The sequence below is a fragment of the Panthera tigris genome, chromosome A1, assembly GCF_018350195.1.
Source record: "Panthera tigris isolate Pti1 chromosome A1, P.tigris_Pti1_mat1.1, whole genome shotgun sequence".
Taxonomy (NCBI): Eukaryota; Metazoa; Chordata; class Mammalia; order Carnivora; family Felidae; genus Panthera; species Panthera tigris.
Window position 1 is genome coordinate 80,741,872 of NC_056660.1, and position 60,948 is coordinate 80,802,819.

Sequence of the window (60,948 nt, forward strand, 5' to 3'; positions counted from 1 at the left end):
GCCAAGGTCAGCCTTTACCCCCAGAACTCCGAGGCCACTTGGAATGGGCCACAGAGCCTGCGATGACGGCCATGGGGGCAGACCTGGGTCCACCCGCACAGAAACAGGTTCCAGAGGGTTCTAGCAGGCCCCAGAGGCCCAGCTGGGCTTTGGTGGCTCGCTGGCCTGGGGCCCATGTGGCCCCAAGCCAGGTATCTGTCCCCCCATCAGACATGACTTCCTCCCAGCTCCTGCACCCTGATTGCTCACCCCCCGTCAGACAGGATGCGCCAGGGGGCAGCGCCGGACCTCAAAGCTGCTTGGTGCACAGCGTCCGTCCTTTTCTCACACACACTCCGTCCCGGGGGCCTAGAACCTGGAGAACATGGCCTGGGCGTCACCCCGAAGCAGGCTGGGGACCCTCAAGGCAGAAGGGCTTCCGTGGAGGGTCCTGGGAGGATGGGGCAGGGGCAGACCAGGCTTCCCCAGGCAGTACCAGTTTAGTGCCTTGACTTCAGGCTCCCGAGTGACGGTCTGTCATTTCTTCTGGAAACATCCACCGAGGCGACTCCACCAGCAGCTCTCCAGGCCACATGGGGAAATGTGGAGCCACCGCAGCCAAGGCCTCGCATGCAGTCAGGGCCCCAAACAGGTTCAGGAGGCTCGCGGCCCTCAGTGCCCTCTCACCTTCATCAAGGGACCCATTGAAGCCCCGAAGTTCCCTTATCACGTGGAGCCACAGCCACGGCCCCACAGCATCCCCTGCTCCAGATCTGCGGCCACAGGACCAGCAGAAGTCCCACGTCAGGGTTCTCTGCGCCCAGAGCCGGCCCCTCCCTGGGCTTCCCCACCTACGTCCCTGAGCCGGTCCCTCAGCCTCTGGAAGAGGACCCGGGAGAGGAGGTCCAGACGCGGCCACGTGTGTTGACACTCTGAGGACCACACCTGGGCCCCAGGCGTCCCCCGCCCTGTTCCAGTGCCCTGCCCAGCACCCCAAGCCGGGCCTGCGTCCACGCTGCGTAGCCCCAGCGCCTCCTCTCACGTCTGCCCGCGAGGCTTCGGGTCCCGGCACAGCCGCGTTCTGGGCACTCCACCCGCTGTGTTCTTCTGGCACCTTCCAGAGGGCGCCCACCCCAGACGGCGTGAACGCTTGTGACAGTCCCCCAACAGGGCGCACGGTCGTTCCCTAACTCGGTTCAGATTTCTCAAGGACGGCGCTCTTGGGCGGCCCCAGCCCGCGGCCTCCTGGGCCTGAGGTGTGTGGAGGATTATTTCACTCTTTTTAAAAATGGGACGAAAGCTACTTTTCATGGAAACCTTGGAGAGCATCCTCCACCATATTGGCGGCAGTGAAAAGACACACACACCAGAGCAGATGGCTCAGGCTGTATTTACACAACAGGAAAGGACGTTCTGTTACTTTAATGGGCTGTTTTCCCCAAATCCTTCATCTGGACAGCGCAGCATCCTGACTCAGGGCGAGCGCAGGCTGGATTCGGTCCACGGCAGGCCCCGAATGGCCCTGGTGCGGTGAGGGCGCCAAACACCAGCTCAGATCCCGCTCCCTCCCGCCCAGCCGGCCTCCTCCCCTCACGTCATCCTCCGGCTCTGTGGGCTTTTCTCCCCGAAAACGGTACTTTGAAGTGCAAGCTTCCCCAGAGCTGTTTCCTGCAGGCGTCCTCATAGGGAAGGGGACACAGCCACACTGAGGGCAGCACTGGACTGCGGGAGGCAGGGGGCTCCCGGGCTCAGTCTGCGCCAGGCAGGGGTGCAGAGGCCGGGGCCTCTGTCCAGGGTAGATGACAGGTGCAATGCCCGCCTCGCCTCCGGCGGGAGTGTGGGCCTGAACGGGGAGCCCACAGTGCGGATCACAGTGGAGAAGTCAGAAAATTGGAATCAGAGCAAATTGCCACAACATGTGACTAGAAAGTAAGAGCTCTCGACTGAAGGAGCGTCCAACGGCCAAATGTGGGACCACTTCAACCATAATAATAACAGATTGTGTCCCATGGGACATAATAAACACCCAAGGGCTTAGGCTGATACAGATAAATAGTTGATACATAAGGGGAAAGGGAAGCTCTTACCGCGGAATCTAACTAATAAATGTAGACTCGATGATGGAAATAGAAATCACACTTGGCAAGCGACACGGTGATAATTGTCGAAGCCAGAGCCATCAATGCCGGCAAAAACTGGTAGGTGAAAATATAACGAGGAATGGGCTATTTGCCTTGTCCCAAAATATCTTCCCATAAATACTTACTGGTTACCAAGAGGAAAAGCACAAGTTCACAGTGGAGACAACTGGCAGGCAGGGCCCTGAGCACCTGACGGAAGCAGCCTTCGCCACGGGAGGGACACCTGGGCACCGGGCACCCCTCAGGCCCCACTTGGGTGGACTTCTGGCCAAAGACGCAAACTCGGGCTTATTCATGAGGAAGCCCAGGCAAACCCCAACTGAGCCATGTTTTGGAAAATCACAGGCCATCCCTCTGCGAAACCGCCAAGGTCATTAAAGACAAACGTGTACGAAGGAATGGTCTCCGATGAGAGAAACACGCAGACATGGGGCCCGAGGCCAGCTCTCAGGACGGAAAAGGGACGTTTGTGGGGAGGGTGGCAACCTTTGAATCGGGTCCGTAGATTAACCAGCAAGAATGTACACCAGTACATTAACTGCCTGATGTTGATATCGAGCTGTGATTCTACGAGACGGTGACACTTGGGGAAGTTGAGTGAAGGGTAGGCGAGAACGCTTTAGTTTTGAAATTATTTTGTAAATCTGAGGTGATTTCTGAATGAAAAGTTACAGAATAAAGTAAGGCTGTTGACGAACGGGTGCTCCCGCGGTCTTCTCCCAGGACCTGCTTTGACCACGGGCACTGCCCACACCACACCACACCCCCCCCCACCAGTGTGGGGAGACTCAAGTCCCTGCCACTCAGCTGGTGGCCGTCCCCGTGGGGCCCAGGCCTCTGTGCTCCGGGAAGCTGGCAGGTGTCCACTGGGCCTCATCTCCGCTGTCACCCTGCGCACTCAGAGCCATCCAGGACCCGCCCCAAGCCTCCCGCTCTCCCCTTCGGACACTAGGACCCTGCCACCCACCCAGACAGGGACTTTCCTGGAGGACAATAAGGGCCAGGACTCCGAGTCGGCCGGCTTCTCACACCCCCTCCGTGTGGACGGGCCCGGCTGCCTACGGCACCTGGACAGGAGCTCCACACCCTCATTTCCAGGTCTTGCTTTCATTGTCCTGCAAAATGGTTCTAAGGATCACCGGGTCGAGCGTAAGGAAAGGGAGAGGCATTTTCTACAGACGCTGGTACTGTCGCCAACAAGGGTGACGCACTCATTGTTCCCTTGGCTGAGACGCACAGTGACGTGGTTTCAGGAGCAGCACAGCCCTGCAGGCCAAAACACCGGGAAGTGGATGGCACTCCTCTCTGGGTGGGCGCGAAGGAGCCATGTGGGCACAGACCTGGCACGGTGCCCGGGCCCAGAGGGCAGTCTGGGGTGGGGAGGGGGGGGACGTGGGGTCTGTGCACCACCCATGGGGGCACCGTGAGACCACCGGGTGACCCTGGGGGCAAAAGCATGCACAATGTCCGGCACAGCTAGGAGCAGGTGTGGGTGAGGAACACACAAGGAGGATGCAGTTTTGTGTCTCAGCCCCAGGGAGCAGCCCCCTCCTCACGGGACCACCGACACCTAGGCCTCGTGTTAGCGTGAACTTCACACACACACACACGTGAAGTCCACGTGCGCACACAGATGTATCTGTGAATAACACGTGCACGCTCACCTACGACAGGCACAGAGAGCAACGGCACACGAACACAGCACACGTAAGGTACGTGTGAGGTGTGCACGACACTCATGGAAAAAACCCACACCCGTGTTCTGTCATGCGTCTAAGAAGTACAACGTGCAAGCATAGCAGCGTCACGCATGAATGTCACAGACACAACACGTAACGCACACGTGCGGTACGCATAACCCGCGTGTGAGGAGCCCATGCAAAGATGTAGGTAATATCGCACACAACACACATCGCAGCGTGTGCGGACGGCACCTGTAACATATGTAGTGTAAATGTGTGACACGCTAGAACACACGTGTGTAAAATGACAGGCACCTGTGACAGCGCGTCTCCATGGCAGGTGTGGTGAACCCACAGAGCGCTAACACCTCCCCCCATTTTCTCACAGGAGGCCGCACACACCATCGTCACACTTCGTGAGTGAGGAAGTGGTTGGTTTGCTGAGTATCAGCTTTGGAAACATTGTCCCATTTGGGAAACCTGGCTGGTTCCGCTTTCCTGGACTCGCACGCAAGTGTGGGCGCCGGCATCAGGGCCCAGCCACCCTGCACGGCTCACTCGAACTCCCGAGCGGCGTCCAACCAGCTAGAAGCTTCCCTGGGTCATTGTCCCCGAGCCTCAGGCTTTTCCAAGAGCCCGCCCCACCCCGAGGGGCCCCTCCCACACACACCGGGCGCCTGGCCTCTCCTTCTGGAAGCCACAAAGCCTCCTGCGGGAGTGGGAGCCGCCGGAATGAATTGCCACAGTTAGCACTTGCAGCAAGGGTCCCGCATTGTGGCCAAGGAGCATAATAAGTGTGTCGTGAAAGGAAAATACTTTTAATTAAAGCTGCTAAGAACAGTGCCAAGAAAACCGAGGCTGGAACAGGACTGGGGCCGGGGGCTCGCCCCGCACCTGCCTCTGCTGCATAGGCGGGGCGGGGCGAGCAGAGCCGGGCCAGGCAGCCCCCCACCCCCACCCCGAGCAGGCCGGTCAGAGGGGCAGAGAGCGGGCGCCCTGGTGAGCAGGCCTGTGCTCCATCACGGCCAAGGTGGGCCCATCTTCTCCCCGTTCTCGTTTCTCGGAGCCTAGTGGGGACCCTGCTCTCGGCCGTCAGGCTCTCGCTGCTGAGCCCTCTGCTGAGCCGCCCACGGCCAGCGCGCCCGCCGTGAGCACACGCTGCTGCCCACAGGTCCTGCCCTGCTGCTGACGCTGGGGTCTCCCGGAGAGACACGTGCACCTCGGATGGCATCCGGGGCCACAGTGACCCCAGGGAAACTTCGAGAGGCTCTTCTTGCCCCTGTTACTCGGAGACACCCGTCAAACTGCAAGTAGACAGCCGGGCAAGCTGGTCGTGAGCGAGACAAGCTCAGGAGAAGGAATGGGGAGGGGTCTGTGGGGTGCTGTGAGGTCACGTTCACACCCTCCCCGACAGAACCCGGGAGACGTGAGGGCTGCTCGCTGTGGCCCTACGACTTTCGAAAGTCGGCCCCCCAAACCAGGGACGGACGTCGCAGGAAGGCGCTGGCCGGGCCGCCCCTTGGGCCACAGGTGTGCCGCGGGCACAGGGCAGTCAGCTCCTCACTCGGCTGCATTGAGACCCGTTCCTGGCATGACTTTTACCAAAAACTTCTGTCTGGCTCATCCGACTCCAGAACGCCTCTGGTGATTTTTAGTTGTTTTAATTTAATTAACTTTCCGAGACCCAGAGCATATTGGTAAAATACAGTCCCCGGTCACATCTACACGATTGCTAACAACCTACCCAATTACAGGAGGGGGTCCTGACCTCGCACCTGGTAATTAAAATTGCTAATCACTAGCAATTATCTGGCTCGGCTTTAGAGGCGAGGGAAACCGTGTGACCCTTCGCTCACAGCGGGAACAATGTTTGTGTCCATCCCGCGCTTAGCAAAGCCATCCTGGCCCCTGCCTCTTAAGTGCCACTAATAGGAGATCCCACAAAAGAGCTGTGACATCTGCAGGGACGTCCGGGTCCAGGTCTGCGCACACAGGTGCTGGCATAAGGCTGCCAAAGCGGGAGCCCCAAGCAGGAAAATGTACCAATAATGAAGCGCCTTCGCAGCCGGCCTCTCAGCCAGGACCCGGCCCCAGCCCTCGGGGAGCGGCGCACGACCAGGCCTATTGTCCTGCAGGCCCGCCTGGTCAAAAGCACTGGATGGGATTTCTTTTTTTTATCTTCTCTTTAATGAGTCTTCTCCGTGCTCCAGCAGAAGTGAAAGATGTTGCCTAGTCTTTTATTTTGCAGGGAGCCGGGGCTTTCTCCCCCCATCTCAGAGGGCGGAGGGTCTGTTTTCACTGTTGGGCTGAAGTGGTTCTTGGACAAGACCGGCTGTGACCGGCTGCTGGAAAGAGGCCCTCAACTAGTTTAGGCTCCCAAGAGGCGGCTTCACACAGCCCCGGGGCCCAGCGGGGGCTCCCAAGGCCCTGCCTCTCCATCCGGGGTCCCCTCCTGCAGGCGCAAATGCGCCTGCACTTTCCCCCTGGCCATCTGAGGAGGAGATGGCCGGGCTTGGACATACGAGGTCATCAACGCAACACGGGGACCTACGTGACCCGGACCTAGCCACCGGCAGACAGCAGGGGACACTCCCAGGGGACTTTCGTGCTGGCTGAGGACGGTGACGGGAAAGTCAGTGCAACACCCCCTTTGGCCCTTTATAAAAACATAAAGTAGAATTAAGTACCACGGATTTTAAAGTATGTCTTCTAAGGAAAAGATAAAAAGAAAACACATAAAATGAAATGCCTTCCCGTGTTTGGCTCCCCACTTAGCCCTCTCTCAGACCGTCTTTCCCTCTCCCTGGAACCCAGGGGTCTGCCCTAGGCTCTCCCCAGAGTGTGGCCATGGGACCCCGGGGTGTCCAGCACCTTCTGGGGGTCAGAAAGGTCGGAGTTGTTTTCCTGACAACGCTGAGATGCTCCCGGCCTTTTCACCGTGTGGACATCTGCACCGACGCCCCAAAGCAACAGCGGGTCAACTTCAGGGACCTCAGGGTGAACCAGGGCAGCGGCACCCAAGTGTCTGGTGTCGTCACTGTGCTGGCCACCATCACCCTCAGAGCAGGCCCAGAAAAATGCCAGTTGCACTTAACAATGTGCTTGATGAAGTCATTTTATGAAGTCTGGATGCACAAGAACGCGGGGCTGGCCTCCCAGGCGAGACACCCAAGCACCCCCGTGGCCTCGGTGCACAGAAGGGCCAGTGTGCGGCCGATGCTGTGCAGTCCCCATCTCAAAACTCCTCATTTGTCCTTAAACAAGAGCCCCGCACTGTCCTTTTGCACCCAGTCCAGAGTCCGGGTTTTCCACGAAGGCTCTTTGTAGGACATCGGCAGTGCCGTGCACGAGGCACACGTGTGCACACGGCACAAGAGAGCCGCGCTACCGCGAGGAAAAGGACACCGTGCCGCCGTCTGAGCTGCAAGCGAACTGGCCGCTCCCTCGTGGAACATCCCTCTTCCTTAAAAGACCCACCGGCAGCTCAACGTTCAGACCCGGCTGTGGGGCAGAGACATTGTCCCGGGGAAAGGGCAGTGCGTGCCTGGATCTTTAAGGAGAGAAGCTGGCAGTTACCATGTGGCCTTTCAAGCAAAAACCGAAGAAAACGGATCTGTGCCCCTGAGCCTGACACACTTGCTTCCTAACGGTGTCTCATCTTTTCTGGTGAGGTCAGTGGGGCTACCAAGGAAGGTGATCTTTTCTGATATCGCATGACGATGTGTGTCAACACCTGGAAAATCTACATCACCCTGTGCCAAACGGGCAAAAGATGTGCTCAGAGCCCAAGACAGAGCAACGGGCTCTAACGTGACAGCGTGGGAACAGCTCACTGCAAGGGTTTTAGACCCCGCCGCATAAACACCCTGGAGAAAGCCGCCACACGTCGCTGTTTAGTGCGGCCTCAACGAATATCCACATTCACCTGAAAAAGCTGTTGAGATGCCCTTCCTGTCTCCAACCCGGGGTTCCGTGTTGGGCTCTGACGACAGAAATACAAGAACTTATTTTCTGTTCTCTTAACACTAATGGCATTTCCCAAATGAATATCACTTTAAAATCCGGTGTTACTTTGGCAATAGAAAAATATGCTATGTTTTATTTTTAAAAGAATTAGTGCTCTCCTAGCTAATTGATCCAGAAGACTGACGAACTTGATACTATATTCCGAAGCTCTATAATGAGTTCTTGCTGAGACACGAGCGAGGGTCATTCCTGGAAGAAACCACCCTGGTTCTCAGAAGAGCGGCCCAGAGACGTGAAATCCCAGCTCCGAGCCCAGAGCCCTGGGAAACAAGCGTAACCAAAAAGCATTTCCTTCTTTATGAGAACCACAGTGCTTTCTTTTTAGAGTAATAGGTTATTTAATCCAATATATCCAAACTGTTACCAAGTCAAAATGTAACCAATACACAATTGCAAATGAGACATTATGCGTTACTGGCGACGAGTCCCCTGTCTCGGGGCAGCTTGCCCCCAAAGCCCCTCCCCATCAGACTCGTGGAGCACCATGGTCCGTGGCTGCTGTGCTCACATCACAGTTCTGGCCTCGGAAGCAGGCTGGCTGTCATCCGTGTGTGTCCCCACTGGGCCGTGGAAAGAGCTTCCCACGTGACCTGAAATTGGCCTGGGAGCCAGGGGGCGGGGGGCGAGGCTCTCCACTTAGCTCTGGCCAGCAGCAGAGGCCCCGCCTACACCTGCCTGGCTCTGCCTCAGGCCCCACAGGCTGTCCTCAGGACCTCCAGCAGGACCCTGTATGGAGCCCCCGCCCTGAACTGCACACGGTCTGCAGTCTAGGACAAGAAATATCCAGCCAAGCTTCCAGCCCCCTCCCCACCCAGGACATGGCTCCCCCAGAGGACAGCTTACACAGGGTGTCCAGATCACTCGCCCTCCGAGGACATCTGCCCTCCTCTGGCCTGATTTCTGGTCTGGGAGCCACAGAGCCATACCTACCCTTCCCCCTCTCAGTCTCCAAGTCAGTTTCTGAGGGTAGATTTCTTTTCCACTTTTTAAACCATTTCTCAGCAATCCTACGGCTTCTCCCCCATGGCCTCTCTCTGGATTTAGGCTGGCCTCCACCACCGGCCTCCCTGCCATCCATGCTCCATGCTACCACCCGGAACTCAGGGTCCGTCCACCCACGGCAGGGCGTGGGGGGCTGATGGGGCCTCCCTGACCGCTGACTCCCCTGCCAAGCAGCCAAATCCCCAGTGCCTTGGGGTCTGGGACCTTCGGGCTCAGTGACACTATCTCTACCCCAGTTTCTAGTCACTGAAGGTTCCCCTCCAGGAGGCTGGAGAGGCGGGACCCCAGGTCCTCAGCCACGCACCCCAAGATGCCCACAGCCTCAGATGGGTTTGCCTTGAAGAGGGCCACCCCTCGCTGCCGCTGTCAGCTCCGAAGGGAGGGGGCCAGCTGTGGGCGGTGACGACAACGGCTGCACGTGCCAGAGGCACCAGAGGAGCCCCGGGGCTGTGCGACACACAGCAGGATGGCCCTGCCAGCAGCGGGCCTTCTCCACCACGGCAGCGCCACCAACCTCAGGCAAGTCGCTTCACCTGTGAGATCCTTCAGTGGGACTGCAGTGGAAACTGGACACAGTAAGTGGGGCACCAACACCGCACCCGGCTCTCCAAATGTGATCAGTGAGCAGTGGAACCCCGTGTTATGTCAGTGCACCCAACCGCTCCCAGTCCAGTGAGCCCTCTGCTGCTACCAACCCGTGTGTGCACCTGTGTGTGCGTGTGCACATGTTACCAACCCGTGTGTGTGCACATGTGTGTGTCACCAACCTATGTGTGCACGTGTGTGTGCATGCACGTGTGTTACCAACCCATGTGCACGTGTGCGTGTGCATGTTACCAACCTGTGTGTGTGCGTGTGTGTCACCCTGTGTGTGCATATGTGCATGTGCGTGTTACCAACCTGTGTGTGCACTGTGTGTGCGTGTCACCAACCTGTGTGTGCACGTATGCGTGTGTGTGCCAGCGTGTGTTACCAACCCGTGTGTGCACATGTGCATGTGCATGCACGTGTTACCAACCCGTGTGTGTGCACGTGTGTGTGTGTCACCAACCTGTGTGTGCACGTGTGCGTGTGTGTGCACGTGTGTTACCAACCCGTGTGTGCACGTGTGCGTGTGCATGTTACCAACCTGTGTGTGCATGTGTGCATGTTACCAACCTGTGTGTGTGCGTGTGTGCGTATGTCACCAACCTGTGTGTGCACGTGTGCGTGCGCGTTACCAACCTGTGTGTGCACGTGTGTGTGCATGTCACCAACCTGTGTGTGCACGTGTGCATGTGTGTGCCCGCGTGTGTTACCAACCCGTGTGTGCATGCATGTGTGTGCACGTGTGCATGTGTGTGTTACCAACCCGTGTGTGCACGTGTGCACATGTGTGTTACCAACCCGTGTGTGTTACCAACCCGTGTGTGCACTGCGTGTGCATGTATTTGTGCATGTGTGCACATATGCATGTGTGCATGTGTGCGTGTGTTATCAGCCATGTGTGTGCATGTGTGCATGTGTGCCTGTACATGTGTGTGCATTCATGTATGCACGCATGCTTGTATGTGTGCACGCATGTGCACGTGTGTGCATGTTTGTGTGTACACACACGGGGGGGGGAGCAGATACAAATGAACAAGTAACAATATCTACACCTGTGATGATTGATTTTCTGTGTCAACTTGGCTGGGCTCAGAGGTGCCAGGATGGCTGATAAAATATTATTTCTGCTGAGTCTGTGAGGGCGCTTCCGGAAGAGCCCAGTGTCGGCAGTGCTGGGCTGAGTGGACACACCTTCACCCACACAGGCAGCCCCATCCAATCTGTGGAAGACCCGAAAAGAGCAAACGGGCAGAGGGAGGGCATCTTCGCTCTGCCTCTGCCGGGGCACCCGTCCTCCTGGCACCTCTAGTTCTCTGGCCCTCAGGTCTGGACAGGGATGCCCCCTCCGCACCCCAGCTGCCCTGCGCCTGCAGCTTGCAGACAGCAGGTGGTGGGCTGGGCCTCCATGACCACAGGAGCCCGGTCCCCTAACAATGCTCTCCCTGTCCATCTCTGTCTGTCCACTTGTCCTCCTTCTGGGAGAGCAGCTCACCTGAGCTCGTGGTTAAGAGAAGCAAATCTAGAAGATTCCTTTCTCCCACATGACATGCCATAGCTTCCTCTCTTGCTAAATGTGCATTTCTATTTCACACATCTTACTAAAATTTCTCTAGTTTAAGTTCCTGAAAGAGCAGGCCCTCTACTGCCATGAAACTGCCACAAAACATTCCTTTTTTTTTTTCTCTTTTCCCTTCCCTTCTCTTCCCTTCCCTTTCCTTTTATCTTTTCTTTTTTAGCTCCTCGGGTCTCCAAACTGCAAGCCAGGATGAGACCCCTCTCTTCATTTGGCCTGTAGGGACAAGACCCCTGAACTGGGTCTCATGAAGGACCCAACCATTTCTCCAGACGCCTGTCCCTCTGCTGTCCCCAGCAAAGGAGCGTGCACGTACGTGAAAGTCCATTTGTCAGGATCACATTAGGAAAGTCTCGGAGGACACCGTCTGCATGTGCCCGGGATTCTGATGCTAATTCAATTCTGCAGGGATGAGCAGCTAATGTGAAGGATGGGACCGCGCTGATACCCCTGTGACCCGAAGGAGAAGCTTCTGGGCCGCTGCAAGCTGCTGCAGGTGGGGCAGCCTCGCTTTACAATCTCCCAAAAGGTAATAAACCGATCTGTACAAGTACCACTGATGCCTCACATGACAGCTCTCCCAGGAGCTCAGTGGCCTTGCCTAATTAGCCACATAATAACTGGGAGCTTCTCCCCACAAACTGGACCTGGGTGCCGTGCCCTCCCCCATTCCCGCGTCACAGACACTCTGAGCAGCAGAAGTGGTCACAGGAAAAAGTCTAACATGCCTCCAACTTCTGGACGAAAAGACACGTGTGGAATCAGCCCTGCTGCCCAGGATGCACAGCCCTCGCGTCTCCAGACTTATGCTTTCCAACAGGCCCCCGACGCGGGCTTTTCCGTCCTGTGCGGAAGCTCCACACTTGCTGCTCAGGAGCACGGCAGACAACCAGCTCAATTTCCAACGGGGAACCTCCTGTGGCCACCCCCTGGGACCCGTGGGTTCTGCGGTTTTCTGGAGTCACCGTGATGACATCATGATCCCAGTCGTGTGAGTTGAAGACCACAGGGTCAGGGCATGCACGCACCATAAAGACCACCATCTCGGCACTTCTGAGCGTGCGGCACGCTGTCGTGGGCGGGATCTGCAGAACGTTTCCGTCCTGGGGAGCAGAGACCCCACCTACAGCCCTTGAACCACAACCCCTATCCCCTCCAGCCCCAGGCAGCCGTGCCAGGTGTCGGCTTCTGAAATTATCGAGGAGGATCTAATAAGAGAACATGGAAAGAAAGCAGGTAAGCAGTGTCCAGGAGGGAAGATCCCCGCCGTCCTGGGGTCTGGGCGTGAGCCCACACAGACCCAGGCAGAGTGCATCACCAGTGAGAGCTGCTTCCCTGGACCCGAGACCTTTTCCAGAAGGCTCATCCTTCAGACGGTTGTGGCTGGTCTCCTGCACAAAAGGTGAAAATACACATACAATCAAGCCTTCCATTAAGTCGAGTTGCCGTCTACCAGTAATTCTGGAACTTGCCAGAACTATTTGCTTTTGTGTGCTGGGTTACCTCTGTTCACTTACAGGCTTGAGGTGATATTTTAAACATTTGCCATTTGGATAACACAGGGTCACAGGCCCAGCACCCTGCCCGGATCCTGTTGCCGCGGCCATGCACTCAGTGTGAGCACACACACGTAGCCGAGACCGGTCTGGAGACACAGAAGGTGCCGGCACGTCCTGAACCCTACAGCACAGACCCGTCTCTACCCGGGTGTCGACACTGTGCTCTTCGCACACACAGGAGCTAAACAACCTCATTCACTATGTGGCTCTCATACAGCCCACAAGCTTTGCAAGACGTGTTCTAAGGCCACTGTTCCACGAGAACCGGCGGCGGCCAGGAGAGCGCTGTTGTCAGGGGGTGCTGTGGCCCTGAGCTCGAATCGGCTGTCCCCAGCAGGCCGGCAGGGATGAAGCCCCACACACAGGAACCTGGGAATCTTGACCCAGGAGAGCGCGTTTCCCGCCCACTTCCGTATGGACGGCCTGTAAATGAGATGCTGTCCCCACCAGGTTGAAATGCCCTGGTGGTGCTAGGACACCCAGGCTTTGCCACGACTGAGTCACCCGGCTGACACGTGGCCTCCCCAGGTCCCTCTGGGGACACTGAGGGACGCCGCCCTCCAGTGGCCGGGCCACCCTGTCATCACTCATCAGAGGCCTCAGAGAAATCACCTTGAACGCTGAGGCAGGAGAGAGAGGCAATCCCCTGTGATTGATAGCACTAAATACGAAACCGCATGTACCTTGTCCATGAAGCATGGAATCATGCGCATTGTCACCGGGGGAGATGAATGGAACTTGAGATAACCCTGGCAAATTAGGCGTATGTTAGCGTTAAGCTTTGTCAGTAAGCAGGCTATAAATTACAGACATATTGTAACTCCATAAACTCTTCTAATGAATTGAATGACGGCGGTAATTTAATGCGGAACATGCCAGCTTAACCCTTTTAAGAAATTAGCCCCAGGTCTCCACCACGCAACCAGCCAAAGTGCATTTTCAAGGTTGGTGCTTAGATCTCCCGAGAGAGCATATACAGCGGGCTGTAAGAACTTCTGAAATTTTCCTGGATATTAAAAACAAATGTCCAAGAGCCTCTGAGTAATTACATTATTTCATAGTTAATTCTTTCCTGAGCTTTTTCTCCCCCCACACATAATCTTCATTATAGTCCTTTTTTTTCCCCTAAAACGATCGCACTAAATATATGGAAGCCATAAGCCCCAGCGTGCAGTGCATTTCTGGGTGATTATTGAACCCATCGGGGGGTACCAGGAGCTCTGCGGCTGAAGGCGCAGAGACTTTAACCCGAAAGGGGGGCAGGAATCCCACATAAATGCACTACCTGCGGTGTCTTGTTGCAATAATGAAGCGGAATTTATAAATAAGAATCAGGTGCAAGGCAGAGCCTGTGCACTTTCCGGCCGTCACTGACAGAGGCAAGACACCCGTGACAGCTGAGTCGTGATGTGAAGCTGTTTCAGAATCTGCTGTATATTTTAGTGGAAGTTGCATGTAGAAATAACTGACAAATCAGTGTTGATCCAAAGAAAACTTTAAATTCAAATGGGAAAATTAAAGGTAATATGTCATTATTTAGAGTGTGTTGGCACAGTAAAAAGCATTCTTTAGCTCTTACTCAAATGGAAGGATGCAAAACAGCGCCAGTGGACGTAATTACTGCATAACAGGTACCACTCGGCTCCTAATGTTACAAAACTAGGAATTTTTAAAATAAATGACCCCTCTATGGGTGTGTTTTCTCTTTACAGAACACAATTATCTCTTGCTGGATGTGTTAAGCGTGGTCTGTCCTGCGTCACGGGGTGGCTGGTCTCATCACACACACACACACACACACACACACACACACACACACACGGCACAAAACTCCAGCCAGACCTCAGCGCCCCCTGGGTTTTACAGGGGTAGATCCACAATATGGTCTCCGGCTCCGGCAGGAGTGTCCACGGGGCACTTGTGTTGAGCTGGGCCACGGCCTTTATGCTGGTGGGAGGGACGAGTGACAATTACCCATGTGTCTTGGGTGTTACCACTGCACCCCTAGCTCTAGGGATCTTCCAGCACCTTGAAGAAAAATGTCAGAATATTGTCTGTTTCAGTAACTTCTGAAACACGATCACTGAAGAATCTGAATTCTTTACCTAAAAAGTGAAGTCCAGGAAAACAATCTGTGTGTCGCTTGCTACAAAGACAGAAGAAATAAACTCTGAAATCCCAAATTTCCTTCTGGGAGTCTGGATTCCTTCTTTTGTTAAATTGGACCCTAAAGGTCTAAGCTCCATAAATAGGCGTCATTCCAACCTCCTGACAGAAGAGCCTTGCAGACGTTTTCTGAGGTCATGGGTCCTGCTCTGCGCACCTGCGGGCTCTCTGCAAGGGGCCGTGGCTGAGAGGGTGCGCTCGCGGTGGAAAGAAGTGGGTGCTGCTGGGTCTCCGCCCTCCATGTGCTGGCACCACTTGTGGCCGTGAGGGCCTCCAGCGGACTCCAGGCTCTGCCAGCACAGTCACCGTTGACACCGCGACACCACGTTTCACGAATTTCTCAGCCCACAAGGGTGGCTGCAGGCCCTGATGGCTTATTCCCTCTGGCTGCAGAAGACTTAAAGTCACAGATTCCACCTGAAACCCCCTTTGGAGCCTCTCTCAGAAGACGCAGCCTCAGCTCCCTCCCCTGGGCCCTGGGTCTGGAATCGGCACCGCGGCCCAGCCACCTCGCTGGCCAGCCTTCCCTGCCCTGTCCCCACAGACCTGTCCCCAAACACCTAGCATAGGGGACACCATGCCGGCCCCGCGACAGCAATTCCCCTCTTTGTGCGTCTTGCCGAGTCTCATGTGAACACCGCGACTGTTAGCACCTTGTTCTTCAGCGTGAGGCCCGGGACCTGGGCATCACCTCTGCCGGGAGCTTGTGAGAACTGCCATCTCGGGCACCTGCTGGGCCCTGCACGTCCCGCATCTATTGGGATCCACAGGCCACCTGCGCACAGAGGTTTGAGGCACCGCCATCGGGCCTTAGGGAGCTGGGTCGGGGCTGATGACGCTCGGCTGTGCGCAGATGGCGGCGGGAGGGAGGAGGGGGGCACTGGCAACTCTGGGCCTGACTTTTAAGCCAACACACTAACCCCACACACGGCTGATGGGAGAGCGAGCCACGCCCAGGAGCAATTCTGGGGCGGTCAGGGGATCAAGGAAATCATGGCCCAAACACATCATCCTGGTTTTCAAATGGCCGCCATGCTGGAGGGTTGGGTCCCACGGACACGGGCTCCTGAGGACCCTGAGAGCAGCACCCCTCCAGCCCGATGGAACGCAGGGGTGTGTGAGGTTGGGCCCCTGGCGATTGTGCCGGCTGTGAGTCCAGAGCTCCGCCTCGTGAGCAGACTCCAGTAGCAGCATCTGCACATCTCTGTGCACTGCCCGAGAACGACAAAGAGATGCCCGGCGGCCAAGGTCCTCGTCAGCCTGAGAGCTGCCCGATGGTGCGGCTCCCCGGCCACGGCCATCCAGGCGCCAAGTGGGCAGGGAGGAGGGGCTGTGATGGTGGTCGGGGGGGCACACCCGTGCATCTGTCTCACTGACATGTGCACCACGATGCACACATCATGGCTCTGGTTTTGTTTTTTCTAGTGTTTATTTATATCTGAGAGAGAGAGAGAGAGCGAGAGAGCAGGGGAGCAGCAGAGAGAGGGAGACACAGAATCCTAGCAGGCTCTAGGCTCCAAGCTGTCAGCACAGAGCTCGACGCGGGGCTCGATCCCCTCGATCATGACCTGGGCCGAAGTCGGAGGCCTAACGGACTGAGCCCCCCGGCGCCCCTCTGGCCTTGGTTTTGAATGAACTAGGAATTGAGTCATCACTTCTGTCTGCAGAGAACAAGAAAGTCCTCACAAAACAGTGCACGCCTGAGCGGCCTCTGCAAGGCAAGCCAGATTTGGGTATCTTCTCTCTAACGAGGGTCCTACTTGTGGTTCTGTCCTCCAAATGTCACTGCGTTTGGGACACCGGCCAGTGCTCTCCTCTGGCCCCTCATGGGGACAAACTGGAGGAAAGTCTGGATTTTTTGTGCCTTCCCTTGGTCCAGAGGCCCCTCCTGTGGGCTCGGGAGCCTGACAACCTTCCCCCTGAACCGACTCACTCTGCCCCGCACCCTGCAGGACCCAAGGAGCCGCACCTGAGTCCCCGTCACTGGCCACGGAGGGCACCTGGGGCTCATCTTGTCTTGGGCACAATGGGTGTTGCCGGCTTCCCAGAGCCCCTGACAGCAGGGCGCAGGCTCTCGCGATGGGCTGCTCTCCTGGCATGGCCAGTGCCCCACATGTGGACCCCACACCTCTGCATACGGCCCTGGCCCACAGGACTGGCCCACTCAGCCTGGTCGCCCCGTGATACTCACCGTCCAGGGGAGGAGTGACACCCGGGCCCCCATTCTGCTGCCAACAGCCCAGGAGGCAATGGGCCGCGAGGGCCGAAGCAGCCTCAGTGTTTTCCTTCGTCAAGGAGGAGCTCCAGAGCGCCCCGGCCAGCACCCACCTTCCGCAGTTACAGACATCACTGTCCGCAGCTGCCTCCCTTTTCCACGTGTGATGGCGTGCTTGCACTTGGCTCCCAGGCAGTGTGCAATCCAGATCCGTGTTCAGTCCCCACCAGTTGTGTATGGCTGCAGTGCTGGTGCAAGGCTCTGGATGGCTGTACGTGGTCGTGCACGGCTGTGGGTGGTCAGATGGTCACATGATTGTGGATGCACGTGGTTGTGCATAGTTCTGTATGGCTGCAATGCTGGCATGCGGTTGTGAATGTTTCTAGCAGCCCTTCTGGTGTGAGCAGGGTTCAGCTCTACTCTGGCGAATAACACCCTGCAAACACCACCTTCCTCACGTGGACCATAATGTTTATGCCGCGGATCTTACACCCAGACATCAGTGCAGCCCAGCAAAGCCCGAACTTCGTGGCTGAAAACAACAGTGTACGATCACCTCCATGGTGCTGGGCTGATAGGCTTGGCTAGGGGCTCTCCCTCAGGACCCCCACTTGGCGTCAGCTGGGAAATGATGCTGGCGGTGTTGGAAGGCACCCGCGTGGCTCGTCTGGGCGCAAGCGTGGGTGGTGGGACTGCCGGGCACTTGTTGCCTTGCTGTGTCCTCAGCCTGTCCCTTCACATCCAGAAAACATGTTGAGTTATCCAAGTCTCACATATTATTCCTCAAAAATTAATTATAATAGCTCAAAAACCCACAGCCGCTACAAAATACCTCGGGAATGTGCAGCAGTGTCGGGGAAGCTCCCACCGTATCAGCAACGACTTGGGGCTCTCGCGAGGGGGTGCGAGGCCTCCCAGGGCAGGGCGGGCCCTTCGCTTTGTCCATTTATTTGATCAGATCGTTGTGAAGAGCTGCTCACCAGTCTGGACGGTCGTGCCCCAGGCACCTGACAGCACCGTGGCTGGTGTGTGCGACGCACAGACAGGACACGTCTGCGGATCAGCGTGTGCTCCTAGGGGCCCGTCTCTACAGATATAACGTGAGTATAAACAGACTTACCAGCCGTCGCTTCAAACATCAGCCATCAGATGTCAACACCACCCAGCCGGACACGCTCCCTTTCTCTTAAACTCAAACGACTCCTTTCAAGGAGGCAAATGCCTGTCCCCTTCCCTGTGCCCAGGGATTCACACTTGGAAACACGTCAGTTTCCTCTTCTGACAGTCTATTTCCATTTCCTCTATTGAGTCAGCCATCATACTGTTCTCCACATGTGGGTTAGTCGTTCCAGGTAAAGAGAGGTTAGTGCTATCTGTCGTGAAACAGGGAGGTGGAATCGGCAGCCCTGGGGGCCTTGCTCTGTAGCACATTCGAGTTGCTGGCTGATAGATGATGCATCCACGCAGGCAGCTCTCTGCTCTCTCCGCAGAAAACACACACATTTCCTGCGACAAGTAAGTAAATAGCTCTCAGATAAAGCCCAAAGGCTGTCTACAGTCTCTTGATGCCCACCCTGGAAAGCTGCTGGCTACTAAAGCCATCAAAGTTTGGACTCCGACCTGACCGCACAAAGACAGTAAACAGCGAGAACCTGCCTTGTACTATGAGCTGCAGCAGCTTTAGAACGAGCAGCTCTCAGAGGCTCCAGAACTGACCCAACCCCAGAGGCTTGCATCCGTCAGGTGCTCCAGAGGACAGCTCAGTAAGGACACCCGGCCCTTTGAAAGGAGGCATCAATCTTGTTGCTTAACCCTCAAAACATGCACTGATTTCAGTCAAAGGAGAGCAAAGCTGTTTCAGAAATTCTTAATAGCTTCCCTTCTTGAGGACGCTTCACCTTGGAAACTTCCACTGACTTCTCCTCTCAGACGCCCACGAGGAGCCGGTAGATGCTGCCTGGCGATCAGAACTTAACGGTACAATGAGGCAGCTCCCAAACCCTGTTGACAGAAGAAGAGAAAATCTTAAAACGCTTTCAGAAGTCAAATCAGTGGGCAGGCAGCAAGACAGAATAAAATCGGGAGGGAAAGAACAGGGTGGCTGGGGAAGAGGAGAAGAGATGTTGTCACTTAGATTTGAGTGGGATGGAATGGCTAGAAAATACCAGAAAGTCACGGAAATGCTCTCCAGGGCTGAGATGTCTATGCCAACGCGAAGACACCATCACCCATAGGACACTTATCACTCCTTTAATCCCCATTCCCACCGGGGTTATGAGCATCAGCAGCCCCACTGTACAGATGGGGAAACCGAGGCACCGGGAGTCCCAGCTCCTGCCTGAGGTCACAGATGACCTGAGCTCGGCGGTCCGGCTCCTAAACATGGTGCTCCCACCTCTTCCACACCCACAGACACAGCCAGTATTTGAAAAGAGGTGCAGGGTGCTAGGGGGTGGGGTACAGAGGAGGGGGGGCAGGGTCTGCAGGAAGGTGAGGGAGGGTGCAGGGGTGCAGGTTGCTGGGGGTGGGGTACAGAGTGGAGGCAGGGTCTGCAGGAAGGTGAGGGAGGGTGCAGGGGTGCAGGGGTGCAGGGTGCTGGAGGTGGGGTACAGAGGGGGGGCAGGGTCTGCAGGAAGGTGAGGGCAAGTGCAGGGGTGCAGGGTTCTGGGAGCTGGGGTTCAGAGGAGGGGGCAGGGTCTGCAGGAAGGTGAGGGTAGGTGCAGATGTGCAGGGTGCAGGGGGTAGGGTACAGAAGGGGGGGCAGGGTCTGCAGCAAGGTGAGGGCGGGTGCAAGGGTGCAGGGTGCTGGGGGTGGGGTACAGAGGGGGGGCAGGGTCTACAGGAAGGTGAGGGCAGGTGCAGGGGTGCTGGGGGGTGGGGTTCAGAGGAGGGGGGCAGTGTCTGCAGGAAAGTGAGGGTGGGTGCAGGGGTGCAGGCCCTTGCCTGGGCTGTGGGGTCACATTGGAGTTATTCCAGAAGCTGACTCGTTCTACTTGGCAGCACGTACTTAGGTGTGCTACGGGGTCAACGTGATGGGAGATGTGTGCAAGTGGGGTGCAGGTGCAGCTGGAGAAAAGGCGGGAAGGAAAGTCTGGGTGAGGCATTACCACTGAGGCTTGGCCAGCCCGCCATGCCACTGCTGTGACTAAGACCTCACGTGGTCATCTCTCCTGGCTCGGTCCCTCCCCCCTCCTCTGCCTCCTGGCTCCCGGCCCGCCCCCTATTCCTGTCTCAGTCTTCTGCATGTGCCCAGAGGGGAGTGGACCCCAAAACGGGGAGCACTGGGGATGGGGCAGGCTCTCTGAGGGTGGGATGACCTCAGGTCCCAGGGGCATGAGGAGCCGTTCCCCAAAGCTGGCACGGTGACCTGGAGCTTCTCCAGAAGGAGTGGCATCCACAGCAGGTGGCCCCATCAGTCCCCCAGTGGCACGCACCCCTTAGCAACTGCCACCCTCGACCCGGCGTCCTGATGTGAAATTTGCACGGCGGAGAAATGTATCTAACACCATAACAAGACCAAACTCTGATGAGGCTTCACTCCCTTCAAAATGAAATGAAATTTGAAACCTTCAAGTTCAAAACAAAATTGTAAGATTAGGTTTTTATTAATGTAGATATATGCATGGTTATGCTCAGCCAAGTTTTTCTTTCCTTTGCCGGGGTGGGGGGCGGTGGTGGGGGCTATCCACTGAGCGCATCAGTTGGCCGTTTGCAAAGAGAGAACTTGTAAGTGGCCTGGCCTCCTATTCCCATCAGTGTCCTTCCTCCAAATGACACAGTAATGGCTTCGTGGGAAGCAGAGCGTCTGTCATCCGATTGCCAGGCCACCTGGACGCCAAGGCTCAGGAACCGGCATCTTTTTTTTAAGATCAAAATTCATTTGAAAAACTAGACTCAGTTATTTCAAACGACAGTCTGAGGAGATGTGTGCCTGGAAGTATTTGGAGCTGTCCCCTTGCAACAGAGAAGGACCGCGTCTCGGGACAGCACCCAAACCCCCCTCCCACAGAGCGCGCAGCTCTACTTCCTGGGTCGTGCGGCATCCTCCCTCGCTGGGCCCACCACCAGGGGCTCTACGTGTCGGCCTGTGACCTGCTCAGGGCTGGCACGAGCTTGATCTCAGAATAAAATTAGCCCCGATCCCTCATCCCAGCGGAAATTGTATGACTCTCCCTCTCCACTTTCTTAATGGTTTCTTCACTACAAAGCCGCAATCGAATGACCATGTCGGCCATCTCCAAGGTTTGGAATTAAATGTCCCTAACATAAATCAATAGAAAGGAAATCAAAACGGAAAGGCCAATTATTTTTGCAGATGTCTTTGTGCAAAACAACTTTGCATTGAACTCTGGGCCACCTGGAGACTGCAGAAGGAGCCTCCTTCCAGTTTCAGGGACACTAATGTAACGAAGAACTTTCATGAGCAGATGCTGATGACAGGATCTATTAAAATGGACTCACAAGGCTGGCCCATCCACCTCCCAGAGCTACTAGATAACAATATTAGAAAGTTCAGAATTCTAAGTGTTCAATTTCAAATCGACAGACAAGTGGCCTTTGCAAACAGCCCTGCTGCCTCTTCTCGCTTCCCCCCTCAGCTTCCCAAAGAATTCCACGTGCACATGGGTTTTCAGGGTACCGCCTTCTCGAAATGGGGGGGCTACAAGAAAGCCCCATGGACACGTTTAGAATCGAGTGGAGGGTACCTTCAGGGAGCCAGCCCCTCCTCCCTCCGGACACCCACTCCCAGAGCTCTGGGGCCTCCTCAGCACAGCACAGCCCGTAGGCACTAGTCACTGTGATCCTGTGCCGTCACTTACCATGATTTACTGCAGCTAGTGAAGCCGTTTCCTAAACTAATTAGCTCTTGGGTATCAGTGGCTGCTAAATTATTAACATGTTATCCCTTCCAAAAGTATTGAATTTTTAAATGGTAACCCCCAATTACATAATATTTTAAGCAAAGGAAGAACTCTCTAATGGTAAAAATTCAGCCACCTGAGCCAAGAAGAAAACAATCTGTGCCTTTATGGTTTTAAGGAGCCGCGTACTGTGTCGACATCTATGGTTGGTTCTGTGAACTGCAGATTCCCAGCTGAATTTCTGCCGTGGTCCCCCAGAGCCCAGGCAACGCAGAGGAACTGGGATTCTATTCTGAACACTTGAAAGTCAAAAGAGAACCATTGTGCCTCCACCTGCTTTCCCGGCTCCAAAGCACGTTGGCTGTTACTTATTCTGCATTGTTAAAAGAGACACGAGTTCTTACAAAGAAGCATAAACTTGGCTGAGTGGGTGCTGGAGATATGTAATTCCAGTGGGAAAGCAGATAGACCCAGCACCCGTCTCAAGGCTCTGGTGTCATCTTTAAAAAGTCAGCAAATGAGGGGCGCCTGGGGGGCTCAGTCAGGTAAGCCTCCGACTTCGGCTCAGGTCATGATCTCGCAGTTCCTGGGTTTGAGCCCCACGTCGGGCTCTGTGCTGACAGCTCGGAGCCTGGAGCCTGCTTTGGATTCTGTGTCTCCCTCTCTCTCTGCCCCTCCCCTGCTTGCACTATGTCTCTCCCTATCTCTCAAAAATAAATGAACATTAAAAATTTTTAAATAAATCAAACAAAAAGTCAGCAAATGAGAATAATATTTTTCAGTCATTTGCAAAATGTAACAGCAGTGAGAGTGAGCTTTTCTGCTAAGTTGATCTGACCTGTAGAGCATTAGAATGACAAAAAGAGACCTTTGCACTTTTTTAAACTGACAGATTCTACCACTTTTCTGGATGCCCACAGTTCTCTGTGCACGTCCCTAAGAGAACACGAGAGAAGAGGAGAGAGCGGAACCAGATCAAATGGAAGAAAGAAAAACTGGGTGTGAGTGTGTGTGTGTAACCAACGAATCCGTGCTGGGACCGCGTGCATCCACAGATGCTCAGACCTGCTCTACACACGACCTTCTGTCCCTGTGCAGAGAGCACAGCCTCTGATGTCCTTCCCGGAGGGATTTCGGGAGAAAAGATAACATCCCAGGTGAAGGTGACATTCTTAACAAATGTGGGTAAAATGTCACTGCCAGTTCACACAGTCAGCCAGAAATTTCTTTACGTTAATTACATGTCGTCCAGACAAGCATACACACAGGCAGGCCCCTCATATCTGTACACATTTGCTAGCACTTTTGTTCTGATTTTTAAAGAACCTTGACTAATTCACTTGAGCGCGGAGCTAATCCTCCAGCAGAGGGCTAAGTATAAAACAAGTAACATTCTCAAACGGGTGACAGAAATGAGCAGACTGGGGGTCATTAAGTGCTCATTAGCTGTATGTTGTCACATTAACTACGGGGTGTAACACCAATTTTCTCTTCTTTGTCAGGAGCCGACTCGGTCCCCTTTCACGGGGCAGGGGGTATGCTGCCCAGAGCGCGCCCCGATCAGCGCTGCCCGCGTGAGGCTCTCCCAGCTTTCTCTCCTTCGCCCCCCGTTTCAGCAGCTTGCCAGGAAGAAGCTGTTACCTGGGTCTGTTGGCCACGGCGACGAGGAACTGAAACGATCAAGGATCAGAACAGGATTCTTTCCACGCGCGCCAATATTCACGGCTGAGAGGGCCAGGGGTGTGGGCAGAGTGGTCTGAGTTGAAGTCATGGTTCTGGAATCTTAAAGACGGTCAGGTAATCCAGACATTCAGGGTTTCCTGTTTCAATTCCTGGTCACCCTCAGCCCCACAGGGAGGGGCAGCGGTGGCCCCCGCCCTTGGCCGTGACCGAGGAAGCCCATGCTCCCCCCGCGCGTGGCTGGGGCACGTCCTCTCCGTTTCTCTACCCTGTCTCCCTGTTCGTCCCTCCGGCTGATGCCCTTGTGAACAGAAACCAAAGACCCGCACTGAAGCTCGGCTAGCAGAGGTCCCCTCCTCAGCAATACGAGGGCACAGGCCTGGGCAGATGTTTCCAGCACAACTGTAGTTATGAAGCTCTGCTACCCTCACACAACACCGCATCTGGTCTATCATATTCCATTTTGACAAAACTCTACCCCAACGCAACATCAGGTTCCTTATCTGAATTCAGGAGACTGACTGAACCCAACAGAGACTGAAACCATGGAAGCTGATCTCAGCAGACATATCGGTCTTTGCTCTCATGGAGCCGGTCTCGGCCTCTCTTTGAGGCCGACAGAAGACACGCTCCGGGAGGAGACGAGGAAGCCGAACCAACGAACAAATGAATTAATGGAGGGGCTTCCTCACGTGGGCAAACCTTTCCCCGCTACTCCCACAGAAGAGGCGGTGTCACCCCTGGCATTTCACTTTTGCAGCACCCCCCACCTTGGGATTCCCTGTAGAGGGACCTCAGGACACAGAGCTGTCATCGGGGCCCATTGAGGTCAAGTGGGCGCCCCCAGGGACTAAGCCCGCCCTGATGCGGCCTCGGACGGGTTGGCAGCCCAGGCAGGAAGGGTCACTGGCATACCACACGGCTGCACCTCATGAGCACAGGTCCCTACCATTCATCTGCAGGGCACCAGAACTCTGTGGTTCTGACACGGTTAATTGTTCCCAGGACTCTATTTTAAGCGCTCTGAAGACAAAAGTAAGAAGACAATTATACAGATTGCAGAGACCAGAGAGAGAGGAGCAGGGAAAGGGAGCTCAGAGAGCCAGCAACAATGTAACACAAACAGCTCAGCAAATAACAGTGCAGCGTCCCCGCTAATAGAACGTTGTAACACCTGAATACACCCGCATGCCTGATTAGGCGCTGACAACATACACCCATAAAGGAAGATTATAAGTTGTAATATGTCTTTGCGAGAAGCAGCATATTAACCACTGTTTGTATACTTCTCCAATTAGATTCCTGTAATTCTTCATTTAGCAAACAGTTTACATTATAATAGCCAGCATCACTTCTGGTTTTGAAACAATTGATTATATGTATACTGCCAAATTATGGGTCTACGGGATATTTTCATAAGTGAAAACAACTCTGAACGATCTTCGAAAGGATCTTTAACTGGGGCGTCTGGCGACGTGCAGACAATCACCTGCGCCTGCTACCCCTAGGGCCTCCCAGTCAATAGAAACATCCCATTTTTCCCCTCTCCGGTTTTCCAGGAGCAGAGATTTGTTCCGTGGACCTGGAAACCAGAACAGCGGTGCTGGTCACAGCTCTGTCCCTGGCCCCTTGGCTCTCTGCCCCATGGACCCCAGCCCTTCAAGCTGTCATGCTGGGCAGGACCATGAGCTGGTGAGGCCAGTGGTTTATTCTGTGGTTTATTCTGTTTATACCTGAACCCCCAAATGCTGCCAGCCCCCCACCCCCACCCCGCCTAGAGCTGGCCAGCGTGGAGTCTCTCCTGGGACCACGGAACCATGTCAGAAGCCGTGCAGTCACGAGACAGGCCAACAGCAGAGCCCCCAAGACAAGACGTCGGTGAGGAAGAGAGCCACTGAAGGAGGGACTGGCAAGGGCACAGCCAGGTGAGGCAGAGATGACCCCGGGGGCCCTGACACAGCCCAGCGAGTAGGGGCTACGTGGCAAGAGGGGGAAATAAATGACCCATGGGAACACCTGTCCTCGTGGGATGGCTCGGAAGCCGAGGCTCGGTGTGACTTCTCTGAGGTCACCAGCTAGTAAGCGGCCAAGCTGGGAGCTGAGTCAGCCTAGTTCCCAGTGTGCACCACCTCTCCAAAGCTTGGCCACGCTGCACATGAACCCCCTGGTGATTTCTAGGAAAGCACGTGTGGACCTCTACCAGGAAAACCCATCCCCTGGTCTTGTCACTAAGCACAATGAAGTCTGTTGATGTTACTTGTAAAACAAACGTGAGAATTCTCCAGGAGACGCAGAGATGGCCGAGGACAAGGGGCCTCAGGACCCGAGGGACAGAATGGCAATGGGTCCCCTGGGTTCTCAGATTGCCTCATGAATCCCAGTGGGGTCCAGCTGGAGATGCTGGCAACACAGAAATACCCACAGACCCAGACTGCTCCCTCCAGCCAAATGACAGGGACTCAGGGTCAGCCTCACGAGACAGATGACATTTCCACAGTACAACGCCTCTACCCCAGCCAGACACCACAGAAAAAAATGTTCCCTGTCTCCAGCCCACCAGCCAAAGTTGCGTGGGTAACCTAGCCTTGCACCCTCACTGAGCTGTTAAAAGGGGCCAACTCACTGTTGGGGACACCGGTGCAGCAGGCTGAGCACGGCAGCCGGACCCCACCCCATCGACAGTAACGATGGCTCCAGGGCAGTGTCAGACGCCTGCCTACGGAGAACAAGGTCTAAATGACCCCAGAGTCTTATACGGCGATGCATGCACCGGCTGGATGTCAGTCAAAGCCCAGTCATCGCACCGGGACGGGACAGGTGTCTGAAGTAACTGCTGAGGATTTTAATGCACTGATCATACAAATGCCTCCCCGAGACTTTACAAACATGCTCGGCACAAGTGAAAAATAGAAAGTCTCCACAAAGATACAAAAGCTTTCAGCAAATACACAGAGAATGTAAAGAACCAAGCGGATATTTTAGAACTAAATATCCGCTAAATGTCTGAAGAGTTAAAAATCTCACAAGATGGGTTCAATAGCAAGAGAAGACAGAAAAGGATCAGTGGAGGAGAAAAAGGTAAAACAGTAGAAATTCCCCGCTGTCACTGACCATATTGGTGGACAAACGAAGAAGGAATCTATGATCGTATCAATTCACGCAGGAAAACATTTTTGACAATTCCTTCCAAACCGATCTAAAGGTTTAACAAAATTCTCATTGAAATCCCAGCAAAATTTTTCTGCAAGTATAGACAATATTATCATAAATCTATGTGGGTTATACATGATAATTATAAGCTATAAAGTATAAAACTTTTAGAAGATAAGAGAAATCTTCCAGACCAAGGGCTTAGGGAAAAGACAGGACAACTATGGAAAACATGACTACACTGTGTGGCACATTCTGATTGGGTGGGTCCGGGCCTCAGGCGGTGAAAGAACTCACCCCCCAGGACAGAACAAAGAGACAGAGGTTTGTTGAATACATTGGGGGCAGGGTTGGGGGGGGGGGGGCGCAGGACAGCAGAGAGACTGTCCGCCAGGAGGCAGTGGTGAGGCGTTGTGGTTACAGGATGCAGTGAGGAAGCATGCGGACGGAGGAATTTTCCCTGTTTTGGTAATCTTAGGAGTCAGGCTTGGTTGTAGGCAGTCCATTGGTCCGCTGGGGCCGATGGCACTTCAGGGTGGGTCACTTACTGGGCCTCTTGCATTCAGCCTGGCGGTCACTGTAGGCCCCTGACTCAGACTTCCACTGCCCAGGCTCGTTGCCTGAAAGCAGCCTCTACACGTTGGATTCAGCAAAACCAAAAACAACTGTTGTTCCGCAGAACACCTTGTAAAGAAGATGAAAGGTGGGCTGCTGACCGCGAGAGACTGTTTGCAAATGGAAGCTCTAATAGGTACTCGTACTTAGTAAGAATAAATATATAATGAACTCTCAAAATTCCACACTAAGTCAGAAGTGGGCAAAAGACATTGTTGTCTGCGGGACGGTGGTCTGCACACCCAGGCCTGCAATCTCCAGAGCCTGCGAGTTTTCTGACTTAATATGGTCGCGGTAACTGCGGTTGTAGGTGGAATTCAGATTGCCAGCCACCTGAATTTAGAGGGAGGGTTTATCCTGGATTGTCCATGGGGGCCCGAATGAGGACTCTCCAGGGAAACAGAGCCAGGAGGCGGTGTGGATGCAGAGAGAAAAGATTTATTTTCAGGAATTGGCTCACATGATTGTGGAAGCCGACGAGTCTCAAACGGCAGGGCAGGCTGGAGCCCACGAAAGAGCGGACACTGCAGTCCAGGTCTGAAGGCCATCTGCTGGGAGAAGTCCCTCCTGCACGGGAGGGATTAGTGTTTTTGCTCTAATCAGGCCTTCAACTGATGGAATGAGGCTCACCCCCATTATGGAGAACAGTCGGCTTTACCCAAAGTCCAACAGTCTGAAAGTAAATCTCATCAAGAAGCCCCTCATGGAAACATCCAGAATATTTGGTCACATGTCTAGGCCATGTGGTCAGCCAAGTTGGCACCTAAAATTAATGCTCACAGAGAACCCCATGAAATCTCAAATGTCTATATAACCAGCACAGGGAGAACCAGAGAGAGGACAGGCTTTGAAGATGGAGAAGACCAACCACAGTCAAGGAACGTAGTGCCTTCTGGGCACTGGAAGAGGCAGAGGAAGAAAGTCTAGAGAGCCCTTGGAAGTCACACATCGCTGCCGTCCACCCAGTGTGGACTCTGTCCTCTGGGACTATTAAGATGATAAATTTATGTTTCTTTCTTAATGTTTTTATTTTTGAGAGAGAGAGAAAGAGCACAAGCAAGGGAGGGGCAGAGAGAGAGGGAGACACATATCTGAAACAGGCTCCAGGCTCTGAACCGTCAGCATAGAGCCCGACATGGGCCTCGAACTCACGAACCATGAGATCGTGACCTGAACTGAAGTCGGATGCTCAACCGACTGAGCCACCCAGGTGCCCCTAAATTTATGTTGTTTTAAGTGAGTGTTGAGGACACGCCTGCCCCAGGTGGTTCTCCCCAGGTTTGCTCCCCAGCCCCTCACAGGGAAATGCCCGGAGCTGCCTTCTCCCAGTGGCATAGGTAGGAAGTGGGACAAAAATTAAGAAAATTGTCAATTACTGATCAAATGCAGGTCATTTGGGGCTGATTGTTGTAGCAACTGCTGCTTAACCACTCGGACGGTGGCCCTGGACGGTGGGTCACAATTCTGTCACTCGAGGTGTCGCTGTCCATTTGTGTTTTGTTTCCACTGTCTCATGCGGGGACTGCTGGCTCAAGGACCTGAACAGCAGAAGTCCACACCACTGGTCTATATGTCATCAGTCCATTAATTAGCTCAAGTGGGACATGAAACCCACCACATCACCCGCAAACCCAAGCCACGTTAACATGCCTGACGGACATTGCAGATATTTGTAGCGTCCTTCATGATCACTCCCACAGGTAGAAGGGTTCCACTACATCCACCAGGAAGAATACCTAAGCAAAAATCTGCAAAAGTTCCCCATTTCAGCAATAAAAAAATCAGAACTCTAAGAGACCCCTGGTAGGCCAGCCATCTTTAGAGCCATTACCAGGTTTTAGGAGGCATGGTTGTTCTCTTTTACCCTGGTCCACTCCCCTGGGACCCCACACCTGTTTACACAAGAGCAGTGGCCTGGGCAGACCACCCACCCCACTGTGAGCCCGGGGACAGGTATCAGTCCTGGTCGGGCATGACCCAGGCGAGCCAACCAGAGTCCTTCCTTTGGGGTTTTCTCACAGATGTCAATGGAGAAAAGCCTAGAGTGTCTGAGACAATGAGCTGTGGGACATATGTAGCCATGCTCCTGTCTTGGGATGAGAGTCCATCACCAGAGAGAAGTCAGGGCTGCTGAGAAGGAGGGAAAGGGGGAGAGTGGCAGACCTGGGGCATCAGCCCTATTCTTCTGGAAATGCTGGTTCCAGCGCTCACCATCCGCCTTCCAAGGCACCTCTTGTCACTTAAGCTGATTTTGGTTGGCTCTGCCACGTGCCCTTAGAGTCTTGATTACTATCCCACCCCTCGGGCTTCAAGGACTGCAGGACAAAAGAAGGCTCCAGAACAGGAAGTGAGCACACTAAGGGGATCTCTGTTACCCTACTGCGCCAGTCAGCCTCCCTGCTTCGTCACACGGCCCCGACACAGCCCTCCCTGCACAGGGGGCAGGACGCCACTCACTTCCTGCGTGACGTCACAGGACCCTGGACACCAGACTCCCTGCATAAGGGGCGGGACCCTGTGCACTTCCTGCCATGACGTCACAAGATGCTGGACACTAACCTCCCCGGAACACGGGGTAGGACCCCGCGCCCTTCCCATCATGACGTCACAGCTCCCCAGACATGGCCCTCCCAGCACGAGGGTGCAGGACCCCACTCACTTCCTGCTGTGAGGTCACAGGACGCTGGACACTACCCTCCCCAGAACACAGGGTGGGACCCTGCTCACTTCCTGCCGTGATGTCACAGGACCCTGGACATTCCAGGGTATCCTGGAGACCGAGGTCTTCAGGGCATGGTCTTCCTCCTTCAGCTGGAGGGAACATGGCAGGAGACAGAGGAGTGACCCTGTTTGTCCTGCTGCTGTCCTGCTGGCGCCACACGGAGCCCCAGCCCATCAACATGACTTCAGGTACAGTCACAGGTGGGTGGCTGTTGGGCGGGTGGGAAACGCACGTCTCCCTGGGGCTGGGTCAGGCCCCTCCCCACCTCCCCAGTTTCCCATCCATTTCTGGGAGAGAATGAAGCGAGTTGAAAACTTTTTCTACCTTGAAAGTCCTTTTCAAACTCCAGAACCCCATGGGGAAGGAGCGTATGCGATGTATTTTCACTTGTTATCACAGATGATTTCTAGGGCGCCTGGTGGTTCAGTCAGTTGAGCGGCCGACTCTTGATTTGGGCCCAGGTCTTGACCCCAGGGTCATGGGATCCAGCCCCGCATTGGCCTCCGTGCTGAGTGTGGAGCCTGCTGGGGTTTTTCTCTCTCTCCCCTCTCTGCCTCTCTCCCCTGCTCATGCACATGCTTGCTCTCTCTCTCTCTCTCTCTCTCTCCCTCTCCCCCTAAACTAAGGAAACAAAGACAATTTCTAACCTCCCGAAAGTCGAGGGGCAGCACAGAGACCCTGCCGCCCCCGCCCTGTCCGCCACCCCGCACTTCCTGCACACACACACTGCTGCTGTCCCGGGACCTTGTAGTCCTGTCCAAATGGTCTTACTGCTTCACCTAAACCTTTTCTTGCTAACGTGAGGCAGTTGTCCCTTACACGCCGGTGTCATGAAGACCCGGACAAAATTAACGGAAGCCTGCACAGCAGCTCATCCTGGCTGCACCCGATCCGCCGTGGTCCCCAAATGCCCTTGTCAGGGAGGGTGCCGATCACACCCAGGACGGCCCCCACGTGCCTCTGGCCCCGGCCCTCCCATGCTGGCCCCTTCCTTGTGGAGGATCCGAGCGGGGACAGGCCGGTCGGGACGGGATGGGACTCTGTGACTCCCCAGCAAAGCATGGCAGGGAGGGGGTGCTCTGTGACCCCCCCACCCGACTTCCTGCCAGGAAGCTCTATTCTCAGGCCACCCAGCCACTCCTACACTTGCCACACAGGTCACCACAGATGGAAGGAACGGGGCAGAGATGGTCCCCCAGCCCCAGCTCCCAAGGATGGCTGAGTGGACCCTGAAGGCTCACCCACAGGGTTTGGGGGGCTCCTCTGAGAGCAGGACCATGGGTGCTGCCCGAGCCAGCTCTGTGTCCCCTCCCACCCTTGCCACGCCCACACGTCCGGGTTGGGGGGCGGGGGTTGGGCCAGGCCGCAGTCGGGCCAGAAGTCAGGTGGTCCTGAAAGGACTGAACATCCCCAACTTCCTTTTCTTCAGCAAACTGAGCTCTGAGGCGCTTCCCAAGGACAGTGTCCTTTGCGACGCCGTGGGTGCGGATGGGGCTGTAACAGGAGGGGGCCGTGTGTCCCCCATGGGAGGGCGTGTCCCTCCAGGCTGCTCCTTCCTGCTCAGACTGTCACGTGCCAGTGCCCTCGGAAGGTGCTCCCAGCGTTCAGTGACGGAGCACTCCTCCAGCCCTAAGGCAGCCCGCCCCTCCCCGACCTGGTCTCCTGTCCAGACAGGGACACCCTTAGGTGACCGTCATGGTCTTCCCGGCTTGAAAGGCCAGTTAAGGGCAGTCTCTAAATCATTTTCTGAAAGGAAACAGTGGGTTTCCTTATGGGCTTGCGGCTGGGGCGCAGGGGAGCGGGAGTACCCGTCTCCGGGGGTCCCAAACAGACCAGCTCCGGCCGCTGACAAAAATCCAAAGGTGGAGACAGTGGTGGTGACACGAGAAAGGAGTTCATTTCGGTGAGGCCGACAGCCAGAAGACAGCGCGGACTGGTATCTCCAAGACTGTCTCCAAATGCAAAGACCCTTCCAGGTTTATCTGCAGAGATGTGGGACAGAGGCCAAGGCACAGGCAGATGGACAGGAAGGGTCATGTGCATCATTGTCATGGGGTCCATCACGTGTGGGCTCCGGCCGGCTCAGGCAGTTTCCATTCCCATCAGAGGAGGCTTTGCCCTCCGAGTCTTGCTTGAGTTAAGGGAGAAACTGGAAATGAGAACTTCATCTATTAGAAAGTTTGCAGTCAAAACGGGGATGGTTGAAGTCCCCCCCCCCCCGGGGGCTTACCGCCTCCCAGGGCACTGGTGACGTTGGCCAACATGAGCCGCCCTGACCACGAGGAGAGACGGGAACGGCAGCCATGGGCCTGGTTTGCCTTGTTTTCCCCAAATTAACCACAGCACAGCCGCAGAGGTCAGCAGCGAGTCCTTCCCCGTGTCCGGGATGCGCACTGTGCAAATATGGAGGAGTAGTCAGGGATCCTGGTAACTCCGGCGCCCGGCGGTTTGAAGCCGAGAGACTGTCAGTCGGAGGTGACAACAGGCGAAACACGCCACAGCCGCCACCATTGACAATGCACTTTGAAAACCGTGCGGGTATTCTAGAGCATAAATATTTTTCTGCACACGCTTGCTGCCTGACTGGCACAATACTCCCATTATAATCACGGGACAGACACAGAATGAAAAGAGTATTTTTGACAAAGTGCTCGCTCGACGCAGCTGTGCCCATTCTTAATGACTCATTAATGCCTCATCCTCGGCGAACTGTACTTTTGTTTGCCTCGTTGCCGGGAGGTCAGCACACTGGGAAGCGATTGTCATCTCCGTGCAGACCTCCTTGCAGAGATTTCCGCATTGTTCTAAGCCCCGCGTGCAGATGAGGCCATTGGTATGCAGATTGTCCGTCATTAAAACCATTTGAAAATCAGCGTCGTCACTGGTTTACTGTTGGAACGAGAGTCTGCAGACGCCTGCGAGCTCTGTGCAGCCGGGCAAGGTGGCGCTGCCCAGCGGGTCCCGGGCGTGCCCTCTCCCCTCCCCGGGGGCGGGAGGGGAGGCTGACCTTGACCCTGAGTCGAGGAAATGGACGAGGACACCCAGCTCTGAGCAAAAGGAGTAGTAGGGAGCCCCCGGCTGGTGCCGCTGTGCGGAAACCCTCACTCCATGCACTGTCGGGCCCCCAGTTAGGCCAGGGAGGCTGGGGGTCGGGCGTCCAGGGATCCCACGGAAGTCTGCCGTCTGGCCCGGCCGGCTCACCCCTGAGACCCCATGCCTTCCCTGTAAACAGACCACCTGGAATCGCTCTGCTTCTGAAGGGGAGAGAGCCAGTGGCCAGTCTCTCTGGGACCCCCTCCCGACCAGAGAACCCCCACCGTTCCCCAAATCACGTCCCTAAGCTCCCAGAGGCACCGGCCTCTGGAGCCCTTTAGAAAGGACGTCCGCGTCCCTCTTGGTTGGCTGTCCGCGGAGCACGTGCAAGGGCAGTCATCCCTGGTGCCAGGACGCGTGTTCCCTTCTGAGGGACGGTGCCAGCGAGCACTGCCCCACACGGCAGGAGTCAGAGCACAGGGCACGTCCCTCTACCACACGGCCACCTTGCCCGCCACTTTCCGGATGAGAACCCAGTCCTGGGAACCCCTTGCAGGCCTCTCCCCCCTGCAGCAGGCTGGTGGGTGCCGCAGAGAGAGAGATCAGTGCAAATTCAATGAATTGTTAAACTATTAGGGTATTTATTTCCCCCCTAGGTCCAACCACTGAAATGCCACCCAACTCAAAAGATCAGGAGGATATACCTGGAATATTTGGTAAGGAACCTCCTCATATTGGTATTTGGCCTGTATCTGGAGGGGTGGGTGCCTGTGAATGGGTGCTCCCCAGAGAACCTGGTGGCACAGGTGGAGGGTGTGATTTGGTTTGAGGTTAGAACCACACGCCATGGCCACAGCCATGGCCACGGCTTCAGTGCTTTCACCTGAGTCAAACTTCCAAGAATTCAGGAAAGAAGTAGAATTTTAGGCCATTAGACGCAAGAAGGGCCGTGGAGCATCGCTTCTGAATGCAGGTCCCCAGACCAGCAAACTGCGCCAGCCAGGAGCACGTAAGAAATGCCCAGTATCCAGCCCTCCCCAGAAGCCCTGCTGTCCTGGGAATCGCTGACTTTAGGGCTGCTCAAAAGAAGTACAACGCAGGCCACACATACGGTTTTAAATTGTCTAGTAGCCATATATTTTTTAAGTGTTTATTTTATTTTTGAGAGGGACAGAGAGAATCCCAAGCGGGCTCCATGCTGCCAGCACAGATCCTGATACGGGCCATGAACTTAAAAACTGTGAGATGACGACCTGAGCAGAAATCAAGTATCAGATGCTTAACCGACTGAGCCCCCAGGCGCCCCATCCAGTAGCCATATTTTTTTTTTAAAAGAAGCGGGTGAAACTTAATCACATTTTGTTTGATGTTATCATTTCAACGTATAACCAACATAAAAGTACTAATGAGGTATTTTCAGCCTTTTGTCACACAGAGTATTCACAGTTCGGTGTAGTTCATGCTTAGAGGACATGTCAGTCGGACACGCGTGGGTCCCACATGGCCAGAGCTACGGGGCCCCCAGTTCTGGTCCAGCCCTCACTTCACATTTGTAGAAGCCCCCTGGGCAGAGAGAGGGCTCCCGGCAGTCTCCCTCCTGCTGGGACGGCTCTCCCCCTAGGCTCCGGCTGGGGACTTGGACTTCCCTGGGTCTGAGCAGGAGCCCTAGAAACTCAAACAGCGGAGTGCCTGTCTGGTGATGTGGGCTCTTTCCAGCAGCGTCTCTGCCACGACGTTGGACTTTGCTGCATTTCCAAGTCTGATGCAGCAGAGGCCCTGGGAAATCCTCTCTGACCACCAGAGGGATGGTAGACAGACAGACAGGTGGATTGGCAGATTACATGAATGAGCGAATGAATGAATGCTCCAGTTTGCTCTGGGGCTACTCCGCTCATCTCCGCGCTTCCCGTCTCAGACTCAGAGGCAGTGGTTCCAATGCCCACAGGTGCCTCAGTCCCCCTGAAGCAGGTCCTGGCCGTAAAACGACAGGACATCAGCTCTGTGTGTGGTTCAGGCCTTGGGGAGAACTCAGGTGCATGGAGGCCCCTGCCCCACGCAGGTGTGAGCTTAAAGGTGTGACTTAGATGCCCTTAAAAATGCTACGTGCAGGTCAGGTAAGTCTGAGGGTGCCAGACCTGGAAGGGCGAGGCCTCATCAGGTGAACTTTCCAGCAAGAACGGGGCACCAGCAGGTCCACGAGCGGTGGAGACAAACGCTCCCAAGTTTCCTGGGGGCTCTGACCATCCCGGGCCCCGCAGGACCATAGTCCTGACACCAGCACCCCCTCCATCCCGTGGGCTGACCCCCCAAAGTCCCGGCTACTGTGGAGAAAGTCGGAAAGGATGAGTCACTGGGATTTCTGATCAACTAAGCCCAGAAGGGGAGCTGAGGCTCCCACTCTACCCACCCACACTTCTCCCGAGTGGGGACGGGAGAGTAAGACATCCGTGTCTCTGGAAATAAGTGAGGCCACCGCGTGAGAACAGCAGGGGCTGCCCATTCAGAGCTCCCTGTAGCAGGCGTCTGCCAGGCCACCACCATGTGCATGTGGCAGAGACTCAGGTGAGTGGGGCGGGGAGAGCTCAAGGTAGAAAGGAGGTGGCTGGGGGCGGGGACCCTGGGGGAGGTGCTGGCCCAGGACAGCTTGGGGGGTGGAGGGGGTGGGGAGGGTTGGGAGAGGGCCTGGGGGAGGTGCTGGCCCAGGACAGCTGCGGGGAGGTGCTTGCAGGGGGACAGACAGCTTAGGGGAGCCCTGAGGGAGGCCTCCACCTCAGTCCCCAACTGTACTAAGGGCTTTCCACATACACGGCTTTATGTGACCCTCATAACACGCCTGATGAGATAAGACAGACCCATTTTACAGAGGAGAAAACTGAGGGTCCAAGTGGAAGCTGCCTGGGTCGTGATCCAGTGAGAGTGAAACCAGGACGTGGGTCCCGTCTGTCTGACGCAAAGCCCAGTGCGCTTACGTTAGAAGCTTCCTGGGAGCTGTCAGGGAGGCGTAGAGGGAGAGAGAAAACAATGCTGCATTCTGCAGAAATCGGGAAAGACCGTGTGCCTCCAAGCGGACGGCTTGGGGAAAGTCTCAGAGGGGACAGAAGGACAGAGGGGCAGAGAGTAGAGGTAGGACGGCTTTCTAGCCTCGTGTCTTTGGGGAACAAAGTTTATTGTCCAGGGCATCTGGACGCCCTCAGGTTTTCAGGAGCTGTTGAGGGGGGCAGTGGTCTCCCACCCCAGACAGGGCTCTTTAGAGACCCCAACCCTGTCCGTCTCCACGGTGCCCCTTGAGTTCCGGTTTCTAGTCCCGCTTCACAGAGTGCCTTCGGTCCAGGTAGAACAAGAGGGTACCTGTCCTGCTCCGCTGGTTCTGACATGTCCTTATGTGCTTTTCCCAAGATGAAATTCTAGTCCAAGAGATGTTGAATCCAAATAAGTCATCAGTGGCTGGAAAGCACATGACAGCATCAACATTGTCAACAAAGTTGTTCAACGATAAAAGCAAGTATACATTTTTTAAACCTGTGATTGCATTGCGTGTACTCCTAGAGGTCTGTGGTCTAGGTCAGACCTAGAGGTCTGATTGTGAAGACATAATCCTACCAGTTTACATTCTTTAAGCCCAGCTTACTTCTGGGGCAAAAGCAAATGGCGGTGTGCAAGAAACAGGTGTCCGGAACCCTCTCTGTAACCTTCCCGAGATTGAGGCGGCCAAGCCGAGGCTGGCAGAGACGAGTTCCTCTTATTTTGGGGTGGTCTCGGGGGTGCACACGCAAGCAGGCTCTTGTGCTCAGGATGCAAAGGCGGCTTAGCCACTGCGGGAACGGGGGGGACACATGGAAACGGGGACTTGCGACCACCCGCTCACTGACACGTACCTAAGCGTTGAGAGCGCGGGCAGTGACATTGACCCCATTGCAAGCGGGACAGAACAAAGGTCTGAAGAACCTGCCCGAGGCCACACCGCTAGTAGTGAACGTGGAGAGAGAAGGCGCTTTTCCAAAGGGCGGTTCCGTGGAGTCCGGGGTGCGTGTCGATCAGTGAAACAGCTCGCTGAGAACCAAGACCCAGTATTTGGCTGACAGTTGCTAAGGGGAGGCCGGGAGCAGAAATCCACAAGCAGTGCGTGAACTGTATTCAGCAGCCGGGAAGTTCAGCACTTTCTTGCAATTGTGCGCCCAGATGTGAATTCCGGTTCCTGGGACGAACACCACCCAGCATCTGCTGGGGCCCAAACTGCTGGGTTCAAGGCGGTCAGATGACGCCTGACTCCGGTACATCTCAACTTTCCAAGGCACGTTTTCAGTAGACCTTGACAACTGTTAGCGTTCCGTAAGATACAGTGTGGACCCAAATGTTCGTGTGTGTGTAATCAAAAATTTGTTTCCTTATTTTTTCCATGGTCTTCATCAAAGATGACAGCATGAATGAGAATTTTGAAGTTGGTGGCACTCAGAATTATCATGGACTCTCCGATAATTCACAATTCTCTATTGGCAGTGAGGACAAAATTTTCAATAATGGTAAATGCAACACGGTAATGCCCTTGCCTTAGGAGAAGGTGGTGGGGAGGACAGAGGAGCCAGGCAGATGTACATGGGGAAGTCCCCGTCACGGAGGATGAAAGCGTGGCTGGGGAGAGATTGAGGCTGCTTCACTCCAGTTGGGCTGATTTCCCATCTCATCGAGGAACCGCCTGCCCACCACCCCTGCCCGTGGTTCTGACCCAGAGAAGCAGAGCCTGGCAGGAAGGTCCCGGCAGGCAGGTGGCCACTAGCCGGGAGGAAGGGCCGCCACACTGCCCGCCCCTCCCACACGTCAGCTGGGTACCTGCCCCTCCCTGGGGGGTCAGGGGTTGGGCAGGGAGAGCCAGTGTCGCCCCCGCCACCAGGGAGGTTCCCCCGGAGTGAGGGAAAGTGTCCCTCCAACGGCCAAGGTTGCTGAAATGAACTCCAGTGTTCAGGCTTTGAGGCTGAGGAGCTAGCCCCCCACGGGGTGACAGATCTTTTCCTCACCCTAAAGATGACGCAAAAGAAAAGTGCCCATGTAGCTCGCGGGACGCCTGGCCTGTGAAGGGTTGTGGCAGGCTCTAGAGAAGAGAGCTTGTGAAATGGCAGCTTTCTGCTTCCATCACTCCTTCTGTGTTTCTTTATTGGGATTTTTGCCCTGAGGAAGAGCTTGTACCTTATTTATTCATTCACTTACCCCAGATTTGCCTTGGGGGGGTCCCTCCATTTGGCTCTTTGGTCCTGTTACTGTGCCCCCTCCTTCTGAACACCTCCCCACTTTCTGGCACCATGAGGTGTTCTGGGCCTCTAGCCCCCCGGCCCCAGCCCTGGAGTCGTGATTCTTTTTCACCAAAGGATGGAACTTAGAAACAAAGAAGTGGGTGTCAGGTGGACTTGAGTAGAATGTCATTGCCTCCTTCAGCAGGCCGGGCTGGGAAGTATGTGACCACACACAGAGACACACACGCACGCATGCACATGCACACGCAGAGACACGTACACACAGAGACACACACTCGTGCACACGCAGAGACATGCACACACAGAGACACATATTTGTGCACATGCAGAGACGTGCGCACACAGAGACACACGCTCGTGCACACAGACACACATGTGCATATGCAGAGACACATGCTCGTGCACACGCAGAGATGTGCACACACAGACACACACTCATGCACACAGACACGCGTGTGCACATGCAGAGACACACGCTTGTGCACACACAGAGATGTGCGCACACAGAGACACGCAGTACACATGCAGAGACGTGCACACACAGCTAGACACATGTACACAGATAAGCACATGCACACACAGACACACATGCGTGTGCACACAGGCACACGCAGACGTGTGTGCGTATGCAGACCTACAGACACACATGCGTGTGCAGATACAAACACACACAACCAGTCACGCACACACAAATGTGCAACACAGGCGTGCACACGCACAAACACAGAGGCACGTGCACACGCAGCCATATTAAACTGTCTCCCTCTTTCTCTACGTAAAACCATGACCTGCAGCTGACAGGCCTCCATCCCGCTCCTTGGAACTTTCTTAAAAATCTGGCTCCCATTTCCACAGTAACTGAAGCACTTGCTTAGTCTAGAGACTTCGGATTGCTCCCCCCACCCCTTGGGAAAATCAGATTGGCCAACAGGAGAGCAGTGTCAGTAAGGAGTTCTTTGTCTCTGTCTCACGTGTGGTTCGCAGGGTCACCCGGGGCACGTCTTTCCTCCCGCCCTTTCTGTGTGCCCCTCGTTTCCCGTGAAGCCAGGCTCATTCCTCATGCTGTTGATGTTAGATGTTTGTATTTGAATATGTGGGCATTACTATGGTTTTGGAGGTCATCATGATAGACAGAGGTATGTACCAGAATCCGCTAGTGGCCCACCACGTGCATGCCTAGTGGGCCATCCCCACGAGTCCCGTGTTCCCTTGGGCTCAAATGAGATTCATGTACACTCAGATCACCTCCCTTGTTAGGTGAGGGCGCCCACCAGGCTCTGCTTTGTCCCCTCACACCAAGCTGGGAGCCACCGCACACCCTTAAGGGAGCTGGTGCCTGGTTCTCCAGCGGGGCACGCCCCTGTGCCAGTGAACCACGCCTCGTGCCTGCCGTCTTTCTACTTGTTTCCATTTTACATTGTCTCTACAGTTCTGCAGGGTGCCACGGCAACAGCCTGCTGGGCGTGTGTTTGCATGTTGTTGGAGATGTAAATTCTCCTAATTGGGAGGTGGGGCCAGCAAACAAGTGAATACAAGGTGTTGATAGATGATGCCTGACTTGATACTTGTGCCATGGCTTTCCAGAACACGTTATTTTTTAAAGCTTATTTATTTATTTTGAGAGAGAGAGAAGGTGCAAGTCATGGAGGGGCAGAGAGAGAGAGAGAGAGAGAGGGAGAGAGAAAGAACCCCAAGCAGGCTCCTCACTGTCAGTACAGAGCCCAATGCGGGCTTGAACCTACGAACCGTGAGATCATGACTGGAGCCAAAGTCGGACACTTAACCGACTGAACCACCCACGCGCCCCAAGAACACATTTTTAAATAAAATTTGAAAATGATATTGCATTTCAACTTAATGTTCGAAAATAAAACATGGCCGAAATGTTCATAAATGTGTAATCAAAACACTGTCTACCTGTTTTTTCCATGTTCGTCATCGAAGAACCCAGTACTGACCAGAGTTACCGACTCAGCAATCCTGAGGGTTACAGTGAATCACAGTTCTCTTCTGGCGGTAAGGACAGAGTTTCCAATGACAGTGACTGTTGACTCAGTAGCTACCTCTGCCTGCATGCCGGGAAGATGGGGCAGGAGAGTCAGTCTGCCTTGCTGCTGTTACAAATGAGGACATCTTTGCCCTGTGTGCTGTAACTGTTTTCTTTGTGTATTTGAATGCTGTTGATTTTTGAAGGCTAAGTATTATTCTGCTCTCTTCTTAAATCCTTTTATTGTTTCAGTTCATTTTAACATTGATGCTTTAGGGTTTTCCAAACATACTGCATTATCACGTACAAATAGAATTTTCTTCTTCTTTACCAATGTTTATGCATCTCATTGGTTTCTCTTGTCTAATTGCATTAGGTCATGTTTCTAGAACAGTGGTTGGAAGTAGCAGAGTTAGTGGGTTTCAGTGCCTCATTCACAGTCTTAGCAGAATAAGTTTAGCCAATAAGTAAGATTCTGGCTTTAGGACAAAGACTTATGTATTTTCATGTGTAAAAAAAAAAGTATCCACCAACTTTTTTACATTTTGTCCCGACTATTTTCATTATCTTTGGCAATGCTGAAGTTTTTTCTTTAGATCTATTAATGCGGTGAATGATGTATGCATGGATTTTCCAGTGTTGAACCAACCTTGCATTCCTAGAACAGATCTCACTTGGTCATGTTCATCCTGCTCGTTGGTGTTTTATTTAGTAATTTTGCACCCAAATACAGTTCATAGGTGGTATTAGTCTGTAGTGTTTTTTGGTACTTTTTATCAGATTGAAATGTCAGTGTGATACCTGCCTCATAACAAAGATTTAAAAATTTTTTTTCTTTCTTTTTGAATCTCTTAGAAAATTTAAAGAGCATTGAAACCATCTGGTCTTTTCAGACTAGTCAGAAATGCCCTGTGAAACCATCTCATTCTGGTGCTTTTCCTAGAGTAATTACTCAGTAACTCTCTATTTCTTCTAGGCAAAGTGATTCATTTAATCTTTCTTAATCAGATGCAGTCAATTTTAGCAATGCATATTTTTTTAGAAAAACATCCATTTCTTCTGTGTTCTCAAACGTATTTGCAAGGAAGTCTCCAACTCATCGCATTATTTTAAAAATATCATTTGTTTCTACTGCTATTTCCCCCTTGTCATGTCTTATTTTATAAATATATACTCTTTTTTTATCTTCCTTATTAGGTAAACCAGCATTTTGTCTAATGTATTAATTTCTTCCGAAGATCTAGGGTATTGGCATATTAACTAACTACACCGAGTTTCCATTCTGCACCCCTATTTATCTGTGTCTTTGTCATTACTATTTCCTTCTTTATGCTTTGTTTGTAGTGAGCTTTGCTGCCTTTCCCAGTCTTCGGGCTGAGTGGCTCACTGACTTCATTTTACCAATAAGTGGTTGGTGCTCTGCTCTTTAAATGTGTCCCATAGATTCTCATATATCATGTTTTCATTGTCATTATCTCCCAGAAATTCTACAAATTTTAGTGCATAGTTCCTTTTTACCCAAAAGTTGTCTGAGAGGTGTTTTCTGATTTCTAGGTAGTAGGGCCTTTTCTCTTTGTTTCTGTTAATAATTCCTAGTTTGATTAAACTATGATCGGGAAGTGTTTTCAGTAGTGCTACTGTGTGGCTGATGTACATTTTCTTTGTGACCTGACATTAATTTCTGTGAATGCTGCGAGAGCACTGAGAAGGTGTGCACTCTGCCGGGGAGGTAAGGGTACTTGTAGTATCTGCTTATTGATGATGTGGTTTAGGCCCCTCTGTGCTCACCTCTTCTTTTCTCCCTAATCTTTCCCTAGAATGGGGTGTAAATCCTCCCACTGTACACATCCTTGCATTTCCTGTAGTTTTTGTTTTACGAGCGTGATTCTTGTGACATTTGGCGCAAGGATGTTCATGAGCATTATCTCTCCGTTATGAACTCTAGCTTTCAGTATTAAAAAGAGCCCTTCTTTGTCATGTTTAATGCTTTCGGGCTTGGATTTTACTTTCCCTGATGTAAGGGTCACTACCACCTGCTTTCTTGTTATTTCAGTTTACCTGCTGTGTCTTTGTCCATTTTTTCATCTTTACGTAAATAAGCTGTCGCGCTGTAAGTACACAATGTGTACTTGGATCTTGTGTTAGCCCTTTCAGTGAAGAGGAAACCGCCTCATGAAGTCCAAAGCCTCCCTCCAGGGGGAGGTGTCGAGGAAGCAGAGCCTGGGCTGTGACGAGGCCCCAGGCCCCCAGTCACTTCCTCTTCCTGCCACAACCTGAGCCAGACTTTCGAGCGTTTGGAAAAAGCTGAACAGAAGTGTTAAGACAACTCCCACTTCAACCTGGCCCCTAAAAACTGAGGGAACGATGCACAGTAGAGCTGGGGCTCTGGTCTCTGGGGAAGCACGGCCCCTGCTTTGTTCCCTGCCCGCCCCCCACCAGCCCCACGAGTCCCCTGTGTGTTCCCAAAGGGGCTGCTGTGTCCTCCTTGTCACCCAGCGCTTTGTACCAGGCAGGTGTCCGTGGGCTCTGGATGAACCAGCTGTCAAGGGGATCCTGAAATCGTGGGGTTCATTTGAGCAAAACACTGGCCCAGATGCCACTGTGGGAATATGTGGAGGAAACGTGGATCCATTAACACCCAAAAAAGGCAACATTCCATAATGTTTCACAACTTCACAAGCCACTGAAAGGCAATTCGATAGAATCGTTGCGTGTTGGGCGTGGTGGGTGCTCTGGGACCCGTCGGGGGACCCAGGGAGGCCCGTGTGATGGTGGAGGAGCCGACTGGAGAACCAGGAGAAAAACGGAGAAGGAAATCTTTTCTCTAAACTCTCGGACAGCAAAGGACAAAGACAGGCCGTGGCAGAGCAAGACGGGATGAGGACATGAGCGCATCCGGAGAGAAACTGTCTCCCTCGTGAGAGTCAGCGCCATGGGCTCCCCAAGCCACCTTTCCCCAGGAACCGGCCTCCTGCGGGGGCACCACGCGTGGGCCAGGAAATCAACTTCCCAGGGGCAGCGACACTTGTAAGGCCGGTGCTGATGAGGCTCCTGTGCCCGAGACCCAAAGGGCCAGGTCCCGCCGGCGGGGAGCTGTGAGCACGTGAAGACCATGGGCACAGGCGGCCCCCCACCCTCTGCTAGCCCCCCAGGCTGCTCCAGAGGCTGTCCTCCTGCGTGCTGGCTTCCTGTGCTGTTGAGACCCGTTGTCGCTCTGTCCTGGGGGCAGAAGTCCCAGACGAAGGTTTTGGCAGGAGGCTCCTTCCAGGCCGTGAGGGAGTCCCTCCCACGCTCTCCCAGCTCTCAGGGGTCTCCCCAGGCCTCCTGGGTTCCCTGGCTTGCAGCAGCCTCCCCGACCCCTGCCTTGTTACCACATGCCTGCTCCTTACGCACTGCTCTGCAGCTGAATGTCCTCCTCTAATTATGACGCCAGTCACGCTGGATGGGGGCCGCCCTGCTACCCGTGGGCCGGCTCTGAGCTGGTCACAGTTGCCGCAGCCCCGTTTCCACGAGGCCACCACGTGAACTCTAGGGCGCCCCATGACATCGCCTGGCAGTGGACACCCTCTGTCAGTGCCCGGAAACAAGCCCGGGGTGTCCTGCCGGATGTGGACTGCAGTAAAAAAGAAGTAAATGCTCTGCCGTCTTATTTTCACTAAGAGATCGTGCGAGGGTCAGAGGAGCCTTGTCTGGTTTGCTGGGCTGTTCTCGGTCCCGGTGACCCAGGGCCCCTGACGCCCGGCCCTGGCCAGGGAAGGGCGGGGACCGTGGGGTCCTGCGGGGCGGTGGTGGTGGGGAGGCCCCAGCTGGCCGGCCGGGAGGTTGTTTCTGAGTGATCGGTTGCCTGGAGCCCCGCCCCCACGTTCCCGTGAGGAGGCTGTGGTCTGGGTGGGACAGTGACGTTGCAGACTTTGGCCCGTGAGCAAGGACGGACCTGTGTTCAGTGTTGCCAGGCCGCTGCTGTGCTGCAGACTGAGAGCTGTGGGTGTTATTTGTGGGCTGCACGTGCATTTTTGCCCCGAGCCACGTTGTTGTGGGCGAGAGACCCTGAGGCAGTTCAACCAGCACGTGGTTGTCAGTGACAATAGCAATACTTCTTCAGCCCGTCCTTGAGTACCTCGGGGTCAGAGACACAGCCCTGCAAAGTCGTGGCTCCCACATAGTGGGGCAGGTGCTGAGGAGGACGGGGACAGGTGACCTGTGGACGGCCCGATACTGTCGCGTGCGCAGTCTGAAGCTTTGAAGGAGCAGGGAGTTGTGTGTGGAACACATTGGGGTGGCGGCCCCTGACCACCAGGGGAGGAAGCCACCGTCACTCCTCTCTCGATCCAGGAAAGCAGATTTAGTGGCTGTGCCACAGCCAGTGAGAGAACAGCCATCGCCCAGGGGATGCCTCCTCCATGACTCCAGGTCCGACCGCGACAAGCGTGGCTGCTTCTAGGAAACCCCGCGGCCCCCGGAGGCCCAGAGCAGCACAAGCAGGGCCCCCCACAGGCATGCTCTGGAGGGCACCACATTGCCCCAGGGTAGCTGCAGACAACAGGCCCTCGGCAGAGACTTCCCGAGCGAGTGGGCAGGAGGGTCGCTGCTGACGCCGGCATCCACCGGGTCTGGAGTCTCCCAGAAGCCGCATAAGCATAGTCCTGTCCTCAGAGCTAGCAGACAAGACTAAGAAACCCACCGTGTGGAGCACGAGGCGTGTATCTGGGTGATGGCGATGTCAGTGGAGACGCACCGATGGACGCTCCAGGTACAGGGACAGGTAAGGGCCTCACCTGAGAGAAGGAAAGCTTAGTGTCTACAATGATCTTTTGACTTGAAAAGCCGTCACTTCTGTCCTTCCTTGGGAGGAACCACAGGATCCCACGGTTGTCTGCGAATGTTTTCTAGTCGAGGCTTCTATCCACTCCCCTCTGCGTTTACTCCCTGTACTCCTCCGTGTGCATCCACGGAAGGGGGACACGAAGTCCAGAGCTCCGCTAACTGTGATGGGCCCTGGCCTGTGCGCCCCTCCTGGACAGGCACCAGGAGGCACCCTTCACGTGGCCCCCGACCTAGCACCCGGCACAGCGGCTGCTGCCTGGCGTTTGCCGAATCAGCGAGTCAGCAGGTGAATAGTGCAAGTGTCGTCAATGGTGCATAAGTATGAAAGGTAATCGTCCCTCCATGACTGTTACAACCATTGCAGCAACAGTGACGTTCTCCCCCTCGGAGCGCTCACGGTGTGCCTGGCCCCGTCACATTCAAATCACCCCGAGGGACCTCACGGCGGTCCTATGTCGGGACCTCAGGCTGGGGAGCCAAGGACCTAGCCCTGGAGATTCACACCGCTTCCAAGGGCATTGGAGAACCCGGGGCCGGGGCTCCCCTGCGGCTGCCTGGAGCAGTGAGGACCAGCTCTGTGACCAGTTCTTGGTTTTTCTGGCTCTGCCCGTGGCTCTGCAAACCCTGCCTCCACCCGTCCTGTCTTTCCCACCTGCGCTGTGAGTGTGCAGGACGGGTGCCAGGGAGAACAATGGAGGTGATTTTACCTTTCAGGTGTCCCTGCAGGAAATGATTTCCATCTCAGAAGCCAGCAGCCAGCGCTTCCTGCCTCCCTGGGGTGCCTCGGGGGAGGGGCCCTCCCCAGCTTTTGTGGGCACATCTATCTAGAACTTTCTCATGGCCACAAGATAACATCATCTCCAGTCCAGTGCTCTGGGCCAGTGAGATTTGCGGACACTCTCTTCCCTTCACACTGACTTTAGGACGAAGGGGACTTCTGCTCGTTTATCGTCCTAGACCCCCAGGTGTGCCGTGATTTCATCTACACTGGGTTAGAAGTCAGTTCATGTCATTTGTAGACAAACAGGCCCCTTAGAAACCAGTCTTCTTCTTTGTCTCTGGTCAACAGCGAGCAGGTTTTGGAAGCTTCCAAATTAGAAGGAGTGAGTAGATTAGAACACCTCCCTGAGGACTAGGGTCTTAGGCTGAGCCACTAGAAATGACCATGCAGATCAAAGACGGTCCGATACCCGCTCCCGGGAACCTTTCGGGGCCCCTGTGGCTCAGCGTAGCTGGGCACCCCCAGGCGTCCCTTCTCTCCGAGCCCACGCAACACGCAGGCCCCTCTGGGAGCAGGTGTGCATCCTGGGCCTGTGGCCACAGGCGGGGCATTTCCCGGAGCTCCAGCCCCCGCCCCGACGGGCACATGGGTGGCTCTCAGCGGGGCGGTCAAGCAACCCCATGTGTTGAGGACTCATTGCTCAGGGCTACGCTGAGCTCCACCACCGACTGCCCCAGAGACAAAAAAGTATAGACACCACAATGTCGTCCTCCTATGCCACACCTGGGGACAGCACGGCAAGGAAGGTTTAAAGTAGGCTCCAAGGAATGAATCTCTAATGTGAAATTCTGGCCGCCACAGCAGGGCACCTCTTGGAAACTGACGGGCTCTCCTTCCTGGGCTGGAGCCCTTCTCTCCCGCTAAGCGATAGGTGGGACTGCTCATGTGATATGACCGTCCCCTGGGGGCATGGGTCATTTTCTGCTTGATCTCAACCCCGTGGTGTTTGTCATCTGCCAGTGGAAGTCCAGCTAACCTTCCTGCCATCCTTCTCGGCGGAATGGGCCTGGAAACGGACAAGTGTCTGTGGGACATGGGACGTGGGAAAGAGTGCAGGGCAGAGAGGAAGAGCCTGTCAGACCCCGGCTCCACCGCCTACTGGCTCTGCCATCTTCGAACCTGTTTCATCATCTGTAAGCTGGGAGTCATAGTGCCTTAAACTGTGGGGTCATTGGGACAATTAAATTGGTTGAAAAGGTAAGAACTTGGGGCAGATCTTGATTCATAAGAAGTGTTAGGCGTTATTACTAGACTTTCTGTGTTTTAGTAAGATTCAGTGCGATACAGGGAAATTCATCCTTTCTAGAGTCATGTAACCATCACCACAAATGACATACAGAAGAGGTCCATTACCAGAAAATTCCACGCTGCTTCCACAGAGCCCTAATATACTGACCTGTGTCCTGTTTCTGTAATTTTCCCCCTTCCGGAATGTCATACACTACAAAGACCATGTAGACCTTTGAGTGTAGCTTCCTCAACTAGCACAACGCATTTGAGACGCATGCATGTTTGCCCGTAATTATTCGGTTCCCCTCACTGCAGCCCCTGCTGGCTTACTCACTCACCAGCTGAATGAGCTTGGGAATTACAAATAAAGCCACTGGAGATATTCCCATACAAGGTTTTGGGTGAATAAAAATGTTCCTTTAGTTTAGGTAAACAGCTAAATGTATGGCAGCTATATTTTACTGTATAAGAAACTGTCAATGGGGGGCACCTGTGTGGCTCAGTGGGTTGAACGTCTGACTTCAGCTCAGGTCATGATCTCAGGGTTCGTGGGTTCGAGCCCCGTGTTGGGCTCTGTGCTGACAGCTCAGAGCCTGGAGCCTGCTTTGGATTCTGTGTCTCTCTGTCTGCCCCTCCCCCGCTTGCACTCTGTCTCTCTCTCTCTCTCTCTCTCTCTCAAATATAAGTAAAAACATTAAAAAATTTTAAAGAAGAAAGAAAGACACTGTCAGCAGAAGTTGCATCCCTGCTAGCAGAATTGGAGCGGCCCTGGGTCCTCCTCAACACTTGAGATTTTCTGTCTCCAGGCCGCTCTAGCAGACGCACAAGAGTCTCACTGTGGCATGGGTTTGCACTTCCCTAGTGACTGGTAATCCTGAGCGTATTTTCCTGTCTTTATTTGCCATCTGAAGATCTCCTTTGGTCTAGTGCCCATTTTCCTTAGTCTGTTTTCTTACTGTTGAGTTTTGAGATGTGTTTACACATTCTGGATACAAGTCCTCTGTCACGTGTGTGATCGGAAAGATTGCCTGCCAGTCTGTGGCTTGCTTTTCATTTGCATACCAGTGTCTTTCAGAGATCAGAAGTTCTTAACATTGGTCAAATCCAATTTATCAAGTTTCGTTTTCAGTGTCAAATAAGAAATCTTCGCCTCATTTAAAGTCACAAACATTTTCCACGTTCTCTTCCGGAAGTTTTAAAATTGTAGATTTTACTTTAGGGCTGTGATCCATTTTGAGTTAAGTTGTGTATATGGTGTAAGATAAGGATTCTTTTGTTTTGGTTTGATTTCTTGCATATTGATGTCCGGTGCCAACACCATTTTTTGCAAAAACTCCTCTTTCTCTGTTGAATTGCCTGTGCACATAGTTGACAATCAACTAGTCATTTGTGAGCCTGTTTCTGGCCTCTTACTTTGTGCCACGGAGTTAAGATCTACTCTTTTTCAGGTGTCACATTGTCTTGGCTACAGTACGTTGATACCAAGATTTGAGATCAGGTAGTGTCCTCCCGCTTTGTTCGGATTTTCAGAATCAACTTGGTTATTCTGGTTTCTCTGCCTTCCCGTATACATTTTAAAAGTGACTTATTAATTTCCGCAGCCCATTCTGTTGGGACTTTGGCTGGAATTGCTATGAGTCTATACATCAGTTTGTCAGGCACCGACTTCTTAACCATATTCAGTCTTGCCCTCTGTGGAGGACTCTGTGTATGTAGGTCCTCTTTGGTTTCTCTCACCAGAGTTTTGTAGTGTTCAGCATAAAGACTTTGCATATGTCTTATTACATTTATGCATAAATATCTCATAATTCTTGATGTGATCATAAATGATACTGTTTTTTAAATTTCAACCCCCGGTTAGTCATTTCCAGTGTATAGAAATGTGATTGTTTCGTACAAGACTCTGTAACCTTCCCCCTTGCTCAGCTCACTCTTGTGTTCCAGAAGCTTTCCTGTAGATTATTTAGGATTTACTGCTTACTGAATCATATCATCTGTGAATAGATTTTTTTTTCCTTTCCAATACATACACCTTTTATTCATTTTTCTTGCCTTACCCCACTAGTTCCAGTACAGTGTTGGAGGTTAAATACGAGTGGTCAGAACGGGTGCCCTTTCATAAATTAGGTGTATCTAATTGCAAGCATAGAGGACTTTTTTGGTAAAAAGTCAGATAGCAAATATTTTAGTCTAAGAGCAATATGGCCCCTGTTGCAACTACTTAACTAGAAGCAGCCAGAGACCACACATAAAAGAACAGGTGTGGCTATATTCCAACAAAACTTTATTTACTAAAACCAGTGCTGATCCATACTTGGCCTGTAAGCCACGTTTACCAACCCCTCGTCTACTGAAATGATCGGTTGGTTTTTCTTCATTCTGTTCATATGGCGAATTACATGTCTTGATTTCTTTTTTTTTATTTAATTTTTTTTTAACGTTTATTTATTTTTGAGACAGAGAGAGACAGAGCATGAATGGGGGAGGGTCAGAGAGAGAGGGAGACACAGAATCCGAAGCAGGCTCCAGGCTTTGAGCTGTTAGCACAGAGCCCGACACGGGGCTCAAACTCGCGGAGTGTGAGATCATGACCTGAGCCGAAGTCGGCCGCTTAACCGACTGAGCCACCCAGGCGCCCCTACATGTCTTGATTTCTGAGTGTTGAACCAGGCCTGTATTTTTGAGATAAACCCGTGATACAGTTTCCTTTTTTATATCCTTTGGATTCAATTTGCCAAGATTTCGTTAAGAATTTTTGCATTTATGTTCATGAATGATGTTGGCCTATAGTTTTTTCTACTCGATGCTTTTGTCTAGCTTTGGTTTCAAGGTACTAATGGCCTCACAGAATGAATTGGGAAGTACTCCATTTCCTTCAGTTTTCTAGATCTGTCTGTATGAAATAAATATTACTTCTACATAAAATGTCCGATAGGATTTACCAATGAAGACATTAGGTCCTGTAATTTCTTTGTGGGAATGTTTTTAAGTACGCATTTTATTTCTTCTGTAGATAAAGGGCTGTTTAGTGTATCTGTATGTTCTTTGGTGAGCTTTGGTGGTTTGTGTCTTTAGAGGAATTTTCCCATTTCATCTAAATAGCGGTCTCTCAACGCCCTTTTTAATGTCTGCAGGAACCATGGGGCTGTCATTTCTCTCACTCTTGATATCAGTAATTTGTGCCTTTTTTTAAATCCCTGGTGGTCTGATCAGTAGTTTATCAATCTTATTAATCTGTCCAGAGAACCAGGCTTTTGGTTTCATTTTTCCATGTTGTTTTTCTATTTTTTTTATCAGAGTGATTTTTTTTCTTTTAATTTTCTTTTTTTTCACTGCGAATTTTGAGGTTTTTCTCTCCTTTTTTTAATGACTTGTTAATGTGAATACTTAGGTCGTAGACTTGAGCCTAACTCTCTTTTTTATTGTGAATGTTTAGTTCCTTTTAATTCTACTTTAATCCCACCCTACAAATTTCAATATGCTGTGTTTTTATTTTTGTCCGTTCAAAATGCCTTATAACTCACCTTTTAAATCTATTCTTTGACCCGTGGGCCATTTAGAAATGTGCCATTTCATTTTCAAATATTTGGAGACTTTTCCAACACCATTGTGTTACCGATTTATGATTTATTTCTGTTTTGGTCAGAAACACACAGTGTATGACTTAGATCTTTTTAACGCATTTTAAAAAACTTTAAATATGGCCCAGAATACAGCGTTCTTTAGCAAGCACTCCCATGTGTGCCTGAAAAGAACGTGTACATGTTGTTGATTTGCGGAGTCACAACAATTATAAATGTCAATTAGATCAAGTAGCTGAACTACCTTGTTCAGGTCTCCTACACCCTTATTGAGTTCCTGTCTCCCCATTTACTCGACTATTAATAGAGCAGAATTTAAGTCTCAGACAATCACCGTGGATGTGCTCACCGTGCCTTTCGGCTCGACCAGTGTTCATTTCACGCCCTTCGAAGCTCTTTCATTGCACTTCATCCGTATGCATAAAAATGTGGAATTGTTCTATCTTCTGGATGAATTACTGCTTTAACAGTAAGAAATGACCCTCTTTATTCCTGGCGATATTCTCTGTTTTTGTCTAATATTTAAATAGCCACTCTAGCTTTCTTTTGATCAGTGTTCGCATGGCTGATCTTTTTATTTTATTTTTTACCTCCTTGTGCTTTATATTTAAGGTGGAATTTTGTAGACAGTGCATAGCTGTGTTTTTATGTAATTTGACACTCTGTGCTTCTTGAACATTTGCAATACGGTGTTACAATAAATTTTGATATCCTTGCCCTCTAATTCTACCTATAGAGTCATTTCTGGGCCAGTTTTGATTGGTTGACTCTGGTCATTATAGGTCATATTTCATTGGTTATTCTCATACTTGCTCATTCTTGTTTGGATGCCAAGTATGAATCTCACTTTCTTGGATGTTGGATATTCTATTTTTAGAAAATATTAGCAAGCCTTGCTCTTGAACCCACTTAAATAACTTTGAGGTTCACTTTTAAGCTTTGTTAAGACCAAGCAGCCCTTACCCCAAAGGCTAGTATTCCCCGATACCGAGGCAGTAAAACTCTACCCGATGCCTGTGTATAATGAGGCTCTTTACGTTTACCAGCGAAGACACCAACTTTTTCTGGCCTGTGTGAGCTCTGGAGATTGTTCTGCCACCTTTTTGGGTGGCTTTTGTTCCACGCTAAGGCTTCCTGTGGCTTCTCACTGACCCCTACTCAGCTGGAGACAGGGCCACCCTCTGCAGTGTCCGCGTTCCCTCGCCTCTGCTGCTCAGGCCTCCCCAGCCCCTCCCCTCCTGGTGACACCACAGGTCTCTGCCTACATCCTCCCTCATTACACAGGACCAGAAACACTCCAGGCAGGAACCAGAGGCTCATGGGAGCCCCTTGGCAGTCCCTCCTCAGGGGTCACTGTCCCTTGTTGCCCATTGTCTGATGAATGGGAAATCATTGTTTCATATAATTTTTCTAGTTTTTTTTTTTTTGTTTTTTTTTTTATTAAATCGGGAGGATAAATCTGGTCCTTGTTACTCCCATATTTTCCAGGCGTGAAAGTTCAAATAGTAGGCTCTCACATATAGGAAAAGCCCTGCATTTCAACCCTGGTCAAAGCTTCAGGGTAGCCTAGAAGGAGCAGAAGCCAGGGGCCCTGCCTGCCGAGTGCTTTCCCAGCTGGACCACGTGCCACCTCAGTGACCTCAATGCTTTGTGTCCCTGGGGTCTCATCCACAACTGGAAAGTAAACATTTCCCACAAGCCTCATCAGTGCATTGCTGTTCAGGTGGAACCACACCTACACAGTCCGTGTAAATGGCACCATAGCACGTGAAGTCCTAACTAAAGATCGTAGTCCAGAAATGAGCATTTTGAGATGCACATGTTTTATACTTATTAATGAATTATGTGTTTCCCTAAAATTCATCAGTCTGAATTATCCACCAAAATTTCCTAAGCAATTTCCTCTAAAAAACATAAATGTGGTTTTAAATATTGAGCGAGAGTATGATGTTGGCAACAATCTCCGTCACCAGAAGGACACAGAGGTGGATGGCAATTGTGGCCTCCAGGAGGAAGCTGGAAACGAGGCACCAACTATTGGAAATGGCCTTACTTTCCACAGTTTTTTTTATTTTTTTCAGATTTTCAAATTCTACCATGGGCTTATAATACTTATAAAAATATGAATTTGTTACCTTAAAATAACTTTGAGGAATGTTTTAAAAGCCAGAAGCACTGGCGCGCCTGCGTGGCTCAGTCGGTTGAGCGTCCCACTTCAGCTCAGGTCATGATCTCACGGTTCGTGGGTTCAAGCCCTGCGTCGGGCTCTGTGCTGACAGCTCAGAGCCTGGAGCCTGCTTCTGATTCTGTGTCTCCCTCTCTCTCTGCCCCTTCCCCACTCATACTCTGTCTCTCTCTCTCTCTCTCAAAAATAAATAAACATTAAAAAAAAAAAAAAAAAAAAAGCCAGAAGCTCCTTGAAGGATCTGCCGAGAACCTCTCTCTCTTGTTGCTGGAACAGCCAGCCCCCTGTGTGCTATCCAGAACGTCCAAAAATGCCCCACGACCCAAAGCACCACTCCTGACCTCTGGAATGTGCCTGGACTTCGGGCTCTGTTCCAGCCTGCGTGCCGCGCGGGACACGGATAATTTTATGCCCTAATCAGTGATTCGCGGCTGGCCTTCGCTGTAACAAAAGATTCGTCCTCTTGCTCGGTGAATACCTGCTGAGCACGGGCTGGGAGTCTCCAGGCGAATGAGGGGCTGCGCTTTTATAAGCCCACAGAGCAGCCGGCCACCAGGCAGGACCCGCGTGGTGGACAGATGGGCTGGCTTGAATGTTTTCCTTGCGTCTTCCTGCTGCGCTCAAGTGGAGTTTCGGGAAACCTTCAGGATGGCAGTGTCCTTGTTATGCTTGGAGAGCGGGGCAGCCAGGAAGGAGAAGGGGGAGAGCGCCCGGGCAGTGGCAAAGGCCACACCCCCGGGGAAGGGAGCCTCGTGGGCGGGCCGTGTGGGCCTCTCCCCGACGACCCGCACCGTGAACCCACACTCTGCCCTCTCTGCAGCGGTGAGATGGGCCCCGCGATTCTGGGGTAAGGGCGGTTCCGGGATGGGGCGTGAGATGTCATAAAATACGCGTCCGAGGGACCGGGAGCATCACCTGAAGGACGCAGGCTGGGGCGGCAGCATGAGGAGGAAGCCGCAGGGCCGTGTCCGTGACCGCCCGGGGCCGCACAGGCCGCAGCTCTGGCTCGGGGGCAGGCCGCCCTCACCTGCGAACTGGTGTCCCCAGAGCTGTCATTCTGAGGCTGGAAAGGTGTTTGGAATCGTGACTTAACCCTTGACCAAATCCTGATCATTGTACTTATATTTTCCCCACAGGAAAGAATTTAAAAAATGATCAATATAAAAAAACATCAGTTCTGGACAAAATCCTTCAAAACATTGGAAAATCTTCAGGTAAGTGGAATAATAGATAAGTGGGTCCTTGTGCTGGGATGCCACCCCCGCCGCGGAGAGAAGTAAACCGTCTGCTCCAGGGGACAGCTCTCTGGAGGGGCAGGTGACTCAGTCCCTGGGCAGACTGGCAGGGACCCCCATGGGTTTCCTGTGTTGTCAGTGCAGGACTCCTGGCCCATTGAGTCCAAATTCCATGAGTCCTGGGCCACGTGTGGGTGTCCCCTCCCTTCTCAACTGTCCCTGGGACCTGTGGGCCCACCACTACATACCACAGGACCAGGCCCACAAGGTCCCCAAGACTCCCACCTGGGGAGTCCCACACCTTTGAGTGCCCCCGCCCTCTGCCCTCCCCACTCCTCCCACCCCTGCCCTTTCAGACAACTTCCTAATTGCTGAAGTTGGTCCACGAATTTCCTCTGGTGGCTTCTGCCCCGGCCCCGTGCTTCTTCCTGGAACTTTCCAGAACACTCCTGAGCCTCTTCTCCAGGCCAGTCCTCCTCCTGGCCTCCCAGCCTCTCCCAGGTAGACTCTGTAGTCCCGTAGACAGTTCGAATCAGCACCTCCTGCGTTCTTTCTACCACACACCATTAGTTGGGTCCTCGTAGAGCCAAGTGCAGGACCAAACACTTACACCTGGCCACCTTCATTCGCCTCCATCAGTGCTCACTGGGCACCTACCACGGGCCCACACCATTCTCAGTTCTGGGGACTGAGCACCGTGGACACGGACCCCTGCCCTCGAGGCGCCCGCATTCCAGAGGAAGGTTAGATCGCCCTCCGCTCCTGCCTGCTGGGACACTTCTGGGTCCAGCATCTTGCGGTCAGCCGCTCCTTCAAACACCCCTCCCCCAACCCGTCATCCTCTTGCGGCCAGCCTGCTATCTTGTCCTTTGTTTAAATGCCCAGCAGGGTGGAGCCACAGACGGGTCACTAGAGACCTCGCATTGTGTGACTGGTCACCAAGCAGCCAGGAGCCACTCTGTGCGGGACCAGAGCCAGCCCTGGGGCCCTGAAATTGCAGGCCCCCCACGGTCTGCACCTCCCCCCAGTGGGACAGCCCAGTGCAGTCGGGGGTTGAAAGGGGGGTGAGCGGTTGCCCTGCCCGCCACAAACTTACCGACCGGTACTGACATCCAGCCACTTTCTGCTGCTTTAGTCAGATGTCAGGGAGACTTTGCCAAATCCCCAGTCCCCGGGCCCTGAGAGTTCTGTCGTTGAGAACAGGAACATCCCTATGGCTCCAGTGTCTGAGGCAGGACCTTTCCACATTGCACGTCCTGCACGTTGGTCCTGGGCCTGCCTGTCTGGGGGATGGGTGGCGGGCACTCCTCTGGTGCTAGGGCTGGGGGCCCAGCGGTGCATGCACGGGAGGGACCGAGGTCCTTGACCTCCCAGAGCCTGACATCACAGGACTGCGTCCACAGGGGGTGCCCCCGAGGGGAGGGGACACCCCCAGCCCAGCCCAGTAGTGTTCAGAGGGGCCCCCACCGGGTTTGGAGGCAGAAGGCCATGGCAGTGAGGCATTAAAGGGTGCGGTCTGGCCCCCACCCGGTCCTACCTCCGCGACCGCCTCCCCACAGCTCCTCCCCTCTCTGCATCCTGGCCTGGGCTCCCCAAGATCCTGCCAGGGCTCTCCCCACCTGGCCCACTGCCACCCTCACCCAAACCCACACCTTCCCCTTCTCCCTCATGCAAACAGTGCCTCCGAGTTTGCCCTGACCTCTTGGGGCTTTGGCTTGCCCCCTGTTGCCTCTGCACCCTTGCAAGCCTGTTTCCCCCCACCCAGGACTCTCTCTTCCTGCGGTTCCTTCCAGCCCCACAGCACCTGTGACTGCTGCCCACAGACTGGGGACACTGGAGGCTGGCTTCACGCCTGTAGTCCTGCACCAGTGGGACAGTCCAGGAGGGTCTGAGCCACAGGATGAGCAGGGCGCCTAGGATTTCTCAAGAAACTCTCTCTCCAAACAGGGAGCTCTTCCCAGTAAGTGGAAGAGGAGGGTGAAGCTCCGAGGAGACGCAGAGGATGGTCAGCAAGGCCACCCGCCCCGAGGGAGCCCCCTCAGCAGGAAACTCCAGACTTCGTGAGACCCCACAGCCCCACCCTCAGGAATAAAGAGCATATATGTGCACATACTGTTAACCACGCTGTGCGAGGAAGTGTGTTTTATTCATGAGTCTCAAGTAGAGCTTATTTGTTTAAATGTTATGGTTGAGGGTATGTGGGTTTCCTTTTGTTTTTTTAATAAACAGAAATTACTGAGTCTGAGAAAGGAAAGGCTTGAGAGGCTCCTGTTTTCTAACAGGATAAGGCTTGAGGACGCTTAGCTTCTGAGCGTTGTGTCCATGAAGAACCAGAGTCACCTGCTGCCCCCCTCCCGTGGCAGCGCCCTGCAGAGTGCACACACGTGTACACAAAACACACACGGAACTTCTCCGCATCGGAATGTGTACCGAGCACGGGAACACGCAGGTTGGGTCCCTGTGGTGCAGACGGTGAGCTTGAGCTCCAGGGGGCGTCTGACCCACCTACGGCATGTTCAGGGCTGACCAGAACATTTCTCTGAGCAGGTTTTCCTACCCAGACCCACTCTGTGGACAGGTTACGCCTCTGCTTGATCCATGGGGTGAGGCTGGGAAAAGTTACTCGGGACAGCGTGTGGCTGCCTCCTTTTTCTAAATGGGCAAGTCGGTGGACATTCATGAATCAGGTCCTAAAACAGCCCTGGAGAGAGAACTTCTGCCTTGAGGCCGTGTTGGCAATGGACTGGTGTTTGTTCTAGAACACACACCCTTCTTATTGGTGGTTGCCGGCTGCCCACACTTCTCCAGTGAAACAAAAGTCCTCTCTTCTCTATCCCCAACGTCATCAAGTCATTGGTAGTGTGGAGGCTCGGGGCATTGGGACCAGAGGATCGAGGCTTTCAGCCCATCCTGTGATCCTAGCTGAGGACCCCAGGCAGAGAGGGGACACAGGACTCCCTCGTCACCAAGTGAGTCGGTGGCAGAGCAGGACGCAGACACCCCTTTCCTACTTCGGCCCCTCCATCAGTAAACGGGTATCTCAGGGGGTTGGGGTTTGTTTTTGCATACAGTTCTAGTTTTTCTGTCTTGTCACTTCCACTTGTCTCCACTCAGAGGTATTAGGTGGCCCTCTCATCGCCACACCATCACAGGGTCCCTGGTGGAGCCAGTCCCAGCCGACTCTCCCTGCCAGGCATGCCGATAGCATCCTTGGTCCCAAGCAGGACCTTGCAGTGTTTATCCCCAGGGGTGCTTTGACAGAGCAGGACTGACCTCGATAAGATAAAATGTAAAAACATCATCCACCAGGTCCCCCCACCCCCTCCCTCACTCTCACGGGATCCCTGAGTACGGTGATTTTCAAAGCTGAAAATTTAATGAGTTAATAGTCTGCGCACATCAGAACGTCTCCTCTCGGTGGTGGCTCCCACGTGTCCAGACCCTGCGTGTGGCAGGGGATAGACGGTTGCTGAGAGCAGCTGAGAACTACATTTATGGACAAGAACACAAACATTAGCATTACTAACAAACATCAGGTGATCCACTAAGTCTGAGCTGGAGGGAGTCTCCCACTGGGTCCAGAGTCGAGCTGGGTGAGAGCTCCACGGAGAAGACGTGGACGTGACCCTCTGGAGGCAGGAAGCACATGGGCATGGGCACTGCCACCCGGGGCACAGAGTGATCCCCTGTGATGTGTTATGGGTTGGAAAAAGCTTAAAAATACTGATTTGCTCTATGATTTCCATTTCGGAAATCGACCGAGGCCTGCTTCATGGCCAAACATGGACGGTTCTGGTGACTGCTCCCCCTGGAAGTCGGGAGGAATGGGTATTCTGAAGGTGCTGGGCACAGGGTCCTATAGACTCATCAACTGTCTGTTTCTACGGGACGTGCATTTGAGTCCCCACGATGATTGTGAGGGACTCACCCTCTTACGGGGCTGTCAGTTTTTCTTTATATATTTCAAAGCTATGTTATCAAGTTCATAAAGACTAAATTATTATATTTTTCTGGTGGACTGAAGCCTTAGTTGTGTGACATGTTTCTCTTTGTGTATTTCTTCTTGCCTTGAATCTACTCTGTTTGGGGCGCCTGGATGGCTCATTCAGTTAAGTGTCTGACTCTCGATCTCAGCTCAGGTCTTGATCTCAGGGTCATGAATTCGAGCCCCGTGCTGGGCTCCACGCATGTGCTTAAAAAAAAATCTGCTCTGTTTGATATTAATAGACATAACCACACTAATTTTCTTTTGGCTAACGTTTGCATGGTATTCATCTTTCATCTGGCAACCTTCACCTTTTCTGTGCATTGTATTTCATGTATATATTTTAGGCACTAAATATAAGGATGCATTTTTTGAAATTTCTTCTTTTGCTTTTTAATTACTTAATCCACATACATGGAATGTATCTAGTGATATATATAGCCGGGTTTATATCTACTGTCTTACTATTTGTTTTCTTTTGTCTCCCTTGCCTATGTTTTCTCCCTCATTACCTTATTTAAGTCACTCAAGTATTTTTTCATTCCATTTTCCCCTTTATTAGGTTAATTATGTATTCTTTTAATATTTAACAGCCTTGTTAGAAATTACAATATGCACCTTAGACTTTTTTTTAATGTTTATTCATTTGTGAGAGAGTTGTGTGAGCTGGGGAGGGGCAGAGAGAGAGAGAGGGAGAGACAGAGAGAAAGAGAGGATCTCAAGCAGGCTCCACACTGTTAATTTAGACCCCGACTCGGGGCTCGAACTCATGAACCATGAGATCGTGACCTGAGCTGAAATCAAGAGTCAGACGCTCGACCACCTGAGCCCCCCAGGTGCCCCTACATCCTAGACTTATTATAATTGAAAATAAATTAGTGCTTTTACTACTTCCTGAGAAATGCAAGGACAGGAGGTTATTTAACCCCATTAACAACTATCTTTTGTATTATATTCATCATGAATTTTTTACAAATGTCCTAAACACCACAGAACATTATAGTTAGTTTTATACAGTTAATATTCATTTAGGTTTACCCATATATGTACCCTTCCTTCTGCCCTTTATTCTGTAGTGCATTTTTAATGCTTCCAACCGACAATACATTCCTATGACTAAAGAACTCCTTGTAGCATTTTAGTGTGGCTCTTCTGGGTGTGTCATCAGGCTCGTATTTGTCTGAAAATATCTATATCTCCATTTTCGAGGAATATTTTTACTAAATACATAGAATTCTGAGTTAGCAAGTTATTTTCTTTCAGTGTCTCCATTGTCTTCTGCCTTCCATAGTTTCCACTGAGAAGTCTGCTGTCTTCCTCTGTGTTCTCGTTGCTCCTTTGACGGTTAAGGCTCCTTTCCTCCTCTGGCATTTAAAATTTTTTTTTTAATGTTTTTATTTATTTTTGCGACAGAGAGAGACAGAACATGAGCAGGGGAGGGCCAGAGAGAGAGGGAGACACAGAATCGGAAGCAGACTCCAGGCTCTGAGCTGTCAGCACAGAGCCCAACGCAGGGCTCGAACCCACAGACTGTGAGATCATGACCTGAGCCGAAGTCGGACGCTCAACCGACGAGCCACCCAGGCGCCCCTCCTCCTCTGGCATTTTAAATACTTTCTCTTGTCTCTTGATCTCGGCAGATTTACAGCGATGTGCCTGGATGTTGTCTACTGCACTTATCGTGCCCGGATCCAGCTTATAGTGATGTTTGAGTCTATGGCTTCGTTTCTTTTGTGAGTTTTGAAAAATTCGAATCTGTCTCTTCAAATATCAATTCTGAATGATTTCTCTCTTCCCCCTTCTCCAGTTGTACATATTAGATCTTATTATGTCCCCTGTTTCTTATTCTTTTTATTTTCCATGCTTTGTTTTGTTTTGCTTTTATCCAAATGTTTTCTACTGACCTATTTCCAGATAACTTACTCTCCTCTGCTGTGGCTACTCATCTACTTTGTACCAAATGTCCATCAATGTGTTTTTAAACCTAGAATTTCCATTTGAGTCTATCTTACGGATTCTACTTCTCTGTGAAGCTCGCCATCTTTTTTGTTGAATTAGATTAGTCATAGTGATTTTTTTATCTGTATTCAACAACTCCACTATCGAAGTTATTACCAGGAGTCTATTTCTGTTGCCTCGACTCTTGGTATGACTGGTGCTTACTGACTGAATGCTGGACGTTGTGTTGTGAAATACCGCAGAGACTCTGGAGGGCCTTCGTCTAGCTCTGGCATCTAGTTAGAATAAGAACTGATCATCTTGAGTTGTTGTAACACCAGGTTTCAGTCTTTGTAATATCTGGTCTATTTCCAGTTTCTCTTACTCTTCATTTCTACAGGAGTTTTGATTTAAATCTGAGAGAATTTATAGGATCTTGAGTTTTATTTTTATTTCATGCTATGAGGCTGCGTGAAAGCTCTCCTTGGGTGTTCAGCCTCTTGGCTACGACTTTCTGCTCACCTCATTTCTGAATGCATGGCTGGGAACTTAAAGAACGCTTTGAGGGACAAAGAGATCAGATGTGTAGACTCACTACACTTCACATGCCTTCTCTCTGGCACCCCACTCCTGGCTACTTCCGAAGCCCTGAACTCACATTTTTTTTTATCCCCGGCCCTGGGAGATTACCGGGAGACTCTTAGTGCCTGATTTCTGCTCTGCTTGTCAGACTCTGTAACTGTGATTACATAAGAGTTGGCAAATGCTTCACAGGGAAGACAGGTTTAGAATACAAAGCTCACATCAGTCAATTGTCCTCTCTGGTGTCTTGACCCCAAGTTCTTGGTGTCTTTCCAACGTACACAGATTTGAAACGGTGTCTCCAGTGGGATAAAGCTCCACTACCAACAAACCACCACTTCCAGAAGTGGACCTTTGAGAAACAGAGACTGTCCTGGGCAG

General features: G+C 52.8%; 1 protein-coding gene and 1 long non-coding RNA gene across 4 annotated transcripts; one reads left to right on the forward strand and one right to left on the reverse strand.

Moving 5' to 3' along the window:
* Nucleotides 1–16,275: 16,275 nt before the first annotated feature.
* LOC122237185 lies at nt 16,276–29,778 on the reverse strand. Of its 2 annotated transcripts, none has more exons than XR_006215420.1 (3): nt 29,696–29,778; nt 16,908–18,932; nt 16,276–16,377 (listed from the first exon to the last, which is right to left on the reverse strand). It is a non-coding gene; the product is annotated as an uncharacterized LOC122237185 (long non-coding RNA). The 2 variants fall into 2 exon arrangements; XR_006215421.1 differs by having other exon boundaries at nt 29,614–29,778.
* Nucleotides 29,779–29,824: 46 nt separating this feature from the next.
* SPACA7 (sperm acrosome associated 7) lies at nt 29,825–56,181 on the forward strand. 2 transcript variants are annotated; one of them, XM_015544690.2, is made up of 7 exons: nt 29,825–30,160; nt 33,650–33,709; nt 36,390–36,491; nt 37,406–37,513; nt 40,184–40,255; nt 53,964–54,041; nt 56,010–56,181. In XM_015544690.2, the coding sequence occupies exons 1-7, from the start codon at nt 29,860–29,862 to the stop codon at nt 56,024–56,026; spliced, it is 738 nt and encodes a 245-aa protein (XP_015400176.2). In that variant the 5' UTR covers nt 29,825–29,859; the 3' UTR covers nt 56,027–56,181. The 2 variants fall into 2 exon arrangements, with proteins under 2 accessions (XP_015400176.2, XP_007075348.2); XM_007075286.3 differs by having other exon boundaries at nt 29,836–30,148.
* Nucleotides 56,182–60,948: the final 4,767 nt, after the last annotated feature.

Excerpts from the sequence above, each read along its gene's own strand:
- SPACA7 (XM_015544690.2), top strand. The coding sequence starts at position 29,860 with ATGGCCCTCCCAGCACGAGGGTGCAGGACCCCACTCACTTCCTGCTGT. Across the intron at positions 30,161-33,649 it reads GACTTCAGGTACAGTCACAG|GTCCAACCACTGAAATGCCA; the intron begins GTGGGTGGCTGT and ends TTTCCCCCCTAG. Across the intron at positions 33,710-36,389 it reads GGATATACCTGGAATATTTG|ATGAAATTCTAGTCCAAGAG; the intron begins GTAAGGAACCTC and ends GCTTTTCCCAAG.